Source organism: Silene latifolia, chromosome 10 (genome assembly GCF_048544455.1).
Source record: "Silene latifolia isolate original U9 population chromosome 10, ASM4854445v1, whole genome shotgun sequence".
NCBI lineage: Eukaryota > Viridiplantae > Streptophyta > Magnoliopsida > Caryophyllales > Caryophyllaceae > Silene > Silene latifolia.
The window spans coordinates 113,923,667-113,989,672 of record NC_133535.1 but is presented as its reverse complement, the minus strand read 5'-3'; the positions used below and the strand labels follow the sequence as shown (position 1 = coordinate 113,989,672).

General features: G+C 39.7%; 1 protein-coding gene and 1 long non-coding RNA gene across 3 annotated transcripts; both read right to left on the bottom strand.

The window, feature by feature from the left end:
- Nucleotides 1-6,036: 6,036 nt before the first annotated feature.
- LOC141605822 (uncharacterized) lies at nucleotides 6,037-14,558 on the bottom strand. 2 transcript variants are annotated; one of them, XR_012526498.1, is made up of 11 exons: nucleotides 14,246-14,558; nucleotides 14,007-14,066; nucleotides 12,143-13,415; nucleotides 11,889-12,023; nucleotides 11,619-11,689; nucleotides 11,387-11,529; nucleotides 9,708-9,812; nucleotides 9,545-9,605; nucleotides 8,132-8,249; nucleotides 7,342-7,440; nucleotides 6,037-6,493 (listed from the first exon to the last, which is right to left on the bottom strand). It is a non-coding gene; the product is annotated as an uncharacterized LOC141605822 (long non-coding RNA). The 2 variants fall into 2 exon arrangements; XR_012526499.1 differs by lacking the exon at nucleotides 8,132-8,249 and having other exon boundaries at nucleotides 11,387-11,525.
- A 1,961-nt stretch (nucleotides 14,559-16,519) lies between these two features.
- LOC141608086 (uncharacterized) lies at nucleotides 16,520-21,575 on the bottom strand. Its single transcript, XM_074427437.1, has 5 exons — nucleotides 21,295-21,575; nucleotides 20,797-21,250; nucleotides 19,865-20,155; nucleotides 18,215-19,783; nucleotides 16,520-17,749 (listed from the first exon to the last, which is right to left on the bottom strand). The coding sequence occupies exons 1-5, from the start codon at nucleotides 21,573-21,575 to the stop codon at nucleotides 16,520-16,522; spliced, it is 3,825 nt and encodes a 1,274-aa protein (XP_074283538.1).
- Between the last annotated feature and the right edge of the window lie 44,431 nt (nucleotides 21,576-66,006).

The following is a 66,006-nucleotide window of genomic DNA, read 5'->3' as shown; positions in this document are numbered from 1 at the left end:
TTTATCAATTATTCCCCTATTATCTTTTCCTTAAATCTTAAGATATGATAAGATTTTTCCATAACAAAAATATCTTATCATATATAACCATATCATGCTAAATATAAAAGATATGTTAAGATAATTCTAGAGAATAAAATCTTAACAATACTTAACTTATATTATTAAGTCTGACACGAAGGTCCACACGGCTCATAGGCCTCGTTTTTCGTGAAAACCCTAGCTTGTCATTAGGTTAGATTTAGGGTTTAAGAGTGTGTAGTATTAGAAACCCTAATTAGTAATATGACTCAACTCATAAGTTGATTCAACATAATTACTAATTATAAGCTTAAAATAAAACCACACTTAATATGAATATAAGCTTCCTTGTAAAATAAATACTTCTACTAAAAACATTTAAAAGAATAAAACAGTTTTCTAAAAACAATTTAAAAACCATTTTTGTCGTGTCTTATATAAACTTCACATCTTAATGTTTTAGTAGAAGAGCTATAACATCGAGCTCTTTTATAAGTAATGTTATACCTGTGAAGCTATAACTTTACCAATCTAAGAAGTGCATTCTTACGTTACCATTACGAGATAACCACCTACACTATTCTAATCTTCTTAGGAGATCTTCGAATGTAGGCTTCTTCATTATTCAAGCTTGTTAATCTTTAAATGAGGTTCATCTTCTCATGAATGCTTGAATAATACTTTAATAGCTTGGAATGCTTGAATAATACTTTAATAGCTTGTAATATCTTGATCCTTGATTGAGGGCTTGATCACATGATATGTTCTTGTATACTTCCATCATAGTTCTTTAAAGCTTGCGATTAGTAAGTCTAATCTAAAAGGACTAAACAAACAATTACGCGCAACGAGTATATAGAAGATAAAGCACTCTTGACATCGTCAAAACATAAACATATATTTATATGGTCCAACAAATTCTCCATTTTTGATGATGGCAAGTCTCCTAAAATTGTGACTAAGTATATAGTTCCCCCTCAATATAATACCGTCATCTTTATAGATGAAGATTAACGCAAGATCAAACAATTACATACAAGACCAAAACTTTAAGGACCCTAAGAGACAATTGGTTCTGACAAGGAGCAAGCTTAGGCAAATGCTTACCATGGTCATTTCTTCCCCCTCTTGACATCGTCGAAAAGACGAGAACAGACATAAAACGACTAGAATTATATCAATCGAGGCAATAAATATATATTAATCAAAGCATATATTATAGCATAAGAACGACTTCAACATAAGCAAGCCCTACATATAAAGTGTGTAATACAAACCAAGGTGAGTGCAGATTTTGTAGGAAAGAAGGAAATTAGTCACTCACCTAACTGCGACCTACAGAAGCATGCATGCAATCTAACATGATAGATATATCTAGCTACCGTACATATACACTCCAACCAAGCGAAGTCCAAAACACGTGCCAAGGACTTACATATGAATGTGAGAAGAGGTAATTGGGTAAGAAGGGGCAAAATAATTTGGATATGTGGAGGTAAAAGTCAAACTAGCACTGATCACAACCAAAGATAACCATATTCCACTTTCCAACCCAACATTAAAGATGATGCACCATGCCAAGTACGGCACACACTCACTCACATCAACAAGTACTTCTCCTTAAGTAATATGGAAATGAATAAGAATAGGAGTAATAAGAGATTTCTGTTTTTCCATATTTAATAATATCATTTTTCTCTTTTTTTTGTATTTTTTTCATTTTTTTTTTCAGTCCATCTTTTTCTTCCTGCCTTCCAATATGCATAACAACACCAACAAAATTGACCACAATAAGACTTTCAAATATACCAACAAGACTAGCTTGACAAGGGTAGGCCATATGGAATGTAGTTGAATAAATAGGTCAAAACAAGACAAATTTGGCTAATGTGAGGTTAATAGGTAAAACGTAAAGGAAGGGTCGCCTCTCCACATGTGTCACCACCACAAACCGAGTGTATACATGCAATAAGAGACAAATTTCACGCTTATACAATTTGATGTTACATGCCATATAAGGAGTACTACTCACATCCTAAATGAAACCAATCATGAATGTCATTGGTTTATGAAGCTCTAAACCTTAGAATGTATAAGTAATGAAAGATATTGTCTGTATACAACACAAAATATAACAGGCTAGCAAACGGAATATTCTCATAAAATAATAAAACACTATATAAGAATGTACTTGCAGCGAAAAATACGGACACAGACATACAATCTCGTCTTAACTAGTCAGTCATACGGTTAGGAAATAATTATGATAGTTTAGGTGCCACTGATTAAACCAATTTCCAACCGTAAAGTCTCAAAACGCCCTCTAGCTAACGGCTTTGTCAAAATGCCTGCCCATTGTTTTTCAGTACTACAAAATTCGAGTTTTATATTCCCCTTTTCAACCTGGTCACGTATAAAATGGTGTCTAATTTCAATGTGCTTAGTACGCGAGTGCTGCGCGGGATTTTTGGAAATTATAATAACACTCGTATTATCGCATAAAATAGGAATACAACCTACGTTAACACCATAATCACATAACTGTTGCTTAAGCCATAATAATTGAGTACATACCAGTCCTGCTGAAATATATTCGGCTTCTGTTGTTGAAAGGGCAACTGAATTCTGCTTCTTTGAACCCCAAGTAATAATGCAAGTTCCAACAAATGTTGCAATACCTGACGTACTTTTCCTGTCTAAGGAGCATCCTGCGTAATCGGCATCTGAATATCCGACAAGATCGAAATGGCATTCCATAGGATACCATAGATATAGTTTGAACGTCCCAATAAGATATCGTAAGATTTTTTTTACGGCCGTCATATGCGATTCTTTGGGAGATGATTGATATCTCGCACAGACGCATACACTAAACGTGATATCCGGTCTACTTGCAGTTAAATCTATCAATGACCCAATAATTCCTCGGTAAGTTGTTTCATCAACAGACTTACCGTCTTCATCTAAAGTCAATTTCTTGTCTGCGACCATTGGAGTAGACATAGCATGGGAATTTTTCATTCCGAACTTTCTAATTAACTCCTTAATATATTTCTGTTGATGAATCTTGATGCCTTCCTCAGTTTGTTGAATTTTTAGACCTAGGAAGAATTTTAATTCACCCATCATACTCATCTCAAATTCGGAAGTCATCAACTCCGAAAAATACTTGCATAGATTACGGTTAGTTGACCCAAAAATAATATCGTCAACGTAGACTTGAACAACCAAAAGATCAGATTCCTCGGTTTTTAGGAATAATGTCTTATCTCCAGATCCCCTCTTAAATCCACTGTCAAGTAGAAATTTTGATAATTTGTCATACCAGGCCCTTGGTGCTTGCTTCAATCCATACAAGGCCTTGTCTAATTTAAAGACATGATCTTGAAATTTGTTATCCATAAATCCAGGAGGTTGTTCTACGAAGACTTCTTCTTGTAAGTACCCATTTAGGAACGCTGTCTTGACATCCATTTGGAAGAGCTTCATTCCTTTATGAGCTGCGAATGCTATCAGAAGTCTAATAGCTTCAAGACGAGCCACATGAGCAAAGGTCTCGTCATAATCTATTCCTTCTTGCTGGTTATAACCTTGTATCACCAATCTTGCCTTATTTCGAACTATGACCCCGGCATCATCTAGTTTATTTCTAAACACCCATCTGGTTCTGATTATAGATCGATCCTTGGCTCTAGGAACTAAGTGCCAAACTTTGTTCCATTCAAATTGTTGAAGCTCTTCTTGTATAGCTATAATCCAATCTGATTCTGCGAGAGTTTCCTTGATATTCGTTGGTTCGATTGTTGATAGAAACGAATAGAAGGAGTAGAAATTGTTCAGGGATTGTCGCGTTTGAACACCCTTCTTAATATTGTCAAGTATGCTTTCCATAGGGTGTGAACTCTTATATTTCCATTTTGTTGAAGTATTTGGTTCTTCAGCATTTGAACTTGATCCAACTTCATTTGGCTCAGAGTTTAAGGACGTTCCCCTGAATCCAATCCTGGTGTTGTAGTTGAGTCAGGTATGACTTCAGACTCATTACCTTGATTTGGATCCAATGTTATAGTAGCATCAGCTATAACATTGGGTTGAGACCCCTTATCTTGAGACAAAATTGTAGTATCATCAACTATAACTTTAGTTTTCTTCTCTTTGTCATTTGAAGAATGATCAAGCTCATCATTTGTTCCTTCAATCTCATTATCCTCAGTTTCCAATTCTGGAGGATCATTTCTGGAAAGGCGAAAGTCAGGTTCATTCATGTCTTCTTCCTCATCCTGTAAGGGCTTATCGAACACATTATCTTCATCAAAAATAACATGAATACTTTCTTCAATACAGAGTGTTCTTTTATTGAATACCTTATAAGCCTTGCTATGATCTGAATAACCTATAAAAAAATAGCCTCATAACTTCTACGGTCAAACTTACTTAACCTATTTTTGCCATTGTTATGAACAAAACACTTACTCCCAAAACAACGAAGATGAGAGATATTAGGTTTACGGCCTCTTAGAAGTTCATAAGGGGTTTTCTTTAGGATAGGTCTTATGATAGCACGATTATGAATATAACATGAAGTACTAATGGCTTCAGCCCAAAAATTGCGAGGTAGACCACTGCAAAAAAGCATTGTACGAGCCATATCTTCTAGTGTTCTATTCATACGTTCAACAACACCGTTTTGTTGAGGAGTTCGTGGTGTATAAAAGTTATGTCCTACACCATTAACTCTATAAATTTCTATAAAGGCTTGATTATGAAATTCGGTGCCATGATCTGCACGAATAGAGACAAGGTTAGTCTTATATATATTTTGAACAAGTTTCATAAGACAAATAAACTCATCAAAACTCTCATATTTTAAATGAAGAAAGATAGGCCATACATACCTTGAGTAGTCATCTACGAGGACAAAGACGTACCTGGATCCTCCTCTACTCCTTACCTTCATGGGACCACATAAGTCCATGTGTATCAATTCCAAGGCTTGATTCGTGCTTACCACTCTTTTAGGTTTGAATGATGACCTTACATGCTTGCAACGGGCACAAGTGTCACACGTCTTCTCTTGATCGAACCTAATTTTAGGTAGTCCTTCAACCAAGTCCCATCTCTTTAGTTTATTCAAAATAGGTGAGCTAATGTGACCAAAAAATTTGTGCCACAAACAAGGATCATCAAGTGTAACTTTCATGCACGAAAAGGAGTTAGTAGGCACAGCATTTAAATCTACCATATACACATTTCTTTTTACTAGTTGGTTGCACCGCGCGCGAAAGCGCGCGGTCTCCCAAGATATTTTAATTATTTACGTTTTATGTGTGTGCTAGCGTAGTTTATTTTGATCTGCTTGTGCATACATGTGGAGTGTTGGTCATAATGAAACTATTGTTGTATTATTTTTGATGGTCGAATCGATTGCAAACAAAATTACTAACATTCGTAAATTATTAGTATTTTTAGCTTTGTTGAGTACGTGAATATTAAAATTTATCTACCTCTTTTGCTTGGGTGGTTAATTGTTGTAAAATACAACTACATGGAATACATAAAACTTTAGGAGTATGTCGCTAGCTTGCGAATTAACGAAAACACATACCAGACTTGATCCAATTATACACAACTCTTATAGTAAGTTCTAAACATTTAACTCAAAATGTAAGTTTATAAACACACAGTGCCCAAATTAACCTATTTAGATAAACCATAAAACATTAGCATTGTGTGTTAACTCAGGAAGCACCATAAACATGAATCTTCTACAGACATAGCGGCTATCATGAATGTGGCCAGAGACGTTGATATAGCCATATAGGCATATGGTTTGATGACTCTTAACGACATCTTGATAATTCTGTTTTTGCTTTCCTTATTGTTAGTTTTGAGTTAAATCATACACCAAGTAGCCATAGTTGATATAGCAATAACATGCGTTAATAATACTTCTTGTTTTGACACATTATTTAGTATGGCTGAGCATTCGTACATTTTAAACATAAGAAATGAGAGTTCAGACATTCAAGGGTAATTATTATGGCTGTTATCAACCGCAACATGACGTATTGTCACATAATAGAGGTTACATATTCAAGTGCTCACACTGTTTTGGGTTTTCGTACTCCGACGAAAGACGGTGGATATACATGCTAAGAAGCAACCATGTCTGGAGAGAGCCGCAGTAGCCTGAAAAATGTTTGCCTAAGTTATTTTATAGGGATTGGCGCCTTTGCCAAAATCCTCATAGGCCACTGCATGAATTATCAAGAGCGATTTTCTAATCTTCAATTGATTTAGAGAATACCTCGAGTTCAACAACTTTTGCCTCATCACTTATTAACTAAAGCTTCCCTATACAACTTTAAATGTAGTAAATTCAGATGTGAGAGGAGCATCGACACCAGGTTCGTCATCATCACTTGGAAGAGTTTTCGGACGTTTCGCAAGTATTAGCTTCATCCGTATTGTCCTGTACTTCAAATCATAAACCAAATATACGTATCAAAAACTAACTACCACCCATTACCCTACAATTTGCTTATCCACCAAATAATAAATGAAATATCGGAAGGTATATGGAGAAAATTCAAACACTGTGATGCATGGCTAACACCCTGCGCATTATTTAGAATCCCCTCCATCTCGCTATCCTGACTCTATTAATTGAGTTTTCGTCATCATTGACAAGTTAATAAGGAAACCGTCTAATTGTGTCGCCATTATTTTCATTGCCCCCTCCCCCCCACCCCCCCAAAAAAAAATTGTTTAGGAGCTAACATATCCCCCTATTGATAACTACTCGTACTACGGAAACAATAGTGTTTTAAAACGGTTTTAGGACTGGCCAACACAATTATCATCTGAAACGCTCCACCCAAAAAAGAAAAAACGAAGCAACCAGTTGTCCCCACGGTACATCTTTGAGGAGTTCATGTGGACGTCTTTCATTTCACTGATTCACATCAAACAATCACCCAAAACTAATACGCAACGGTATCACATATAAGAACCAACTTAGTACCCATACAATCAAATGAGAAACACAGAACTATTTGGTTTTTTCAAATCAAGTTCAATAAGATAAAATGATTTAAGAGGTAAGGCATTCGCACTGATTTATTTTGGGAGGAAGATGCTAAACTGTTGAGATAAACCAATACGAGGCGCTACTAAAAAGCAATGTTGGTTATAAAATAAGAGATTGTTATGGTAAAACAAATCTTTGTTTTAGCCCGCCATTTAGCCACAATTTGTTATATTTGAAAATAGATCTTTGCACCTTCTGTAGTAAAGCAATTTTCAAATTTTTCTACTAACCTGGAATAGAGCCCTTATTTCGGAGTTTCTAGCCATTTGAATAAGGCTGAACATAGAATGACAGTTAACAGCAACTGTAGGAGTTGCTTGCCACAGCCCCTGAAAAGTTTATCCACGGGTTTAGAACATTCGGTTCAATTAGCTGTCACTTAGAGTTGCAGAAAAACAAGCCTATAAACACCACCACTGAACGTGTTACATTAAGTGAGCTTGATAACATATTCTGCACCATAGCCCCACATGCGTTCCAAAATAATGGCAACATCAAGAGAACTTGCAATCATCAAAGAAATCATAATGAATAGGGCAACATAGTATCCACCTTACATTTACATTAGGTACCTTCTAACATTTATTAAACCTAACATCTAGTGTAAAACTCATTTCTCCTACCTCTCATCCTCCTTCCACTTCCCCTTCTACTAAAATATTTTCCAACAGTAAACATCATCATCCATATTGTGACCACACCGTCATCCAGTCCTCCGCCCCTTCTAGTATCAACTTAAATACATCCATCTCTATCCCACTCCGCTACCTAAGCTACCACCTCGCCATCACCCCACCACCGGTCCAGTGCCCCTCTAACCACACCATACTAACCACCCCTTTAAAACATGTCTATACTCTCCCCACTTCTTTTTTCGACACCTTATGTCACCCCTTTTGCCCCCTCTTTTTCGCCCACCCCTTGGACCTGCAACGAGAACGCCAAGGACCTCCAACCCAAATAAGGAGTATATAGCTTGAACGGAGAAACAAAACTATTTAGTGATGCCCAAGTGCTCACCTAACATTTCTGTACTACAATCCTTGTGCATCAATTGTAGGAGAGCATGAAGAATAAGCATGCTCTACGCTGACCTATCTGAGAAATCTATTCGATTCTTTAACTATATTGCTTCTATCTGCATTAAACCAACCAAATAATGCAAATCAACTTAACAAACAAGTCATTATCAGTGACTGGCACAAATGTTGTAACGCAAGCCTTCTAAGGGCAGAATCATTTATGAGGTAGTTCCCTAAAATTCAAATAATACAATGGAAAACAGGCAAGCAATGTGCCATAAAGAAGTAAACGAAATGTGGCCAACAAACTATTTGCTAATAATTGTTGTCCTCCCTACAGTCATATATACCATCGTATATGTTGTTATAAGAGCTAAAATACGTCAACCAAATTTAATGGAGGCGATTCTGTCAACCAATAGATAGAACTATTTAATAAAGTCTTACCAGATTCCATGGATTATCTTAAGCATGAACCGATTATCACAAACTACGAACATAAAGTAAGCAAGTAGGCTCAAATGATTTAACCAGGATTTAATATCATGCAGAGTGTTCAGAGTTTGCTATATTACCTCATCAAGTCATCATCTCGCATCCCTCTTACTTCTTTCAGCTATCACACTACCCTATATATTTTGCTCAATGCAAGGCAATAACCACGTTTTGTGAATGGTCGTCAATTTCACTCTCTTACCCTTTCTCCCTACGCCTCTGCCTCTCCTTTTGCTTTTAGTATGTTTACGCAAAACCTCCATGGTTACATAAGAGGCAATAAACTAAAGGGAATATAGTAGATTTTGTAAGCATTAAAATGATTAGTCCACATATCTATACCTTCCCTCTCTATATCTTCCTTTTCCTATTTTTCCCTTCCCTTCTCTCTGCCTCTCCCTCTCATCTCCCCTTCTCTCTTCCAGTCGTCTTCAAACATTCATCCATTTCGTCTCTCTCGCTCTCTTGTTCACTTTTGTTCACATATTCAACCCCCCCTCTCTCTCTCTCTCTACACACTCTCTCTCTCTCTCTCTCTCTCTCTCTCTCTCTATCTACACACACTCTCTCTCTCTCTCTCTCTCTACACTCCTTTTACTCTTCCACCCTATCTCTCTCCCTCTCTCTTTCTCTCTCTACTTCCCGTGTGCTCTGTAGCTTTGCAGAGTTAAAAGTAAAAGCTAATAATGCAAGATATCTTAGGTATGAATTTCAATAGAATAACAATAGCTAACTTATAAAGAAAATTAACTCAACTACCATAACAAGCCTTTTTACAGTCCTGATTATCCGTTATATGTAATCAATTTATATAACAAACTACTCCCTATCATTAAACAATGTGAAGGTCATCACCATCACTTGTATCTCACATATTATCCATGTTTATAGTAAATATAAAGGTTCAAACACTTGCCTCTTACGGAAGCTTGGTCAGTAGTTAGGACGAGTAATACCTATCTGCCTACTTCATACGCCTAAAATAGTGAGTGAAATAGAAAATGTATTAAAATCAAATGGAATTATACGAAATGGAATATGTACACAATTCAATGGATTGAACAGGGCAAAATAATTACCTCCATAGATATTTCTTGTGTTGGCAGCAACTTTTAATTACCTCCATGTCAGATCTTTATCAGGCTCCAAGCCACGTTGTGAAATTTCTAATCCATACTTTTTCACTAATTTAAAATACTATAACATTGTCAGTGGTAACTCAATTGAAATAACTCACTCAAATAGTACTTTCCTAGACAAATATGGAATTCAAAAAGCTCACTCATGTGCATTGAAATATTCAACCCCAAGGCCTCCATCCTATATAAATATGTAATCATAAACAGCCACAGTACCAGTAGTTATTTGATTCAACAGCTTAGTAAATGGTCATTTAGAAATCAGCACGATTATAAAAGCCAAAAAAAAGATAATGTTGATACGATGTCTTTTGAGTATATTTAAGCAACTGAAATACCGAATGACTCAGTTATCTAAGCAGGTATTTGGTATATGTTATTGAGCATGGGTCAGGTTCAAGAGGCCAAGCAACATGGTTATTGAGCGTTGGTCAAGTTCAAGAGGCCAAATAACATGGCTATTGAGCGTAAGCGGAGATAGAAATTAAATCTCAAAAAAAATTAGGAGGATCAACAATCAAATTTAAGAATCTTTTACAAACTTTCAATTGAGCATTTCACAAACCACAATACTACTTTCTAGAAGATGTTGAGATGTCATGACACATATGGTCATCATTACAATGCACCATCAGAGAGTTTATGCAAAGAAAGTACCCGATGCTTACAAGCGACGCCAAATGACAAAATGATATGCCCATATAAACCACATTAAAGCTATTTTTGGCTTGTATGATGAGCTAAATCAGCTTCATCCAGCAGTAATTATAATGTGTAATGCACAGAGAGTCTAAAAAGGTTAGCCATATGATGATTTTAGAGTAGTAAGAATCAAAAGATTATGACAAAATTTTCTTGAGCACACTAATTGTCGAAGAAAAGGGCCCACCATAAACTATCAAAAGATTTGTCACACTTCTCCCTCCGTCCTAATCATTAGCTTACCTTTTATTAAAAATACTCCCTACAAAGAATTAGAAAGGTAAACAAATGATTAAGAGACGGATCACCAAAAATATTTCTCAAACACTCTCGATACCCAATCGCCACACAAGTCCCTCTGATTTTGTTTCAGGGCAATGAGGAAGGTGTACAAGAACAATTTCATGGTATTGTACTCACCAAACAATTCAAAATAATTACAACCATACGCTGCAAAAAATAAACCATGTTTCATCTCTGGTATTGTACTCGTATAGTCTTACCATATAGTTTCATCTCTTCCACATTCTACACAGCCTTTTAGTAGATTATTAGCAAGGAGGAAAGAAACCTCTCAAGTTCCTTGGTCAAACTGTCGCCAATGAGATTAACACTATCTATCTGATATCGTAGGACGTCACCGAAACCAAAGTTTTTAATAAGCCTATGTAGTCTCAAAACATAGGAACTTAGATAATGACAAGGTAAGGAGGTTTGGATACATACGGGGAAATTGATTCCGGATGACCCATAACTAAAATTTAAAAATGTATCGCAGACTCGCATATTGCATTAACGGATTCGTACTCCACAGTACCAGAAGTGCACAAAATTTAGCAGGCCATTTGCTTTACTTCATCATTTTTAAAACCAAAAAGAGCATTATTTGAATGATTAGAAAAAAAGTTGAACAATACCTTTGTACGGGGAATTTGTTTGGGGAAAGACAACCCTTTAGAGATAGCATACAGTTGTGCTTTGGTTGTCTGAAGCGAGTTCCTTCAACAAAAAGAGCCAGCCATAATGGAAAAGGAAAATCCTTCAAGTTCTTAAAACCTGACTATGTATAAGATATACCCATTTAAAATTATTATACATATTGATATAGGTACAAGAATCCAACATAAATGTGTGCATATAGGTAAGTACCTATATACTGTGTTAAACTTTGGTCCGTCTTCTTTTGACAAAGCTATATTCAGAAAACCACATCGACCAACCTATAGAATGCAGAATTCCACTTAGTGAATCATCAACAGGTAAAAGCTACAGCAAGAAAATCATGGTTATTCTTGTGGGATTCATTTTTCTTTTGTTATGTCTCATGATTAATCTATTATCGACATTTTCCAAATCAATATATTGCCCTTAACTTCCATGGTCAGTCAATAATACAGTCAGAGAGAATGAAGAAAATACCTTGACCCTAATGTACTTCAAGGGTTCTATCCCCATTGCAGGTCCAATCGTGCTCGTTATTCCTGCACTCCAATAATTCCACCATGGAGAACCTACCTTACCCCCTCTCGACCGAAGATTGGCCACTACAGGTATCTGACAAAACCAAGTAACATTAAACCCATGCCAACTGACTCCACTTGACTCCTTTGTTAGAGATAAAAGAATAAAACAAAAGCTTACTAATTAGGGATCAGATCACACGTACAAATTACCTTTTTTGCCAAATTTAGCAATGGTAAATGCTCAATTTCTTCCCGTTAGGTTTGAATCTCTTCGTCAACCTGCCCACATTATACATTTACACAACATAAACTCCACAATAACACAACTTGATCGTAATCTGCAGTGAGTACTATGCGAGTGTGACCATTTATTAAGCTGTAGAAATTACTTACCAACATAGGAAACTTGAGTCAGGAAACGAAGTACCCGACTTGGCTTGAACTTAATTTGCCGTACAAGCCATGATTCGATCATATTGAAAACTGGCATTGCATATATCTACACAATACACAAAAACAGAAAAAGGTTCTTTCTTGTTTCAAGCCCTTGCTAACTGTATTATTTTTTAAAACTTTGGGGTGTCCTGTGATCTCCTACTTACGTACGTCCGCAACTGGGTAACGCGTCACAAATGAGAATTTGAGAAGAGGAGCGTGCATTTAAAATTGGGTCTAAGATAGTTTGAAGACGCGACGTATACTGGAATTAGCTCACATGCAGCATAATATGTTTAATAGTCACTATTCTTTAATGCAAATGTTCAATTATACTTGATTTGAGTAGGCAACTCAATTTCTAGTTTGACCTTGGACGACGTAAGGGATTAAAAGGTATGACCGGCCAAAGTTGCATATTTGTGACATACAACATTGAAAGAATGCAATCAAAATGTAATCAAACTTGTACATGTAGTTGAGTCATTGTCGCCCACAACATATGACCACTACTCCAGTAGGCCACTTCCTACAGGTCCATATTCAGAAGCTAAGATTCCTGATTATTCGTTCCTTATTACTTGATTTCGGATGCTAATACATGGGTTTACAAGAGTTTAATACAATAGCTAACAAAAGCGCCAAATCAGATGATAACCATGATATGCAGAGAAACACGAGTAGCTCGATTTACGACAGACAGACATATCTAAGACAAACAGACAGACGGACATGTTCAACACCACACAGTCAGTATTGACTTGGGGCATTCTGAAATTTGAAATGAACAGAAATTCAATAAATGGTAACAATGTATCGCACTTAAATATGGGTTACATGGTCAGTGATTCCACAAAGGAAGCAAATCCTCTTCTACAACAGACAAAAACAACTACAAAGCCTTGATCGCAAAATGAAACTAAACTCACTTTTTTTTAGTATATTGAAGTCCTTTGCACCTTAATTAATGTGTTGTCACACTCTTTGCCAAATTCCGTGGCTGGACAACATTGAAGCCTCTCAATACTGTTAGGTGATAAGCTAACAACTGCACCCAATTAAGTAATTTGTCAGAACACGAAAATGCATTATTGACAGTGATATTGGAAACCAAAGATAAAAAAGGGCGAAATTGAAATTAAAATTAAAATAGATACTTTAAGATTGTATAAGATTTCTTGTAAGGGGCTCCATACTTGTATAAAATTGGCAAGGCAGGTGGGTCTAAGTCGCTCATAGATAGACACGAAGAGAACAGACGAATTATGATTAAAGATTAATGCATCAATTAACCCAAGCTGAAAACTAAGAATCAAAGAAAGACGATGAAAATGAGGTTACAAGTACTCTCTAGGACGAAGACCATTGGCGTCAGTATAAATCATATCTTTCGACGTCACAGATTGTGAGATCAACGATTAGAACACAAAAGGACGATTGATAAAAGCCGAAACTTTCTAAGATTAATCTCGCGATAATTAATCGGTTTCACCAGCTGAAATGAAAACCCACCCTTAAATGATATACTGCTCAACAATTTTCATCAATTAATTACTAATGGCGATAATCTAATAGGAAATGCAATTGAATAATACCTAAAATAAATGAAATTTCCAATTAGTTCAAGAATGAATCTCACCTGGGGAATTTGAGCAACGTATTGTCGCGGATTGCTTTGCTTCACCGATAGCTGACAGTCCTAAACATTAACACCAAAGAAAAAAGCATAAAAAAAAAACATTTTGAATTAAGTTATAATTGGATAAGTATGATAGATAAGGGGAATTAAATGACAAATGAAGTTGAGATGGAAACCCTAATTTTCCAGAAAGGGTAGAAAGAGAAGAAGAAATGAAGACCAGAAATGTAGATACTAACCAAATAGAAACCCTGATCTAGAAATGGGGAGTGATTTGCAGAATTGAAGTGAACCAAACAGCCAACAAAATAAGGAACGAGGTACAACAATCAAATACCCAATGGTAGTATGTGGGTGAAGACTGAAGACGATGAGGGTTTGAGAGTAGAATGAACGAAAGGGGATTGGAATAAATGAGAGCATAGGAAATAAGGTTTGAGAGTCGTGGGATGAACGGAGAGCAGAGATCAAAGGTAGTGATCAAGGGTTGGGAGGTAATGGAAGGACAAGCAAGCAAGCAACTGTTCATTTGGGAAAACACTATTCATTAGTGAACAGTACAAGGGCTCTCCTACATTTAAGAAGGGGTAAGATATGGCCTTCAAGAATAATACTACTTGTACCTTCAATTATAATGCGACAAACATCTACATGAAATACAACCTTGTCACCTTTGTCGCATAGTTGAGATATGCTAAGTAGATTATGCTTGAGACCATCCACTAGATAAACATCATTGATTGCGTGTGATTTAGAAATTCCAATTTGGCCCACACCAATCACTTTGCCCTTCTTGTCATCCCCAAATGTTACCTTTCCTGCATTGAAAGGTTTGAGTGAAAGAAACAAATTCTCATCTCCACTCATGTGTCTTAAGCATCCACAGTCAAGATACCATTGGTTGTTTTCTTTCACCATTACCTGCAAAAGGATTAGATACAATTTTTAGGTACCCAAGCTAAGTTGAGTCCTTTATGGTTAGTTACTATATATACCATATCCTTACGTACCCAAACTTGTCTAATACTCGTATTTCTAAACCTTGGGTAGTTTCATTTAGGAGGATTTCTAGGTTTAGGGGACTCCCTGGGTCTCACATATCTAGTCTCCTTGTGTTTAGGTTGACAAGGAGTTTGTGAGGTACTAGGTCTTTTAGTGTAGTCAAAGGCCATGTCGTAGAACCAGTGAAAGTTGTTATTTCTTTCTTCGTTAGGTTCATCTATAGAGGATTCACCATCCTCAACTAATGCGTCAACCATTTTAACAAATTCAGTATTCTTTCGTATATCTTGTACACGTTTGACACAATTGTCTTGGATGTGACCCGTATGACCACAATAATTGCAAATCATGTACTCAAGAAGATCAACATATTTTCTTTTTCTGAAATCATAATCAGAAGGTGTTGATTTGCATTTAGAATGATCTCTACGGCTGTAGCACTCATGTCCTAAACCCATCTTCATATTATTGTCATATTGTTCGGTTAGGAAGTTTAGGACTTTGGTGCTACCTTCCCATTTGTCATGGACTTTCCTTGCGTGGAGGAGTAAGTCCTTTAGGGTTTTAATTTCCTCAAGACATTTCGTGTAGTCTACATCATTATCCTTTTTGTAATTGTCACGAAAGTCTTGGAACCTTTTGCTAAGAATAAATACAACAACCGAATGTTGTTTCTTAACATTGATCATGTTAGTTTTAGATTCCTTCAACTGCTTTGTGAGAACATCTATTTCTTTATTTTGATCTAAAATCAATGCTTCATTAGATGTGGATTTAGACTCTAAAAGTTCTTTGGCTTTTCTAAGTTCTAAAGTTATAGCTTCATTAGCTATAACTTTAGCTTGAAGGTGCTTAATATTAAGCTTTAGGTCTGAGGTTATAGCTTCATTAGCTATAACTTTAGACTCTAGTTCCTTCTTTTCAGCATTAGCAGTATCTAATGTTGTAGCTTTATCAACAGTAACTTTAGATTTCAACTTCTTAGCTTTTGCCTTTAGAATATGATTCTCCTCATCAATATCAAGAATATGTTCTTTTAGATCCTTTAGTTCCATATCATGTTCATGACATTTATCGAGGGATTACTCAAAGAATTCGATTAGGGCATTCCTAGATAGTTTCTTAACGTGCTTTTTGAGTTCAAGATAACTAACCCCATCATCGTCATCTTCATCTGATTCTCCTAGAAAGCAATAATTTGAGTGAGAATCCGTGCTATCATCGTCGCTGTCAGAAATTAGGTCAAGACTAACGCTGCTGAGACAAAGATTTGCTACTTTGTCATCTTCAGATCCTTCATCATCTTCTGAGTCAAGATCTCCTCAACACGAAGCCATCATTACTTGCTTGAACTCCTTCTTTGTCTTCTCACGTTTTGTCTTGTCTTTAATTTTCTCCCATGTGGGACAATCCTTGATCATATGATCAGATTCTCCAAACTTGAAGCAACCTCTGTTGGCAAATGACGATTTAGACCCTTTTTTTTTTTTTGTCAGCTGTAAAAGAAGGTTTTACAGTTTCATGGCTTGCTTAGCAAGGCTATGCGCAAGGCCATTCAGCTGCCTCGGAATAAAATTAAAGCATAAACAATGAAAGAAACTAAAAGAACCCCGAAGGTCCTCTAACAGCCCCGCAATCTTGTGGTTATCTTTGTCCACTCCCGCTATTTGGCTGATAAGTTGCAAGCAATCCGATGAGATATCTAGGTGTAAAATCCGCTCTTCACGTGCCCATTCCACGATATCACGAACCCCCAGGGCTTCAGCTTGCAGCGGCGATTCAGCTCTGGTACGTACATGTCTACGACCTAATTCCTGTCCCGTGTCGTCATAAGCAATCCACCCGAAAGCCGCCTCAAAGGTCTGGTTCCAGCTAGCGTCCACGTTTACACGTACTACCGTACAACCGGTCGGCTTACCTATAACACACACAGGATGACCATTGCGAATATCTATCGCTTCCCTTTGGGATGATCCCTCTTCCTCACTTCGCAAATCACTCCGAGTTTGCCTCAAGTCTAGGGATTTACACAAGATGTGCACTTTCTCCCCGATGACATTATAGACCATATTCGTGATCACATGCGAGTTGACCGCTTGGTCCTGGAATTTAATTTTGTTTCTCATTGTCCATAAGCCCCACAATGTGGCCACAAAATGGATCACCTGGTACACCCCCTCTTCTTTTTTGTGCAAATAGTGGATCCAGTCGCAAATCCAATTTGAAATAGGAATGACTCCTGCACCCTCGACCCGAATGCCTAGGACCGATCCAGCCCAGATCCTCCCTGAGAGACCACAATCCCTAAAGAGGTGTTCAGGGGTTTCCATAATACGCTGGTCTCCTCTGCACATACCACAGAAAGGATCCGCATCAATCTTCCGCTTAGTAAACTCATTCCCGGTCGGTAGCACATTTGTAGTAATCTTCCAAAGGAGGAGTTTCCACATCTGTGGGACAGACAACTTCCATAGCACTTTCCGACAGAAAAGTCGTCCTCGATCACTGAGTCTACAGTTGTCCTTTTCCGTCCCTACTTTGTCCATGTAATCTGTAAAGATTAAGCCATATCCACTCTTTATCGTATAGATGCATGTTGTTGTGAGTGGCAAAAAAACCTTATCGTCCCTTCTCACTTCACATCGCGGTATAGCAAGGATCCGTGTAGCCCACTCCTCCGTGAACAAGCCTTCGATGAAGACCTTATTCCACTTACCATCAGATTGGAAAAGATTCCGTACCTGCAGGTTAGCTAGGTGTCCATTACTTAGGTTTAGCCAGTCAGTTTTGGGCTCCGGTCTCTCTCCCCCCACCCATCTTGCTGTCCAGATATTAATCTTCGAGTCAAAACCAGTCTTCTACCCCATATTCTCCATAATTACAGTTAGCACATATAGGATGCTACGTGTACCCCATGAACACCCGGTGCCCCTAATAGGAGCCATACCTTGCTGGATCACCTGAGTGCCAAAAAGTTTTTGTCTGAAAATCCTGCAGAAAAGATATGAGTCTCCAGAAACGATTCTCCACCCATGCTTAGCCAATAATGCTTGATTAAGACATTTCACATTTCGTATGCCCAAGCCACCTGCACTCTTCGGTAGACTCAGAAAATTTTTGCTACACCAGTGGATATTATGCCCCATCCTACATCCCGTCCACCAAAATTGTGCCAAAATAGAGTTGATCTTTTTTGCCACACTTACCGGAACTTTGAAGACCGATAGAAAATAATTTGATAGATTTGATAGAACCGATGAGATTAGAGTAAGTCGCCCTGCTGGTGATAGAAAAATCCCATTCCACGAAGAAATGCGTCTGGTGACATGTTCAATAAGTGCGTTAAAAATGCCTTGCTTTGAATCTTTAAATTCAGCAGGGATACCCAGATACTTCCCAATACCATTGTTCTTCTTGATATCAAAAGCCTTCATAATCCTCTGTGCTTTGGCCAAAGTAGTATTCGGACTAAAAAGTATCCCTGACTTATCGACATTCAACCTTTGACCCGAGGCGTCACAGTACTCCTTGATGATTTGCACCAAATGGGTTACCGTATTCCCCTTATCTTTGAAAAAGAAGATCGAATCATCTGCGAAGAAAAGGTGTGTAATAGGGAGAACTTCCTTAACCAATTGAACACCATGTAACAACCGAAGCTCATGTGCGTGATTTACATTTCGGGATAGTACTTCCATACACAGAATGAAAAGATATGGGGATAGAGGATTACCTTGCCTTAATCCACACCTAGGCTTGAATTGTGGTAAAGGGACACCATTTACCAGAATTTCATAACTCACCGTCGTGACACAACTCATCATAAGCGAAATCAAATGCGGAGGGAAGCCGTATTTTATCAACACCGCTTCCAAAAAGACCCATCTGACTCTGTCATACGCCTTACTCATATCCTCCTTGAAGGCACCTAATGCTTGTCTCCCCTTTCCATGGCTCGATATTTTATTGATGGCCTCATGAGCCACCAGAATATTGTCGCTAATGTTCCTCCCGGGGAGAAAAGCATTTTGTGTTTCACTTACGAGCGCACTCATCACCTTTGCCAAACGGTTTGCTATGCACTTTGTCACAATTCTCATCATCACATTACAAAGGCTAATAGGGCGGTAGTCCGTGACCCCCTCCGGATTATCTTTCTTTGGGATAAGCGTGATAAAAGTTCTATTGAGCTCCCGTAACACCCTCCCAGAATTAAGAATCGAGAGAATAGCCTTTGTAAACTTACCTTTGAGCATGGACCAGCACCTTTGATAAAAGACTGCAGGGATACCATCAGGACCCGGAGCTTTGAGAGCTCCCATTTGAAAGACCGCCGTGCAAACCTCCTTAGCGGAGAAAGGTCTACCTAAGCGGTCTAATTCATCCCGAGAAAAGGAGTGCTCAAGATGCTTGAGGATTAGTTCAAACCCGGACTTGTCTCGCCACTCCACGCTGTCATTCGAGGATAAATAAAGATCCATAAAAGTTTGTTGGAATTCATTTCGGATTAGGCCCTCTTCATAATGCCAAATTCCATCCAAATCTTTAATCCCATGTATATGGTTTCTCCCCGCCCGGCCCTTTACCCAATTAAAGAAGTATTTTGTGCAAGTATCCCCATCAACCATCCATTTGATCTTTGCTTGTTGTCTCCAAAAGGCCGCCGCCGCTCTTGCAAACTCCGTCACTTCCTCATTTACTCTTGTGTATTCCTCATCTCCATTCCCCGTGATGGCCAAAGTCATGCCATGTTCCAGTCTTTGATCAAAATCATCCTATTTCATTCTCCATTCGGCGCATTTATCAAGCGTCCAACGCTTAACACTCGTCCGGATTCTTGATAGTTTCCTAGTTACTTGATACGCCGGCGAACCCCTGTCACTTCTTTTCCAGTCAACTCGGATTTTTTCCATACATTCTTCATGGTCTAGAACCCACGCATCAATCTTGTACGGTCGATTTCCAGACATGGCTACAAGATTCAAATCAATTTCAATAGGCGCGTGGTCCGATATTTGGATAGGGTAATGTTTGATTCCAGTATGTGGGAAGATCGTAAACCAATCCTTCGATCCAAAGGCTTTATCAATTCGTTCATAAACCCGCTTCTCCCCCTTGCGATTATTACACCACGTAAAACATGGTCCCTTAAAAGGTATGTCCAATAGTTCATTGCGAATTTTCCATAAGCAAAAATCATCCACTCCCTCGATAGGCCTTTGACTCAAACTTAATTTATCACATCGATACTCAACTTGATTAAAATCCCCCACCATAAGAAAGGGAGCATTACAAGTTCCAATCCATTCCTCCACCTCTTGAAGCACGGAAGCTTACACTCGGTGCGCCATAGAAAAGCACAAGATACCATTCTAATCCATTATATTTTTTGACCAAAAGGATGATGAAGTGATTACATGCCTTAACCAAAGTCATACGAGACTCCTTCCGCCATCCTACCCAAAGTCCACCCGATGCCCCCACGACATCCACCCCAAAACACTTGTCAAAACCTAGCGTTCTAAACATAGGGAAAATTCTACTAGCATTACATTTAGTTTCAATTAAAAAAAAGAAAGTCATAAATCTTACTACCTACCAACGCTCTTATTTTAGGAATTGTAGGGGCGAGCGTGTTATTGAGACCCCTACAATTCCAAACTAGCCCCCTCATGGTGACGGAGGAGGTTGTGAAGGCCCAACCTCCGCAAAGCCATCGAAGTCAACATCAACACCCCCCCCCCCCCTTAACAGAGGGTAAAGACGAGTCACTTGACTCAATCATCACCACATCCTCCACATGAACCCTAAAACCCCAAGTGGGTTGCTGCTGATCCTGTTTGTGTTGTTCATGCTCTGGACTCCAGCATCTCCTTTTCGCCATTTTGCGTAAGTACTCCTTAGCTTCCTCCATTGACCTTTTAGCAGACTCTGGGATAATATACTCCCCAGCATCAGAGCAGCATCTACGTTTCCTTGCCCCTCTGATCTCCTCTCTGTAATCATCCTTCAACTCAGAAACATGGTACACGTCTATCAACCCCATACAACCATCAGAAGAATTGCCAACATGCAAAGCAGCAAACAGTTTGGACTTGGCCCCCACCTTAGGTACATCAAACAACTTCACCCCAGCATCTCTGATTGGTGCCTTTCCCTTACCCCTGTTACCAGTCTTATTAGTCTCAGCCTCAACCAATTTCTCCCAAGGGATCAGGTTAGAAGAACCTTCATCCAACTCCCTGCCTTTACTGATAATGGCAGTGGAAAAGAATGGGGTTGATACCTGTTGGTTCTGATCTTCATGTCATTTCCAGTTGCCTCATAAGAAGTGGTGATAAGAGGCCCCATCTCAGAAACCCCACCCACAGCCAACGGCAGCTCTGTATTAACCTCAGTATTGTCATCAGACGATTTAGACTCTGTTGCTTTCTTATTGAAATACTTGTTGTTATTAGCAGTAGACTTTGTTTGGTTGTTTTGAAAGATTCTATTTTTAAAACGACGAGCAAACAATACGGTCTCACCTTCTATGTCGGAGCTGACATCCTCGCTTTTCAAGGCCATGTTTTTCCCTCTACTCGGTTGTGCTTCATCACCATTTAGAGTGAGTTCATGGGCCATGAGGGCACCAATGAGTTTTTGATAGGATAGGCTCGCAAGTTCTCTCGATTCCTCCGTTGCAATGACCTTGGCGCGCCACTTCTTAGTTAGGCTCCTAAGGACCTTTCTTGCAATATCCTCGGTATCGAATTTTCTTCCTAGGTTTTTTTAATTCGTTTATGATGCTTGAAAAACGTGCGGACATACTATCCAAGGACTCATTTGGCTCCATACTGAATATCTCATATTTCTATATTAACAGATCTATGCGGTGCTTCCTAACAATTGAAGTACCTTCATAAGCTAGTTCAAGGCCATCCCATATTTCCTTGGCCGTTGAACAAGAAGAGAAGCGATCGAATTCTGCAGTAGTCATGCCATTCTGCAATAGGCTTATTGCTTTAGAATTCTTTTCGGCCTTCTTGTAGTCAGCCTCGACATAATCCTCTTCCTTTTTATCGTAGGTAGTGCCTTCAGTGGATGCAACCAAAATTTTGTGTGGTCCGTTTTGGATAATCCTCCAGCACTCCCAATCATGACCTTTCACATAGTGAGTCATCATGTTCTTCCATAAACCATAATTCTTCCCATCAAAGACGGGACACTTGAGGTATTTGGAATCCATTTATCACGTGATAGGTAGCGGAATATAAAACAATAAGATAAATAAAGATAGACAGATCAGCCTCTTTGCGGTTAGACAATCAAGAGGATGAGGCTCTGATACCAATTGAAGAGTCTATCGATCTGAAATACTCAAGAGGGAGGGTGAATTGAGGATTAAAAACATAGCCCACTTTTTCGATGTAAGTATATAATTAATTTTTAAAGTTTATTGATTAAACTTTAACTAATCAACTAATTAACGAATTAAAACAAAGCGTAAATAAAACGAAACAAACGAAAGAGAAGGGAGAGACACACACGATTTTTGAAGTGGTTCAGTTTCACAAATCGAAACCTACGTCCATTATTCTCGATTAATAAATTTAGTACCTTTCTACGGATTACAAATTTACTAAGCTAACTCGTACAACTAACCCTAGTTGTAACTCAAGTGAGTACCGTTAAATACTCGAGTGACTAACTTACGCTAATAAGAAAGCACTAATAATTCTATTGAAAGTTCACGTTAATGAACGAGTAAGAAATTAATTAAGCACTATTATCTTATAACGATAACAATAAGAATGAATGCACAAGTTAATAAAATACACGACCTTTTTCGAAAAATAACAAAACAGTTTTCTTGCTTTTAAAACACGGTTTTTGCTTTTTGAAAATAAATCAAAGTTATGCTCACAGGTCTTACTTTCAAATGTAACAAAGAGTAAAGTATTTATAGTAAAAGAGGAGCAAGGGTGAGAGGATTTTTGGTCTCCTTGAAACCCTAATATGGCCAAAATAATGAGATATGTAAACAAATCATATCTTATTATTTCTATCCTTAAAATCTTAGGAAATGATAGAGAATAACTAAAAGACAATTTTATCAATTATTCTCCTATTATCTTTTCCTTAAATCTTAAGATATGATAAGATTTTTCCATAACAAAAATATCTTATCATATATAACCATATCATGCTAAATATAAAAGATATGTTAAGATAATTCTAGAGAATAAAATCTTACCAATATTTAACTTATATTATTAAGTTTGACACGAAGGTCCACACGGCTCATAGGCCTCATTTTTCGTGAAAACCCTAGCTTGTAATTAGGTTAGATTTAGGGTTTAAGAGTGTGTAGTATTAGAAACCCTAATTAGTAATATGACTCAACTCATAAGTTGATTCAACATAATTACTAATTATAAACTTAAAATAAAACCACACTTAATATGAATATAAGCTTCCTTGTAAAATAAATACTTCTACTAAAAATATTTAAAAGAATAAAACAGTTTTCTAAAAACAATTTAAAAACCATTTTTGTCGTGTCTTATATAAACTTTACATCTCAATGTTATAGTAGAAGAGCTATAACATTGAGCTCTTATATAAGTAACGTTATAGCTGTGAAGCTATAACTTTACCAATCTAAGAAGCGCATTCTTACGTTACCATTACGAGATAACCACCTACACTATTCTAATCTTCTTAGGAGATCTTCGAATGTAGGCTTCTTCATTATTCAAGCTTGATTAATCTTTAAATAAGCTTCATCTTCTCATGAATGCTTGAATAATACTTTAATAGCTTGGAATGCTTGAATAATACTTTAATAGCCTGTAATATCTTGATCCTTAATTGCGGGCTTGATTACATGATATGTTCTTGTATACTTCCATCACAGTTCTTTAAATCTTGCGATTAGTAAGTTTAATCTAAAAGGACTAAACAAGCAATTACGCGCAACGAGTATATAGAAGATAAAGCACTCTTGACATCATCAAAACATAAACATATATTTATATGGTCCAACAAAACCCCGTTGCCACGACATGGGTGACTCTCGCTTATGTCAAGTGGTCAAGAGCTCAAACCTTGGAAGAAAGGTCAAAGTTCCGTAAGGACGAGGTTGTCGACTTGAAGTATAGGGAAGTTGGAAAGGCCAACCGTGCCTTCTTTGACGATTTTGCCGATGATGTTAGCCCGGATATAGTGAGGCCACCGAAGAGGAGGAGCTCGGGTCCCAAAGAGGTGGTGGGCCGTGTATGGGCTCGACTAAGACCGAGTATAGGGTCATGCAAGAGACCGGAGGCCGTTACCATTGTAGATCCATTGAGGATCCGTTCCGAAGGGAAAGTCCATGCTAGGTGGGCAAACTAGAAGAGCAAGGGGAAGATGTACCCCGAGGGAAAAGGCAAGGGTAGAATGGAAGAATGAAGACCTCCATTACCCACTTTACTATTATGTTGTAATAGTGTTTGTGTGTTTTTATTATGTTGTACTAGCTATGTATTGTTTATTTTGTGCTAGTTTTACTATTTGAGATGTCTTAGTCGACACTCTAGCTTTGACAAGCTGCAGACTTGCTTAGCTTTATTTGTTGTCAAGTTTGTAATCCTTCTCATTATTAATTAAATAAGAGGATTGCTTGTGTTAAAAAACATTGTGAACACTTGTTTCTTCCATCCATCTTGTAAAGGCAATTCGGTTTGAATTATCCTAAATATTGCACCTGTGAAAGGGGATTTTTGTGGGAAAGGAGAAAGGCTTCTTTTTTTATTTTTGTGGAAAAGGGAATGTTTTCCCCTTCTCTTTTGTTTTGAAGTTGGTATGGGTGATTGGTTTTTTTTTTTTGTATGGGGATGGTTGTATCCTTCTTGTGTAAGAAAAGATTCCCTACGTATCCACCTGAAGAGGTAAAATCAAACCATGATCATAGTTTAAATGTTTTTTTATTTTGTTTGGGTGTTGTGGTTATATCCTTGTTGTGTAAGAAAGGACTGCCTACGTATCCGCCTAAAGAAGCGAAATCAAACCATACTCGTAGTTCAAATGTTTTGTTTATTTTGTTTTTAGTGCAAATGGATGTTGCCTTTGACAGATCAAAGGTTGTTTGAAACATGGCAAGGTGCCATAACTCAGACTCGATAAAATATGCAATTTCAAATCAGAACACTTTGAGGAATTGACTTGAAAGGGAGATTGTGGTCACTAGTTGTGAAACTAGGGTAAGGTCTGTGGTTACCAGGGTTCAAGGGTAGTATTTCTTGAGTTAGTCTAGGTTGGTCGGGTTTGTGAAATCCTCCCCGTCTTGGTCACTCAGTCTCACTGCGCCCCCCGAAAGTATTTTCTTGACCAGGTATGGAACGCCCAATTGGGTTTAAATTTCCCCCTCGGATCAACGGGTAACGGTGCTCGAACCGACTTGAGGACCAAGTCGCCTTCTTTGATGTTTCTGGGTTTGAATTTTTTTGTTGAATGCCCATTGTATACGTTGTTGCTATAGATGGACGTTGTGCAAGGCGTTGAGTCGCTGCTCGTCAAGGAGTGTGAGTTGTTTGAACCTTCGACGGGTCCATTCAGCCTCAGGAACTTGGCTTTTTAGTAGGATGCGCAGACATGGAACCTCCAACTCTACTGGTTGTACTGCCTCCATACCGTATACTAGGTAGAAGGGTGTTGCTTCTGTTGGTGTTCGAATGGAGATTCGATATCCCCAAAGTGTGAATGGGAGTTTGCTCGGCCAATCGCGGTAATTGTCTTGCATCTTTTTGATGATGGTGACAAGAGTTTTGTTTTCTGCCTCTACTGCTCCGTTGGTTTGGGGACCATAGAGGAATGATCGATGTCGTTTGATTTTGTACTTATCCAGCAAGGCTTATGTTTCCATCCGGAAGTAGGAGCCTTGGTTGCTGATGATTTCATGGGGTACCCCGTATCTGCAGATGATGTTGTCTTGGATGAACTTGGCCACTTGTTTGGCGGTCAAGACTTCATAGGACTGGGCTTCTACCCATTTGGTGAAGTAGTCGATTGCGACGAGGACAAAGCAATGCCCTTTGGTGCCTATCGGGTTGACTTTTTCGATGATATCGATGCCCCGAGTCGAGAAAGGCCAGGGTGATGTCATGGTGTATAAAAGAGATGGTGGTATATGTTGTATGTTGGCGAAGATTTGGCAATTGTGGCAATGTTTGACGTAGTTTCTGCAATCGGCTTCCATGGTGCTCCAATCGTAGCCTAACCGCATGATTTTTCGGGTTAGCATCATTGTGCTTATGCGAGGGCCGCATTCTCCGTCGTGGACCTCTGCCATGACTTTTTTGGCTTTGTGGTGATCAATGCAAAGGAGAAGGATCACCTGGGGTGTTCTTTTGTATAATTGTTCTTGGTTTATCACGAATTGTGATGGAAGTAAACGGATGACTCTTTGTCCTCTTGTATCAGAGTTAGGAGGGAATTCGTTTTTGGTTTTGTAGTTGAGGATGGCTTGGTACCAAGGTTCGACATGGCTTTCCTCGTCGTTGTTGATGGCGCAGATGTGAGCTGGCTCGCTCTTTCTCTCGACACATAAGGGCATCGATGTCATGTCGTCAGGTATGTTGACGAGCGCAACAAGTTTTATTAAGGCATCAGAAAACGTATTTTCCTCTCGCATCAAGTGGAAGTAGTCGACCCGGTCCAAGAATTCGGCCTCTTGATTGATTTTTGCTCGGTAGGGTGCTAAGCTGTCGCTTCGGATTTTCCATGATTCGGACACCTGATTGATGATGAGTGAGGAATCGCCGTGGACCCTCAACTTCTTGATGCCAAGTGTTATTGCTGCTTGTAGGCCGATGAGGCATGCTTCATATTCGGCGGCATTGTTGGTGACGGCAAAGTCTAGCTTGACTGAGATCGGAACATGTTCCCCTTTTGGCGATATTAGAAGGATTCCTACCCCGAAGCGTCTTAGGTTTGATGCACCATCGAAGTATAGGTCCCATGCGTCAGTATCGGCACAAATGATGTCTTCGTCAGGAATTGACCATGTGTCGGTCGTCGGATCCTCGTTGAAGGGAGTTTCTGCTAGGAAATCGGCGACTGTCCTTCCCTTGAAAACTTTGAGGGGTACGAATTTGAGGTCGAATTCGGATAGCATGAGTGTCCACCTAGACAGCCTCCCGTTTAGTACGGGTTTTTCGAAGATATATTTGATCGGGTCCATCTTGGAGTAGATGTGAACCGTGTAGCTGAGCATGTAATGTCGTAGCTTCTTTGTTGACCAAACCAGGGCAAGGCATGTCTTTTCCAGTTGGGTGTATCTCGTTTCGTATTCGATGAACTTTTTGGTTATGTAGTAGATGGCTCATTCTTCGTCGTCGACTGTTTGTGCTAGCATTGCTCCCATTGCTGTGTCGGTGACAGTCAGGTATAGGGATAAGGGAATTCCTTGTTGAGGTGGCATGAGGACAGGAGGTTTGGATAGTATTTCCTTTATTCTGTCGAAGGCTTTTTGACAATCGTCGTCCCAATCGGTGTGATAGGAGGCGCGAAGCTTCTTGAAGATTGGTTCACAAATCATAGTGAGCTTGGCTATGAAGCGGCTGATGTATTGGACTTGACCGAGAAATACCCGAATCTCCTTCTCGTTCTTAGGCCGAGGCATTTGTTGAAGAGCTTTGATTTTGGTAGGATCAATTTCGATGCCCCTTTTGTTGACGACGTGTCCCAGGAGTTTTTCGGAGGTGACCCCGAATGCACACTTCTGAGGACTTAGGCTCATGTTGTATTTTCGAAGGCGAGCGAAGAATTTCCAAAGGGCGCTGATGTGGTTGTCCCGCTCTTTTGATTTGACGATCATGTCGTCGACATATACCTCCACTTCCTTGTACATCATGTCATGTAGGAGAGTGGTGGCGGTTCTTTGGTAGGTTGCTCTGGCGTTGATTAGAACGAAGGGCATGACAGTGTAGCAATACTTACCCCACTTTGTAGTGAATGTAGTCTTGTGCATGTCTTCCTCAGCCATTTTGATCTAGTTGTACCCAGCATACCCGTCCATGAATGATAAAAGGGCGTGCTCGGCGGTGTTGTCCACCAGGATGTCAATATGTGGCAGAGGGAAGTTGTCTTTTGGACTTGCTTTCTTCAGGTTCTTGAAGTCGACGCAAACCCGAATTCTCCCGTCTTTCTTGGGTACGGGGACTATGTTGGCCACCCAGTCAGAGTAATCTGAAACTTTGATGAATCCGGCTTTGAACTGTTTGTCTACCTCTCCCTTGATTTTCAGGGCGCATACGGCGCAACTTTTGCTTCACGGGCTTAGCTCCGGGTTTAATGGGTATCCTGTGCTCTGCAATCTCTCTGTCAATCCCATTCATGTCTTTGTAGGACCATGCAAATATGTCCTTGTATTCGTGTAAGAGGTCGATGAACTGCTGTCTTTCTGAGGGGTCAAGGGTGGTTCATATCCTAAGTTCTTGAGGCGTGTTGTCGGTCCCTACGTTGATGGGTTCGGTCTCCTCAATGATGGGTGTCATATCCTCTTGTTTATCAAGTTCTTTGGCTAGGTGAGGTTGGTAGTCATCACTTAAGTCAAATTCCTCATATTCGTTCAGAATGGCATTGCAGTTAAATTGAGACGGGCCATAAGCAAACATAGCGTTCATTAAGTCGACTTGAGGGAAAAACTCGGATATGACAGACATCTCATGGGCAATCAGAGGTGACGCAGTAGAGGAGGTGGCCCCTGGAATAGGCTCTTGGTTCCTACCTTCCGCGGGAGTGAGGATGACCCTAGTTAACTCGGCCTTTGAGGCAGCCACGAGTTTGTGATATAACAGTGGAAAGGGGACTTTGACCGGGGCATCAGGAGCGCTAGGAGCTAAGACAGACTCAGACTCGGACTCCTTTTCATCTTCACTTTCCTCTTTGAAAATGGGGCCTTCTCTAGTTGTGATCTTGAGAATGCGGTCTTGCCGATCGGTCCACTTGACAGTTTTCCTCCACCCTTGTGTAGCTTTCTCTGGGTCAGCATCAGAGATTAAGGCAGTGGGATCGAACTAGTTATCCTTTAGAGCGATGTTGATGATGTCCTCATAGCCGAGGTGCTTGATGTTGTCTTCTCTGAAGAGGAGACTCACGGCTTGCCCGTCCAGGCACGGGGTCGATTCAGATTTGGTTGACGCAGCTTTGGTGTTATCGGGGATGAAGTAGCAGTCTTGAAAGACCTCTACACCCGGGTGTTTGACCTTAGCTACGGGGTCGTAGATTGGCTCAGGAAAGCCGTTGTAGAGCTCGGACTCTCTCGGGGACGAAGTATCCATTGAGAGTCAAATGGTAGGGACGGAGGTGAAAGGATTCCAAACCCTCTAATTAAACTCTTTTAATTATTGATCTAAATTACTCATTAATATAGATGATGATCTAGTGCATGCAAAACATAATATAAAAGAAAGTAAGAAAAAATTTCCTTATATTTGTAGAAATCGGTTTTTAGGGCACAAGTGAGGACTCCTTCCCACACTTGTTCTTGAGCTACAAATTTATAGATGATCCTCCAAAATCCCAATAGTAGAGATTCTCCTCTTGATGGCACCAAGACTACCCCTTAATTCTAATAATATATTAACTAGATATATTTATTAGAAACCTTAAAATTTAAACTAATATTATTTCATATTACTACTTTAGTAATCTAAATGAATATAAGATTTTTGAACAATGTATATTCTAAAACTTATTTTAGAGAGAATGTGAGAGAAGTGAGTATTGAATAATGTAAGAATGAATTATCTAAGAATAAGAACAATTTTTATTCTTATTGTGGGGGGTGGAAAAACCGGTGGAGGGGAGTGGCTAAGGGAGCCAATGCATGCCCTTCAACTTTTTAGAATTGTTCTTATGAAAAGAACTAGAGTGTAGTCTAGGTTTATATGTTAATCATTGTGTTTTCCACAATTAAAAACAATTTAACCATTTCACCCTAATACCCTCTAAAAAACCGGTGCCCCTTAGGTAATATGGTGTCCATTTTATTTTATTTTTGTCAATTGTCATTTTGTCATATAATGTGTGACATGTAACATGTTATTAATAATATTAATGCATATTTAACAATTAAATATCATTACATATATTAATTCAATTATATATAACAATTGACTAGTAATTCATAATCACAAGTGTATAAAATGGGTCATGTTAATATAATCTAGAACACATTGTAATTATAATTAACCGATTATTCTTAATTTAATTTAATCGGAAATTTCCCATGGTACCCTCGAACTTTGGCAGATTTCACATGGTACCCCTCCTTTTAACTTTCTTTATATGGTACCCCTGTGTTTACGTTTTTCTTTCCCAGAATACCCTTAACAAACTTTTTGTTATAAGACCGTTAGTTTACAAACACTTTACCATCCTTAATCTTCATCTTCTTGTTTTACCATCTTCAAGAAATCAAGCCTAATCTAACCCATCCCCTTTGCCACCACCACCACCACGTGCGACCCCCACAATCACCACAGCCAACGACACAATCCAATCCCACCACCACCACTGATGACGCCACTATGCTGCCCTCTCACTGGCGATGTGTCTCTCTCTCTCTTCTTCCTCTTACCTCTTACCTTTCTCACTTCAATATTAGTAGCCTCAATTCTAATTCGGTAAACAAACAAGTAATAGCTAAGCTTTCCCATTGAAGTACAACTATGGTGAACATTCTAAAATGAAATCAGGCATAATCAAGTAAGAACAAAATCTAGTGCAGACAATAAACAAGTAAGGGCACAAGAAAAATTGACAAGGAATGGCAAGAAAAGAACACCATATTCCTGAGAATACAACCCGAGTTGGGGGCCGTTAAAACTCACACTTTTAACCACCTTCTTCTAAATTCAAGATCAACCCAGATGAGTAAACACTAATCTGTTCAAAACCCGAATTCCAAAATCACAAATTCAGGTCTTTATTGATCTCTTTCTCCTACATCGATCATGATCAAGGTGTTCTTGAATTTGAGTAGAGATTAGAATCAGATTAAAATAAATAGCAGCTTTACGACGATGGATAACACGGCGTTAAATGTATGGTACTCCGATTACTGAACCGTCGACATGGTAGACGACGTCTTTGACAAGAAGTCTAGGCATATGCATCGCCGTGGTACGGTGGTTTTTTTTGCTGGTTATTGCGGTGGTGGTGGATGAGAAAGAAGAAGTGGTTGTAGTTGAAGAAGATGATGACCAAGATGAAGGAGGACGGGATAAATTGGGGGAAATTAGGATTTTCATTGGAATCCCGCCCCAACCCCTAACCCAACCGTCTCGGATGGTGGCGTCATTAGTGGTGGTGGTGGGACTGGATGGTCCGTTGGCTGTGGGGGTCGTGCGTGGTGGTAGTGGTGGTGGTGGTGGTGGTGGTAGAGCACTACTATAAATCCAGGCAACTACAACGGCCCTTTAACAACGCTTATTCACGAAAATCACCATAAGACGTAGAATGGATGGCGCGAATTTTACCAAACTTAATTACAACGGTTCTGTGTTGTTAACCGTTGTTATTGGTTTTAACAACGGTTCATACTTTCAAAACCGTTGTTAATATAAAAACTAATAACAACAGTTTACCCTGTAATACATTTTAACCGTTGTTAATAATTTGGCGCAAAATTAGTGAAAAGTAATTACAACGGTTTTGTTAGAACCCGTTGTTATTAGGTTGTAACAACGGTTGTAGACTAAATAACCGTTGTTATTAATGTTATTAAAATCTTAAGAACAACAACAGATTGCTTTATTCTGCTATACGCTACAAAACACAAACGGTTGACTTTTATTGACCCGTTGTTATTAACATATCACAACGGTTTTATTTTAAGAACCCGTTGTCAATAGTTTGTCTTAATAAAAAACTAATTTACAAACACACACAGCATACCATCACAAACACACACAACATCAGTTCAACCGTTGGTATCCTGAGTTTATTATTCTCTCTCCCCCGCTTTCTACATTCTCGTTGCCGGCCGTTGCCCAGTTTCCGACGCCCATATTCCGTTGCCTTCCTTTATCATCCTGCTCGTTCTCTTTATCATCATCATCATCATCATCAGGTATGTTCACTTTTGTGTTTCGTCATTAGGGTTTTAAGACGATCATCTTTTTTGTTTTTTATTTGTTTGTTTTTCGTCTTCTTTGTTATCTTTATCATCTCGCGTCATCTACTTCATTCCTCTTATTAGGGTTTAGGATTTTAGAAGCTCAAACTGTTGTTTTAAATTTTCATTCCTCTTTAGGGTTTTAGATAATACTCTGCATGACGTTGTTAAGTTGTTCATTTACTATTTCATTCATATTTGGGTTTTAGGATTATCATGGGTGAAAAACGGAAAAGAAGTCAAAAGAATAATAAGCCTGGGGATAATAAGCCTGGTGAGAGGGGTGCTACGAAGTGCCCTTGACCCTTGACTATAGCCGCTAAAAGAGCCGCTTAAAATAAAATGGAACTCGAAGGGTTTCCCTACTGGTCCAAATGCGGGTTTTTTATCCACTTGGATTGGATGTTGCACAAGACAGTTTGTGCCTATCCATTTAGATGAAATTAGAAATTTGAATCCATAATTGGCGGAGTTATACTTGGCTCGTATAAAGGAAGCCTTTGATATTGCCGAATGCCATGATAAGTATTTAATGCAAAAGGCATGGATTGTCTTAAGGCAGTGGAAGTGTGACGTTGCTAGGGATTGGTTGTATGTGGACAAGGCAACGGGGGAGATGCGTAAGAGCCCACCGGAAAACAGGTGTCCCACCATCAGTCAGGAACAATGGGATCTTTTCAAAGCGATTCGAACTAGTGAGAAGTTTCAGGTTAAATATCCTCGCCTTTTAATGATTTACCTATCATTTTTTTTTAATTAATGAGTTCTTTATAATCTTTTTATTATCTCATCTACTTGCGCTTTTATATAATTTGAAGGCCGTTAGCAGAAGAAATCGTGCTAACATTTCATGCAAGAAGGGGAAATGGTATGGTTCTCGAGGCGGTTACAGATTGATAGAAGACAACCTCGTAAGTAGCATGCATTCCCCTGTTTATTTGATTTTTTTAATCACACTTGGACTCGATACACATTTACATGTATAACTGTTACCATGTTAATGTGTATGTGGCAAATGGAGTGACCGACTTGGATCGGCATCTAACTTATAAAGTAGGGCACACGCCTAAAGGATCCCGGTCGCGTGACAAATATGATCAGGAAGTGTTGGCCAACATAGTAAGCATTATTTTGTTAAGACGAGTTCATTACTAACTTTATTATTTTAATCACAAATATAATTTGAAGTTTATTTAATATATTATAGGACAAGGTATTGAAGGAGGTAGACGAAGGGAAATTCACTCCCAATGGTCGTGATGACGTTCTTGCTAGAGCGATCGGCCGACCCGAACATCCAGGTCGATTGAGGGGCGTCCCGTTACAGGTTGGAGCCACGAAATATTATGGGACAACTGCCCCGAAAAAGAAGAAAAGGAAGACTAAGGCTGAGAAGGCTGACATGGTACCATTTATTCTATTATTTTCATTTAAGTTCACATGTTATTGTTTTAAACAAATTGCTGAAACATTACATTCTTGGCACGCAGGTTCAGTTATTGGCATCCGTAATACTAAAGATGAATTCAGGAGGCAAGCCTTCCGGAGAAGAATTGAAGATAATGGAGGATGTCATTAAAGGGGGTAAGGTACAACAGATTGGTCAAGAGGCCGAGAACACTACTACCTTGGCAATACATGAGAAGGAAGTATCGGTCAACGAGATTCAGAAAGATCAGGTACCTAATGCTTCTGAAGTTGTAACAAGTAAAGCCGATAAGGTAAATATATGACTTCCTTATTTTTCTTTTCTTTTTTTTTGGGTAAGATCAGGGGGTGTGTTCCCTGCCAGCTCTAATGCTATAATTTCAGACACCGTGCCATTGGTTAATTTTATTAGGTAAATGAGTCTGAAAAGGAGATGCAACTTGAGTTATCCGCCACAACTGACAATAATCAGGGGATGCAACTTGAGAAGACGGCTGATGGAAAACAGCAGCATACATCCCCTTCAAGTCAGTTCACAGTTTTCGGCAAGGTATGCATGAAGTCTTTAATTAGTTAAATTTATATGAATTCTGATACGTGCATTTTGTATAGTCTTTTTAGCCTATTTCAGCACGTATTTCCATGCATTTTTATACTGTTTATATAGTATTTTGCCCCGAATTGGCTACTTTGGTTCGTTTTGTCCATTTTGTAGAAATGAACGCGAAAGTAGTGGAATCGTACCCTTTTTCGTCCTTTTTGCATGCATTTAGAGGAGACGGGATTTTCCAGAGTGAGATACTGCATTGGGAAGCGTCATGGCAAGGTTTACGAGGCAGTCGGGCATGGACTTGAGCTGATTTGAAGACAAAGGACTCGATCGAGCAGTTTTACCACTCGATCGAGTGGTTTTCAGAGTCCCAGTTGGTCGATCGAGTAGTTTTCTACTCGATCCAGAAGTTGCTGAAAGAGAGGTTACTCGATCGAGTAACTATCTACTCGATCGAGTAGATTATGCTGAGGTTTTACTCGATCGAGTGGTTTTATTCCACTCGATCGAGTGGTTTTCGCTGTTATGGGCTTTAATTAGCCCGTGAGTTGTTTTATTTCGTAAAACTTATCTATTTTCCTATTTAAACCTACGTTAACTAGGTTATTAGGAGGGGATTATTATCTATCTTTATCTTAAGCAGTTTACACAGAGAACTTTTATTACGTTGCTTTTCCCTTTCAGTGTAACCTTGTTCTCGGATTTACTTTGCTCGGATTTTGTGTTCTTTACGCCGGATTCGCACGATTGTAATTCCTTTCTCTTCTCTTAATAATATCAATCATTTGTTTGCTTTAATTCCTTGTTTACTTCATTTATTTCCTTTGCCCTAATTTACTCTTTATGCAATTTAATTACAGTTTTAATATGTTGAATGCTGGTAATTTATCTGCTGTTAGTTTTGATAGTTTAATTAGCGATATGAGTAGCTAAACCTCTTGCATGTTGGGATTAGGGGATCTGCGGTAGGAATGTGACGATGTAGTAAATGAAATAGATGAATTAATTGTGAGATTCTGTCACCATAGCAATTTAATTGTATTTATCGACTTAGTTGAGTGCACGCTTCTGAGTCATCTCTTTAATCTGGCTAAAATTAATCCTAGATCGAAAGATTGGACTAAATAGGCCTGCTATGAACAGTAGACTACCCTGACGAGAATGAAAGTTAAGTTAGTGGTATTTTAGGATAGAAAGTGGACCGAAAGAACCTTTTCCATATTCGTCTTACATTAATTCGTCTGATTTGTTTACAGTTGAGTCACTGGACTACCGTAGTGAACCGAAATCTTGACATGTCCCTTCTCTATCTGATATTTTAATCCTATTTTCTTGCTTTTACTGCTCTTTTCTCTATTTCTCTTCCTTTAAACTTGGTAATTTAGAAAACAATTCAACAACCCCCCCCCCCCCCCCCCCCCCATTTGTGACCAAATAGACGGACTTCTACAGATATCTTGCCTCCCTGAGGAGATCGACCTGACTTCCCTAGCTATATAGTTAGTTTAGTTAGTTTATTTTTGACAGGTACACGACCGACGTGTCAAATTTTGGCGCCGTTGCCGGGGAGGCAATTGCCCTATCTGTTTTCGTTTCGTTTATTTTATCCGTCTCAGGGAATTTTTATTCCTTGAGGCAGTTCTTATTTATTTTCTTTCAGTGTTGTTTATGCTCAGGTCAGACAGGTTTGAGTTAGTTTCAGCTGATTCAGAACCAGAGAGATTGTTCAGGCATAGACTCCGTCTGCAGAGAAAATCACGAAAGGAAGAATTGAGTACTTTCGAGCCAGAGCTAGATCATTCTCTTTTCGCAGAAGACATTCTTATTTCTGCCGATCAACCAGTAAAGATGCCAAAGCTTTCTAGTCATTCGGTGCCTAAAGCAACCTCGATTCCAAAGGGTTTCAATCTCCAGACTGAGGATGGGAATACATTCGACATCCATCCTTCTTACATCAATCTGGTGGAGAGAAATCTTTATAGAGGTGTGGCAGGTGAAGACCCGAGGAAGCACATGGAGGTCTTTACAGATTATTGTTCTACTATCCCCGCCACTAAGAGGGTAACTCAAGACAAGATTAAGGAGGTTTTATTTCCTTTCTCTTTGACCGATTCAGCCAGGGAGTGGCTGACTGACTTGGACCGCACAGCTGCAGGGGTTACAGATTGGGAGTCTCTTGCTTTTGCCTTTTACAAGAGATATTTCCCTCCACAGCGCACCAATCTGCTGAGGGCCAAGATTACCAGTTTTAGGCACGATCCCGATGAGACTTTATATGAAGCGTGGTCACGATTCAAGAAGTTGGTGAGGTCTATTCCTCACCATGGTTTTGACCCATGGTTTATAGCTAATCAGTTATACAATAGGTTGTATGACGACCACAGAGCCATACTTGATGCAGCATCTAATGGGAGATTCCGGGAAAACACCGATGATGATAAGGGATGGGCCCTTATTGAAGAGATGGCGAATCACGGTGCTGAGTATGGAAACCCGAGGGATAGTATAAGAACGGTTCATGCAGTCGATAAGCAGGTTGTGGCTCAGCTGGAAGCCATGAATGCTAGGTTTGACAAGTTGGAGTTACAAGCTGCTGGGGAGCCTCAGACGGTCCATGTTCTTACTAGAGGAGAGACCGTCACATGTGAGAGATGTGGGAGTAATGATGGCCACACTGCTGTTGGCTGTCTTGTGGAGAAGGAACAAGTCCTTGCCTTTCAACAATATAGGCAAGGAGGGGGTTCCTATTACAACAACCAAGGGGCAGTCCATCCCAATTTGAGGTGGACTAGTCAAAATGTGCTCAATCCTACCCCTCCTCCGCACCAGCAGCAGCCGTATGTTCCTCCACATAAGAATCAACAAGGCTTCCAGAAGCCCCCTTCCTTTACTCCTCCTAATCACGGTGCATCATCTTCCGGTGGGGTGAGTGAAATTGGTGAGCTTAAGTCTATGTTGCAGTCCTTTACAAAGCAGTGGCAGCTGAGCGATCAACAGAAAGATGTGTCAATCAAGGCACTTGAAACTCAAGTTGCCCAATTAGCCACAAATCAATCCACAAGAAAGCAGGGTCAATTACCGACTCAAAATGAGAAGAATCCACATGAGATAGTAAATTTAATCAATCTGAGAAGCGGTCGTTCATATGAGGGACCGGAAGTGTTGAAATCAGACCCGAGGAAGGCTATAGCTGCTGATGAACAGTGTTCTGACGAAGGAAATGAGCTCACGGCTAAGAAAGTGCTCGATCGACTGGTTTCTGGAGGTCGATCGAGCAGAATTGGTGAAGAAAGTGGTCGATCGAGTGGATTTTCTACTCGATCGAGTGAACAGGAAAAGCAGACTGTTCGATCGAGTGAATTTTCCACTCGATCGAGTGACATTGATGAAGAAACTACTCGATCGAATGGCAATTTTGGTCGATCGAGTAGTTTAGATGACGGGAAGCTTGATCGAGAGCCTGCTAGTGCTCGATTAAGCGAGAAATCACCAGAAAGACCTCGTTCGAGAGGTAAGAAGCGTCCAAAGGATACGGAACTTGCTCCGGCTGATACATTGGAAAAGAGAAACAAGGGACTCGAGATACCCATCACGGTTCGCTTCCCGAGGCGTCTGCAGAATACTAAAGCTAATCAACAATTCGGCAAATTTGTCGAACTTCTGAGAAGCTTAGAGGTTACTGTGCCATTCACCGAGTTGCTGACAAAGGTACCCTCTTACCTTAAATTTATGAAAGAAATTTTATCGCGTAAGAGGAATATTAGTGATAATGAGACAGTAGCTTTGGTCGAGGTGGGGTCGACCCTATTTCAAAATAAGTTACCTCCCAAACAGTCAGATCCGGGTAGTTTTTCAATTCCGTGTCATATCGGTACCCATTTGATTGATAACGCGTTATGCGATCTAGGCGCTAGCGTGAGTGTCTTACCGTTGTCTCTGGCTAAGAGACTTGGTTTGACAAAGTGAGTTACACCAACATGGTATCCGGATGGCCGACCGTAGTATATCACGGCCACTAGGTATAATAGAAGACATACCTGTTCAGATCGGGAGGTTCTTTATTCCCGTTGATTTCGTTGTCGTAGACATCCCCGAAGATGCACACACCCCTATTATTTTAGGGAGACCATTTTTGTCTACTGCCCGTGCAGTTATAGACGTCGGGGGGAAGACTTTGACCTTTCAGGTAGGGGACGAGGAGCTGATTTTTCATCGGTCTAAGTTAGGAGGGCTCCCATGCAAGCTCAGCCTTGCAATGCCCTCTCTTCTATTGATCCTATTATTGACACTCCAGATGAAAATTTGGAGTATTGTGCTGCTATTGTTACCCCTCCGCCTCAGACTGAGAGCAAAAAGGAGGAAAGTTCGTCTATTTTCCTTGCCGCAGGTACAGATGAAAGCAATGAAGGAGCTGTCAAAGGACATTGTGCAATTGATGTCAATCAAATTGGAAGTGAGGATGCTAAAGACGGTGATAAAGGAGCAAGGATGAGGAAAGTTCGAGCATATGTGGATGTGAACTATTCCCCTCCTAGAGAATTAAATGATTCAAATTCAAGCTCATGGAAGTTGAGGAGGACAATCAATGTTGCTGAGATGACGTCCTCCAGTAAGGAGCCCTCCAAGGGGCTACTGAATTGCATTGGGAAGTGAGCGGGGAAATGCCCCGTATAACACCTTGTAAAAACAATTTTTAAAATTTCCGTTGAATTTCTTTTATTGCTTTTAATTAGGACAAATAGCTTTTAGACAATTTTTAGCGTAGATTTAAGACTATAGACTGTTCCTATGCGTATTTGGTATTTTGGGATATTTTTGCACGTGTTTTTATGTAGGTTTGGGCAATTTTTACGCAATCCAAAGGAAGAAATGACGAATTAAAGAGCTTACGCGAGAAAAGAGCTCGATCGAGTACTTTTTGTACTCGATCGAGTGAAAAATGGTCGATCGAGTGCTTCTTTTCAGTCGATCGAGTAAAGCATATAAGGGGAGTTCTCGACCGAGTAGAATTCTACTCGATCGAGTAGATGGAGCATAAAAGTCCTCGATCGAGTAGTTTAAAACCACTCGATCGAGTAAATGGGAAAGGACGCATGAAGTTTCTTCCTTGAACTCTTTTCTTTTGATTTCTATTTCATTTCCCCCAATTTTTCGTCTAACTCCTCCTTATTGCGATCCAAAACTCCCCCAAATCCCCATTTTTCTTGCTCTAATACCAAATCCGCCACCTACAATTTGTTGCTTGCCAATTAATCTTTCAAAGCCCCTTGTTTTCCCCCTTACTTGTGCTAGTTTACACGGTTTTAAAGCGGGTTTAGGGTTTGTGATTTTTCGAACAAAAATCGCCATCTTTGCTTGTTCATTGAAGATTAATTGCATATTGTAGGTTCATCCCCATCAAGTAAGTGATTCCTTCATCCTCTATGCATTTTAATTTCGATTATTTTGAATTTCTATGAGGAATTTTGGAATTAGGGTTCGAAATCCACAGTTGGTCGAATTTTTCGACTTCAATTGTCTTTGTTTGCCCTTACTTGTCTTACTTGATGATCAATCCCTATTCCTCGCTGCTGTTGCATGTTTAATTCAAATTTTACGCAAAATTTGCGATATGGGTTCAGGACAGTCGAAATTTTCGACTGTCATCTTGGTTCTTGATGCTGTAATTTGCCCAGTTAACTTCATTATTGCTTAATTGCTGCTGTTGTTGACTGCCATCACACCCCTATCACCGTTTGCATGCTTTAATTCGAATTTTTCGAGGAATGTTGGGAATTTTGGGGCTGAAGTCGATTTTTTCGACTGTTTGGGGACTGTAATGCTGTCACATGCTGGTTTCTTGCTGTTTAGCCACTGTTAGCCGCTGTTTTCTGATCATATCCCCTGCCCTATGTTTACAGGATGAAGTCTAGCTCACTACCTTCTATCAGCTCGTCTTCTAGCCCATCCCTGTCTGAGGCGGTGACCCCTGCTGTTGCCACCGCCTCCGCTTTAGTTAGTACCGCAGCCCCTGTTTTCCTAGTTTCAGCTGCAAGTACGGTTTTTACCCCAGCTAGCTCTGCTGCTAGCTCAGTTTCGGTTGCCACTTCAGTTACGGCCACCACCACTGCTGGCACTGCTGCTAGTCTCTCTTCAGTGGTGGCCACAGCAGCCACTACTTCTACTCCAGCCGCCGTTTTCACACCTGTGGTGGACTCGCCTACAGCTGGAGCTGCCTTTAGAGCAGCCCTGGTTCCTCACATCGTCACTGCACGGGCTTTTACTTTGGGTTCCAGAGGCCGGGGCCGAGGTCGTGGACGTTACCGTTCTACGTCAGCTCCTGCTACCTCTACCTCTGACGCTCCTTCTTCCTCAGCTGTTGCTCCTTCTACTTCTGGCACGGTCACAGTCCGAGGGGACACCTCCCTCGACTCTCACCCAGACTATCCGCAGGTAATTTTTGTTAACGCTTTACATCGTAAGAAGTTTTATCACCTACTAGGCTGCGAGATTGTACCATCCCGATTTTTAGAGAAACCGGCACTTGTGAGACTCGGCATCTACGAGTCGGTTTGTGATTTACTACGCGGCACGGGGATGGCCGGACTCACCACTATGAGCGGTTGTACCTTTCCGGAACTGAGCCTTGAGTTTCTCAGCTCCTTCACCTTCTCCTCAGGGGCACACGATGCTGACCCCACTAGTTCTTCAGTGTCTTTCCGGTTGTTTAACCGGACTTTTCAGATGACTTTAGAGGAGTTTGGTCGGAGACTTGGTCTCTCCTCTACGGGTGAGACTACAGCCCCTAGGAGGGTCTTTCGTCAGCTTTGGCGGACCCTGGCCCAGACCACTTTTAGGGAGCGAAAGCTCCAACAGGTCCACCTTCCCCCTGTCCGTTGTTTTCTTAGATTGATGGGGAGCACTATTTTCGGCCGAAAGGAGCCGAACAACATCAGAAACACCGAGCTCTCCATCCTGGGCGGTTACCTGAACATTGACTGTGAGGGTCCTTTTACTCTCAACATAGCTTACTTGACCGCCCAGTACTTTCAGAGCCAGGGGCTGAAGGAAACGAGAACTATTGCTTGCGGTGGCATAGCCACCATTCTTGCCCGTTCCTTCTTCCCCGTTTGGCCTCGTGACTTGCAGTACCTCAAGGGAGAGAGGTTAGTGAGTCTGGATGCCATGCTTTCCCAGCATTGGCTGACCCCAGACTACCAGACATGGAAGATAGACGGCTTCCTGTCTATAGACTTACCCTGTGACACTCTCCCCCGTCTAGCCCCTCTGCCTACTGTTGCTAGGGGCGCCCGACTTCCACCACTGCCTGACCTTCACCTTCCACTCCGACCACCTCCCACTGTACCCGCCGCCAAGAAGCGGCGTAGAGTTGAGACTGGAGAGGGGTCCACACCTTCAGGGAGTACCCAGCCTTCCACGGCTACTCCCATCCCGACCCCTACTCCCACTACTACTACCACTCCTACTCCCGCTCCTACTGACCAGACACAGGCTCAGCCGGTCCTACCGGCTACTTTTGTACCACCTCCACCCTTTGTGGCGTCCGCGGTCATGGACCAAGGGCGCCGTGACGGTTTGTTGCTTGAGATTGCAGAGCGTCAGGCTCGTATGGAGAGGGACATCGCCCTGGCCTTGCACCCTCTGTACGAGTACCACTTGAGGCGACACCGTCCGATCCCAGAGGGTTGGCCACACCCTTCCTTCTACCGGTACCCAGCTGATGGGTACCCGGAGTCTGCTGAGGAGGAGGACGAGGACGAGGACCCAGAGGTGGCAGTGGAGAGAGCTCGCGCTGAGGAGCGGAGGAGGAGAGAGGAGGAGAGAGATCCTGAGTTCAGGGTGGAGGACGTCCGCGACAGCGACGACGACGCTGATGAGTAGCTACTGGTCTACTCACTTCCCCAGTTTTCTGGCTGGTTTGGGGAAGTTCGCATTTTGTATGTATTTCTTACTCCTTTATTTTGGCTCCTTTTTATTTATTTATTGGTTGTATATCCCCGTTCCCCTGTATATATCTGCTGGTGTATGCTGGAGGACAACGAGGGCGTTGTCCATTTTGGTTTGGGGAGGGTATTGCATCCTTTTGAGTCTGCATCTGCATTTGTTTTGCATTCACGTTTATTTTTCAGCTTGCATTGTTTGTTTATTTCATTAAAAATTCAAAAATCACAAAAAAAATTAGAAAATTTCAAAAAATTTAAAAATATCACGTTTATTTTTGCATATAGGTCGAGTCGGAACGGTAGATTTCCGTGATGATAATGCACTATAACTTGTCATTTTACTTGAGCCTTGCACTTCTTTTGATAGTTATTAGCTTTGTCATACGCATAGTCTACGAGTTTCTGTTTAAATATAGCTGACTGTTTAGACTTGACCTATAAATTCGCAAACTACTTGATAAATTCTGAGTTTTAGAGCCATAACTGGTGACATTCATGACCAGTTCATTAGGAATTGAGAGTAGTACTCCTTGCATAGAATGTTCATCATTTTTGCACTTTTATGACATTCAATTTCTTGTCAAATGCACATATTCGGGTTTGTGGTTGGTGTCACATGCAGGGAGGTGCTTGCAAATTTTCCCTTTTCTTTATATTTTTCACCCATTTAGCTCCACATAAGCCAAAACTTGCCTTTTTGACCCATTAGCTACATCCAAAATTAAGCCTGCCTAGTCAAGCTAGTTTAGTATGTCTTTTGTGGTATGATTTTCCGGCTGCAGTTTGGCCCGTATTCTTTGTATGGAGTTGGTGTAAATAGAGGAAGGAGGAAAAAGAAAAAAAAGAATTGAAAAAAAAAAGGAAAACGTGAAAGAGAAAGAAGAAGAAATAAAAAATTGAAAAAAAATGAAAAAAAGAAGAAGCTAAAACGTGAGGAAAAAGAAAGAAAAAAAGAAGTTCAAAAAAAAAGAGGTTTGACTTGTTTGATTCGGTTCATTCAGACGGTGTTTAAAAAAGGAAAGTTTGTGACCGTCTGACTCCTCTATTCTTATTCTATATTTTTGAGGAGATTGTGTTTGAGTTTAGTGAGCTTTGTGCCAAATGAAGGGCACTTGTACTTAGTTTTTCAGTCAGTTGAGATTCGGATGGTTTATTATGGTCCTGTTAGGAACTAGCTTGACGCTTTTAACTCCATATTTCCATAACTTGTTTTGCCTTTTCTCACCTGAACCTCACTATTCCCATATTATTTGTAAGCCCTCGGCTGTGACGGACATTATTGGTTGGAGTATGTGCATTAGTACTTGAATTGTCTTTCATTTTTGTTGCATGCATGCTATGTAGGTCACAGTTAGGTGAGTGACTGTCTTTTCTTCTCTCTTTTACATATAACATTCACCCTTTGCTTCATGAGAGAAGAGTGACCATGAGAGAGTCCGATTTTGTTGGTCTTGCAAGGTCGATAGGTTGGCTATATTTCTAAACAGCTTATAACTCGTTTGCGTATTGACTGCTTAGCTATAACTGTTAGTTTTTGTTGCATTAAATTGGTTCAAGTAGACAAGTTAAGCTAGCTCTGAGTTATCATTTCCGTTCCATTAGTTGTGTTTTGAGTTTACTCGAGGGTGAGTAAAGGTTCGGTTTGGGGAGATTTGATACGTGCATTTTGTATAGTCTTTTTAGCCTATTTCAGCACGTATTTCCAGGCATTTTACTGTTTATATAGTATTTTGCCCCGAATTGGCTACTTTGGTTCGTTTTGTCCATTTTTTAGAAATGAACGCAAAAGTAGTGGAATCGTACCCTTTTTCGTCCTTTTTGCATGCATTTAGAGGAGACGGGATTTTCCAGAGTGAGATACTGCATTGGGAAGCGTCATGGCACGGTTTACGAGGCAGTCGGGCATGGACTTTGTAGATACCCGTATCCGTCGATATTGGAATTTATAGAGAACCCGACAAACACCCGATGATGATAGGACACATGTATTCTTTAGTTGTCATTGTCATTATTTGGGTTCGTTTTACGATGTAGAATGAGCGTTGTCGACGGAGTATTTTATTAATTTAAATGATATTTAAATTAATGTTTTTTTAAGTAAATTCATTTTATTGTTTTATTTTGAATTTATTTTCTCAAGTTTATTTTATTGAAAATAAAATAAATATTTGATTTGAAAAATCATTTTATGAGTATATTTGATTTGAAAAATCATTTATTTTAATGTGTTCATCGATTTGAAAAATCGATTTAAAAATCGAAAAGAACTCGTTTTTAACCACGCGTTTTGGAGCTCGATTATAGCTCGGTTTTTGAGCCCGTTTTCTTTACGAGTTGGCACGAATCTCGAGTATACTAACCAACCTAAGCCTCTACCCATCCAACCCCAGTTCGAACCCCATAACCACGGCCCAAATCCCGTCCCAAATCACCCCCAAACAGCCTGCATACGCAAAGCAGCCCCCTCTGTTTTGCAGCTCAAATCCCGAGCCCAAAACCCGCTCCAAATACCACCAAAACCCGTACCCATTAACCCTAACCCATACCCTAGTATCTTACCCATATTACCTTAGCTTAGCCACCAAGAAAACCCCTCTCAAACCCTCACAAAAGCTGCTGGACAGCAGCTATGCGTGAATGAGCCCGTCTGCCTCTCCCCCCTTTTACCCTACTTTAACTCCTTATAAATACCACCCCTTCACCATACATTCATTCCTCTAAGTTCTCCATACATACAACCGTCACTTACAAGCTTTAAACTCCAGAAATAAACCCTAATTGCCTCTCAAAAACCCTCCACAAAACCGACTTGCAAACTGGAACAGTTTGTGTGTCCTCTTCGAAATACCCTTCGTTCTCCCTTCAAACATCCATTAAAATTCGAGTTTCTTGTTCCTAATTAACCATACAACATCCATCTACACATTAGACAAATATTTACGAGCCAAATTGCCCTTGAGAGTACACGAATTCCCTCGAAAAACAGAGTGTTATACACTCTGTTTTCGCGGCTTTTTCCTGTCTGTCCAGTTCTGTTTGTGCTCGTGTTTCGTGCCCTATAACTCAAAATGAGCAGGGATTGCTTTAAGATCTCTGTTCTCCTCTCTTTCTAGTTTTCAAAACATCTTTTAAATCGAATTTTCACCGTGAAACGAGAGAGAAATCGCTGTTTGAAAGTTGCTGTCCAGATTTGCCAAAAACGTGTTGTTTGCTTTGTTTCTTCGTCGACGACGGCCTCTCGAGATAAAATCTACCATCGATTACGATCCAAGACGGTGTCAACGATACATGTAGGTTGAGGGTGCATCAAATCCTCCTCTTTCTCCCTTTTATTTCGTTTTTTTATGATTGTTTTTTTTTATTGTTTCGTTTTATTTCGTTTATCGTTTTTATTTATCGTTTAAATTAACTATGAAACTAGTTTAGTCCGAGTATGAGTTAAAGTACCACCATGAACACCCGCATTGACTTGAGATGGGAAAGAAACCGCTACATCAGTCGGTCGTACACCCCCGTCTCATTTACATATCCTCGTGTTCAAGGTAGGGCATTAATAAAACGAATTCTGACTTCGCTCTTCGCTTTTGACCCCTCTTTTGTTTCGTGTAATTCGACCCACCTTAGGACCCGTCACATGTTAGTATGACCTCTGATTGTTAACATATAACTCATTTAGATGACATTAGATCAATTTGATAACCTAATTAGACACATTAGGGTACATCGACATAGCTTTAAAAACCGATTAACAATTCTGTAACTTAATTGAATGCATCTCTCTCTTTCACCTAATTTCTCATTAGTATAAGAGTGCGTGATTAGCACCTTCTTATTAACACTCGATGAGTTAAATTAATTAGCAAGATTGACCTAATTGGACCCCTTTAGGCCGTGTAGAATGCGCGTTTGCAAGGTATCTTTTCAAATCGATCAACGTCGTTTCTAACTTGTTTTCTAGCCCGCTTTCGAACTTGTTTCGCAATCAATCGATCTAACTAATGAACCTGACCTAGGACCTAGGGTTGGACGTGGCTTTAGGCCGTGAGGCTTGGCCGTGTCCTTTGGTTTTTCTTGTTTCGTTTGTTTTACAACGTTCGTTCTTTATTTGTTTTGTCGCTTGTAATTTATCGTTTGTTATCGAGTTGTAATTTTCAAGTTAGCTTTCTTTTATCGAGTCAAAACTTCTTCCAAAAACCTTAGTCTTGTTTGGTTAGATGGTTGTGCCCCAATGAATGTAGGAGCGTAGTAAATCGCATGTTGTTTAAAGCAACATGGCCCGATTTATGCTAATGCATGCTTTGGTGCGTAACCCAATGTCTAATTCGATAAGATTAAGTGAAAGCACACATCACGAGGAGTGACCCAAGGCCGTGAGTCATGTAAGCCGTGGGCCACCCCTTTGTGCACGTTTCCCTAGGCCGAATTGGCCGTATAATGCGTCTTGTACGGTTTTGTGTATAGCGTTGTATTTTAGATCGAGTTGTATCTTTAATTTATCGTTGTGTCGGCATGAAATGCCTGGGTTGTAATAGGGTAGATCCCAACGGCTCCCCCACTCCCATCAAGCCTTGTTTGTTTCGTTTATATGTTGTTAGATCAATCAACCCACATGCTAAATTACAACTTTGACAAAGTTAGTTTAGTTGCATCTAAAACGACATAGAAATTGTTGTCACATGTTAGGGTTTTAAAACGATGTTTGCATATCATATATCGTAGTAGCTATGACCTTGATTGAAATCCGATACTTGACTTAGTAGAGGCCGTTATTGACGGGCGGGGTTAGGTGTCCTTATGGGCTTCCTAACACGTACCCTCACCCCTTACTCAAGATCTATGGTTTGTGGATCCGTTTAAATACCATTGGATTACGAGAGTCATTCAAATCGAGTGATATAGGGTACAAGTCTTTATCTTTAATCACTCGTAGTCGATTGGCTTTATGCTTTTCGATGAAAGGTGTAAAGTTGACTTGAACGGTTCCAAGTTCCCAAAAAACTTGGTGGCGACTCTAATTTGTCTTAATTCGATTCGAAAGAACCTCGAGTCGATTATGCCTAGTGTGGATCCCGCGGACGCAGTTCCCGAGGGCCTTGTCCACTGATTTGGCGACTACTGGGGAAAAGAGGACTAGTTACACTTTGTTTCTAGGGTCTTTTCGTCCGAGGTGAAACTTGAAAATAAAGTATTGGAAAGTAAAACATTACTCATAGTGCTACGATTCATGCATAAACCCTTAAGGACTTTCCCGGGCCGTCCCAGCGTTTTTTTGTGATGCGTGGGGGGCGACGTTCCACTATGCCAGGAACTCGCACATTGCTTGCTTCCGCTCCGCCTCGTGTGGTTCTTGATGGTGGGGATGCTCTTCTAGGTACTCTACCTAAAGGCCCTTGCTCTATAAGACCGCAAAAGGATGGAGGGCATAGACCTTCTTGTAGAAGACTTGCCGAGACTTAGAGATGTTTAGGAGCATACATCCTTATAAACATGAGAATGACAATGTGCAAGGTGTTTTCCCGAGTCTTTTCAAAATTTTCCATGTCAATTTCAAAACCGAACTTTTGAACAACTTACTTTCAAATAGCGTGATTTTCAAAACGCGGAATGCTTCCCAAATAGGACTAGAATTTTCGGCCAAAATGAGCTTTTATAGCCGGCATGCTGCCCATTTCAAATCTCATTTTCAAATCAATTATTCGTTTTTTTCAAATTCAACCCAAAATGTTTCTCGAACCTCAACCAAGCATGAAATGCGTCGAGTCGTGTCCGGGTCCTGGCCGTGTTAGGCTAGACGTTTTTATTCGTTCCAAGAGTCTAGAACACGACCTTGTTGGGTCACCCAAGCTCACCCCTTGGGCTTTGAGTCATGTTGGTCGACCAATTGGTCTAGGATAGTCCACAGAAACGCCCAAGCTAGGCCATGTAGGGCGTTTCACTCGAACCTATGGGCTATGTTAGTCCAATCACGGGTTTAGTCACACCGAGTCCAGTTTAGAATCGAGCTATGACAACTTGAGCCATGTCGTCTTGTCGAGTCTAAAATAAATCGAGGTCTAAATCCAACCGTGAGTTGAACTTTTGGTTAGTCAGTCTCAAGTCGAGTCTTTGCTTGAGTCAAGTTGGTGTCGTGTCCTTAAGTGTGCAGGGGATCTTACATTTGAATATTGACTCAGTTCGGGGTTTTCTTGTAGAAAGGCCGCCAAAAACCCGACTTCAAGCAATGGAAGATTCTGTTAACAAACTCACTGAGGTCGTGAACCTCATGATGACCAGAATGGATGCAATCGAATCCAAGCTGGGTGAAGATTCCTCTTCGTCTACCCCACCTCTGACTGATCTGGAGAAACGGTTCAAGTTCATTGAGGACCGTCTGAAACTCTCCCAGGGGAAGAACATCCATTACGAAAATGCTAGGGCCTATGCCCCAATTCAGGATAAGTTACCCACGAACATGGTACTCACTGATATCCCAAAGTTTAAGGGCACAGAAGATCCAGTCCACCATGTTAAGGCCTATAAGGGGTACTTAGCACTGAAGGGAGTGCCTATTTGACATGCTCTCTAAAATTTTCGCTCAATCTCCGGATGAACACCGAAGGCGTGGTTCTACAACTGGACCTTTAGAACTTCCCCACTTTCGAAGATATTACGGTGGAGTTCTCAAGCACTATCCGACAATGTCGAGATCCAAACCAACATAAGAACATTGGAGGTGATGACACAGAAAGAAAAAGAAGGCTTTACTTAATTCCTTGCAAGATAGCTTGAAAGCGTGAAATTAGCCAAGAAGCCTGACGAAGTTGAAATGGTAGATAAGTTCGTAAAGAATCTACGACCTATTTACCGCAATGCTCTGAAATACCAGAATTTTGGCTCTTTCAAAGAATTGATAAGAATCGGGATAAAGGTAGAAGATGATGTCATAAGGGCAGAGGCTGAAAAGCCGAAAGGGTACCAAGGGGCCTCATCTTCTAAGGCCAAGGCCCCAGCAACGACCCATATTGATGAAGCCATCAATCTCTTAGAAGGGCAATCGAAGAAGTCGCAGCGCCAAACACCTAGGGCATTTACCATATCGGATGCACTTATACATACGCTCTCCAAAGGCTCATAGCCCAAGGAAAGCTGAAGCCTATTGGTCCAACTCCGGACCCTCCCACTGAACAACAAGGTAAATGGTATAAACCAAATGCCTATTGTGCCTTTCATCAAGGGAAAGGCCATGATACTGAAAGGTGCTATCGACTGAAGCACGAAATCCAAGACATGATTGAGAATGGAACACTCCCGATCCCAACTGTTAAACCCAATAACATCACCAATCCATTTGGCGATCACGCCAACTTTGTTTCTGTCGAAGACAATGTCGATTATTCCCATCTTATCCGCCCATGTCACTTGAAAGGGGTGTTTATCGGGAAAGTATTTGTGGATTACTTTGAATTCTTGCCAAACCCGAAGAATGAAATTCAAGTCGGGAGTCTTGCTCTAGAATGTACTCCTCTCGTTAACGAAGTTAATAAAAGACAATTCGGTTCACCAACCTTTATCACTGGCGTAGATCCTCAGAGGACTACCTCGGGATGGAGGCAGACCATCAAAGGGATCAAGGACCAGAGCCGGGCATCTAAGCTGACAGCTGAATAAGAGAATGGTCAAGACCAGATTTGAACATTATGAGTCGGGATCTGTTTGCTTATCTTAGTCGAGTCGAGTCTAGGACTTTCTTTTCTTGAATTTGAGTCGTTTGTTCCGCGATGACCTAGGATGTGTCCTAGGAATCGTTTCTTCGAGTCTGTTAAGCATTTCTCATTCCAATAAAAAAGTTGCAGTTTCGTTTCCAAATATGTCTTGTTTCCAATCCTCAATCATTCTGAAACATGATCAAATGCACAACACACTCAAAGGCATCCATGAGGTAGAAATATGTCCCGTTTCAAAACGTAAGGTACAATAAGATTCCGTGTTTGATTCCTTTACCTATTCCATGTCTGGAGGTAGAAAACCTCCATCAGAACCAGTGTTTGTGACAAGCTTTTAGATGATTCTATGACAAACCCGGACTATCTCCTTGTTTCCCCTATCGATGATGGAAGGCAAGCCTTTTCCCCAACAAAATCATCCCATCTCGAAGAGAGAAGATATCAACCCGTTCTAACAAGGAATTGTTAGTTCCTACCCAAATTAGTTGGCGAAGCCCAGTTTTCAAGGTGTATCCATTTATGACTAAGAGAATGAATAGAAGATCATTTTCAAAGAGAGAAAAAAGATGAAAAAGAATGAAAAGATGAAAACATGAAAAAAAAAAGGATGAAAGAAAAGAAAAATGAAAAAAGAAAAGTGATGAAAGAAAAAGAAAAAAAAAGAAAAAAAGAAAAAAAGAAAAAAAAGATGTTGAAGTTATTGCAGAATGCTTTTGGTTGAATGTCGAAGTTACGGAAGCCAGAAGTCAAGTCAAGTACCCATAGTTGAAGTTCAATGGGCGATGCCCAAAAGCTTTAGTAGTAACCTCTTTACCCCTAAGTCCTTCCTGAGACAGTTACAAAGGGATAGTCGGGAATTCTGAGAATCAGTCATCTTGTGTTAGTACATCCAAGCCTTTAGGGTCCAGACATGGAAATTTGAACCCACATCATTTTTCAACCCATTTGCACTCGTGGTTCAACAAACCCAAGACACCCATTCCAACCACATCAGCAGCCATAGCCCTTGGCCTTAGCACCAAAAAACAAACCTTCAGAATGATGGTTAACCATTCCAACTTGTTATTACCAAGCTCCACATCTCAAAAGATCCAAGCCTTTTACACCTAACCCCAAACACGGGATTTAACGGTACTTTACAGGCTAGAATGGAATATGACGTGATACCTTAGGTGAAACCTTCGAGTGTGTACACACAATCAAAATGCCATGTTTATGCACCTTGATCGAACTACGTCGGATTTGATTTCGCTCCACGCGAATATGTAGGCAGTCCTTCAGAATAAGGGATTCAATCCACTCATCAACCAAGTTGTCATCTTGTCGGTTTCTTACGGGTCTTAACCAAGTCCAAATGAAGCCACCTTTGTTTGAGTCGGTCTTAGCACTCGATGTAGGCTAGGATAAGGATATAGGTTCGGATGAATAGTATCAAGTCTCAGAATGAGCTTTATCTAACGGTTTAGGCAAAGATGCTGAGTCACATAGATGTGGGTTTGTGTTGGGAACAGAAAATATGAAAAACCCGCTGAAAAGAAAGAAGGCGTGGAAGAAAAATAGTAAAAGCCCGCTGAAAAGAAAGAAGGCGGTGGCAAGAAATGATGAATACTCGCTGAAAAGAAAGGAGGCGAGGAGAAGAGTGGCATAATGTTCCCAACAAGAGTGATGTGTGATGTCCAACTGTTCTCATAAAATCAGTCTGTATTTAGTGTCTGGGCGAAGCCAACATTGTTGCTCTGTGAGTTTAATCCTCCTTGTCAAGGCCAAGTGATCTTGATTCCCATGTGCCCTCGGGAGCACGCCCATGACATACGATATCTACATCCCAAGTCGACGACCTTGTGATTCCCATTTGCCATTTTGGTGCGCCGGATTGGCCAATTTACATTTTCTACCCCCAAAGAAGTCCATATTTGAATTAAAGCCCGTGCACACTTAGGGTTTTATTTTCCTTTTTGTTTTACGGTAGCGGGCTACGCCCACGTTGTTTACGAGTCATACAGAGTGTCTGTGTCGTATTTCATGCTCACCCATCAAGGTTTGATTTCAAAAATTTCAAAATGCCGAAAATTTCAAAATTTCAAAATTTCAAAAACTTTTTGCGAATCGTGGATAGATGATCCAAGTAGTAGAATATTTGCGGGTCGATGGCCCAATCATTCAAAATTTTCAAAATTCAATTTTCGGGTCGATGGCCCAATCATTCAAAATTTTCAAAATTCAACTTTCGGGTCGATGGCCCAATCATTCAAAATTTTCCAATTCAATTTTTGAAGGGTCGATGGCCCAACATACCAAGTGATGTCAAATTTAAACTTCGGGTCGATGGCCCAATTATTCAAAATTTTCAAATTCAATTTTCGGGTCGATGACCCAGTATTTCAAATGATCCAATTTTAAGATCGATGATCCAAATGTGCTTATGTGATGATTATTGCTAGTACATTTCCTATGTTTCAAATATAGCAAGATATGCTTCAACTGGGGGCTCTAAAGTCTTCGACTTTAGAGCCATTGCAAACTGGGGGCTCTGAAGCCGTTGGCTTCAGAGACCATTATCAAGATGTAAAGGATGACATCCACCAAGAATTCAATTCAATACAAGAGTATGAAATGGAAGAATTCCGTAGCTGAAAACAAATGATGAAAGCGACGGCAACCTCCTCGGAAAATCCCGTCCCATTTGGACACCTGCCAGCAGATGATAAATTTTGGGCAAATGTCAACAGATGATGAATTTTGGACAAATGCCAGCAGATGATAAACTTTAGGCATGTGTCAGCAGTTGCCGAACTACGACGCGGGTTTGATTCCGTCAGAAACGGATACGTAGGCGCCTAAGGATAAGGCTCAATCCACCATATATGCAATTTTATGGGTCGATGACCAACGATGATAATTTGACACAACAGAAGCAAGAGTCAATCCCCAGCGAAGTTTCAGGTATGATCTCTTCTTATGGCTGGCGAGCTTATATACGCAAGTCTAATGGACTATAAACGACCCGAAGAATCCTCAGGTCGAGAGGGACCTGAGGTATACTTTGACTTTCGCCTTGTCCAAGCCTCAGTCAAAGTGGGGGCTCTGTAGATACCCGTATCCGTCGATATTGGAATTTATAGAGAACCCGACAAACACCCGATGATGATAGGACACATGTATTCTTTAGTTGTCATTGTCATTATTTGGGTTCGTTTTACGATGTAGAATGAGCGTTGTCGACGGAGTATTTTATTAATTTAAATGATATTTAAATTAATGTTTTTTTAAGTAAATTCATTTTATTGTTTTATTTTGAATTTATTTTCTCAAGTTTATTTTATTGAAAATAAAATAAATATTTGATTTGAAAAATCATTTTATGAGTATATTTGATTTGAAAAATCATTTATTTTAATGTGTTAATCGATTTGAAAAATCGATTTAAAAATCGAAAAGAACTCGTTTTTAACCACGCGTTTTGGAGCTCGATTATAGCTCGGTTTTTTAGCCCGTTTTCTTTACGAGTTGGCACGAATCTCGAGTACACTAACCAACCTAAGCCTCTACCCATCCAAACCCAGTTCGAACCCCATAACCACGGCCCGAATCCCGTCCCAAATCACCCCCAAACAGCCCGCATACGCAAAGCAGCCCCCTCTGTTTTGCAGCTCAAATCCCGAGCCCAAAACCCGCTCCAAATATCACCAAAACCCGTACCCATTAACCCTAACCCATACCCTAGTATCCTACCCATATTACCTTAGCTTAGCCACCAAGAAAACCCCTCTCAAACCCTCACAAAAGCTGCTGGACAGCAGCTATGCGTGAATGAGCCTGTCTGCCTCTCCCCCCTTTTACCCTACTTTAACTCCTTATAAATACCACCCCTTCACCATACATTCATTCCTCTAAGTTCTCCATACATACAACCGTCACTTACAAGCTTTAAACTCCAGAAACAAACCCTAATTGCCTCTCAAAAACCCTCCACAAAACCGACTTGCAAACTGGAACAGTTTGTGTGTCCTCTTCGAAATACCCTTCGTTCTCCCTTCAAACATCCCTTAAAATTCGAGTTTCTTGTTCCTAATTAACCATAAAACATCCATCTACACATTAGACAAATATTTACGAGCCAAATTGCCCTTGAGAGTACACGAATTCCCTCGAAAAACAGAGTGTTATACACTCTTTTTTCGCGGCTTTTTCCTGTCTGTCCAGTTCTGTTTGTGCTCGTTTTTCGTGCCCTATAACTCAAAACGAGCAGGGATTGCTTTAAGATCTCTGTTCTCCTCTCTTTCTAGTTTTCAAAACATCTTTTAAATTGAATTTTTACCATGAAACGAGAGAGAAATCGCTGTTTGAAAGTTGCTGTCCAGATTTGCCAAAAACGTGTTGTTTGCTTTGTTTCTTCGTCGACGACGGCCTCTCGAGATAAAATCTACCATCGATTACGACCCAAGACGGTGTCAACGATACATGTAGGTTGAGGGTACATCAAATCCTCCTCTTTCTCCCTTTTATATCGTTTTTTTATGTTTGTTTTTTTTTATTGTTTCGTTTTATTTCGTTTATCGTTTTTATTTATCGTTTAAATTAACTATGAAACTAGTTTAGTCCGAGTATGAGTTAAAGTGCCACCATGAACACCCGCGTTGACTTGAGATGGGAAAGAAACCGCTACATCAGTCGGTCGTACACCCCCGTCTCATTTACATATCCTCGTGTTCAAGGTAGGGCATTAATAAAACGAATTCTGACTTCGCTCTTCGCTTTTGACCCCTCTTTTGTTTCGTGTAATTCGACCCACCTTAGGACCCGTCACATGTTAGTATGACCTGTGATTGTTAATATATAACTCATTTAGATGACATTAAATCAATTTGATAACCTAATTAGACACATTAGGGTACATCGACATAGCTTTAAAAACCGATTAACAATTCTGTAACTTAATTGAATGCATCTCTCTCTTTCACCTAATTTCTCGTTAGTATAAGAGTGCGTGATTAGCACCTTCTTATTAACACTCGATGAGTTAAATTAATTAGCAAGCTTGACCTAATTGGACCCCTTTAGGCCGTGTAGAATGCGCGTTTGCAAGGTATCTTTTCAAATCGATCAACGTCGTTTCTAACTTGTTTTCTAGCCCGCTTTCGAACTTGTTTCGCAATCAATCGATTAACTAATGAACCTGACCTAGGACCTAGGGTTGGACGTGGCTTTAGGCCGTGAGGCTTGGCCGTGTCCTTTGGTTTTTCTTGTTTCGTTTGTTTTACAACGTTCGTTCTTTATTTGTTTTGTTGCTTGTAATTTATCGTTTGTTATCGAGTTGTAATTTTCAAGTTAGCTTTCTTTTATCGAGTCAAAACTTCTTCCAAAAACCTTAGTCTTGTTTGGTTAGATGGTTGTGCCCCAATGCATGTAGGAGCGTAGTAAATCGCATGTTGTTTAAAGCAATATGGCCCGATTTATGCTAATGCATGCTTTGGTGCGTAACCCAATGTCTAATTCGATAAGATTAAGTGAAAGCACGCATCACGAGGAGTGACCCAAGGCCGTGAGTCATGTAAGCCGTGGGCCACCCCTTTGTGCACGTTTCCCTAGGCCGAATTGGCCGTATAATGCGTCTTGTACGGTTTTGTGTATAGCGTTGTATTTTAGATCGAGTTGTATCTTTAATTTATCGTTGTGTCGGCATGAAATACCTGGGTTGTAATAGGGTAGATCCCAACGGCTCCCCCACTCCCATCAAGCCTTGTTTGTTTCGTTTATATGTTGTTAGATCAATCAACCCACATGCTAAATTACAACTTTGACAAAGTTAGTTTAGTTGCATCTAAAACGACATAGAAATTGTTGTCACATGTTAGGGTTTTAAAACGATGTTTGCATATCATATATCGTAGTAGCTATGACCTTGTTTGAAATCCGATACTTGACTTAGTAGAGGCCGTTATTGACGGGCGGGGTTAGGTGTCCTTATGGGTTTCCTAAAACGTACCCTCACCCCTTACTCAAGATCTATGGTTTGTGGATCCGTCTAAATACCATTGGATTACGAGAGTCATTCAAATCGAGTGATATAGGGTACAAGTCTTTATCTTTAATCACTCGTAGTCGATTGGCTTTATGCTTTTCGATGAAAGGTGTAAAGTTGACTTGAACGGTTCCAAGTTCCCAAAAAACTTGGTGGCGACTCTAATTTGTCTTAATTCGATTCGAAAGAACCTCGAGTCGATTATGCCTAGTGTGGATCCCGCGGACGCAGTTCCCGAGGGCCTTGTCCACAGACTTGAGCTGATTTGAAGACAAAGGACTCGATCGAGCAGGTTTACCACTCGATCGAGTGGTTTTCAGAGTCCCAGTTGGTCGATCGAGTAGTTTTCTACTCGATCCAGAAGTTGTTGAAAGAGAGGTTACTCGATCGAGTAACTATCTACTCGATCGAGTAGATTATGCTGAGGTTTTGCTCGATCGAGTGGTTTTATTCCACTCGATCGAGTGGTTTTCGCTGTTATGGGCTTTAATTAGCCCGTGAGTTGTTTTATTTCGTAAAACTTATCTATTTTCCTATTTAAACCTACGTTAACTAGGTTATTAGGAGGGGATTATTATCTATCTTTATCTTAAGCAGTTTACACAGAGAACTTTTACTACGTTGCTTTACCCTTTCACTGTAACCTTGTTCTCGGATTTACTTTGCTCGGATTTTGTGTTCTTTACGCCGGATTCACACGATTGTAATTCCTTTCTCTTCTCTTAATAATATCAATCGTTTGTTTGCTTTAATTCCTTGTTTATTTCATTTATTTCCTTTGCCCTAATTTACTCTTTATGCAATTTAATTACAGTTTTAATATGTTGAATGCTGGTAATTTATCTGCTGTTAGTTTTGATAGTTTAATTAGCGATATGAGTAGCTAAACCTCTTGCATGTTGGGATTAGGGGATCTGCGGTAGGAATGTGACGATGTAGTAAATGAAATAGATGAATTAATTGTGAGATTCTCTCACCATAGCAATTTAATTGTATTTATCGACTTAGTTGAGTGCACGCTTCTGAGTCATCTCTTTAATCTGGCTAAAATTAATCCTAGATCGAAAGATTGGACTAAATAGGCCTGCTATGAACAGTAGACTACCCTGACGAGAATGAAAGTTAAGTTAGTGGTATTTTAGGATAGAAAGTGGACCGAAAGGACCTTTTCCATATTCGTCTTGCATTAATTCGTCTGATTTGTTTACAGTTGAGTCACTGGACTACCGTAGTGAACCGAAATTCTGACATGACCCTTCTCTATCTGATAGTTTAACCCTATTTTCTTGCTTTTACTGCTCTTTTCTCTATTTCTCTTCCTTTAAACTTGGTAGTTTAGAAAAAATTCAACCCCCCCCCCCCCCTCATTTGTGACCAAATAGACGGACTTCTACAGATATCTTGCCTCCCTGAGGAGATCGACCTGACTTCCCTAGCTATATAGTTAGTTTAGTTAGTTTATTTTTGACGGGTACACGACAGACGTGTCAAATTCTATTAAATTTTGGGATATAATATATAATGTATGTGTATTCTTCAGGCCGTAAACAGGAGGGTAGGTATTCTTGCTGACCCTAAATCCGAGAAACCAATTGTGCGTGTTGGCCGGGCTCTCGTAGAAGTGCCCACCAAATTAGCGGAAACTTTATTGGTTCATGGCGGAAACCTTTTGCCGAATCATAGAAAAGTGGAGATAACTGAAGTTTTTGAAGGCCATGAAAAGTTCCAACTGCCCGTCCCAGTTCGTGACGACATTACCATTCTAGCAGATGCGGTTAGAAGTTTCATCCAATGGCCTGAATCTCACATCTTTCTGGCTCGTTCGTCTCTGCCTCAACCGAAAGCAGTTGGGGTTAGAAAAAATACTTTTATATGTTAAAGTTTTATATGTTAAATTTATATGTTATTTTTTTTTTCTAAGGAACAAAAAAGCCGGCTAAGGCGGATAAGCCTAAGTCCCCAGACATGCCAACTACCTCGTCGAGACAACAACTTGATGATGTATTTAATTAACTTCTCCATTTTTTTTAAAAACCTCCCTTTATTTATATTTTTTCTGTATTTCTAAAAAGCATGGAAATTTTTTGAAGGGAACAAAAAAGTCGGCTAAGGCGGATAAGCCTAAGTCCCCAGACATGCCAACTACCTCGTTGAAACAACAACTTGATGAGTATTTAATTAACTTCTCCATTTTTTTAAAAACCTCCCTTTATTTATATTTTTTCTGTATTTCTAAAAAGCATGGAAATTTTGTGTAGGGGACAAAAAGGACGGATAAGCCTAAGTCCCCAATCATACCTGCTACTACTGCCTCATCATTGAAAGAGTAGGTTGATGAGGTATTTAGTTAAGTACTCTTTTATTTTTATTACTCCAACTAGCTAGCTAGCTAGGATATGTTACATTTGGATTTTTTATTATTTTAATTATCTACATGTATAGGCTGGTAGTACTAGCACAAAATCAGAGAAGCATTATTTCCCCGCACTGAAAGATGTTAGGAGTATAAACTCCACACAATATTTTGGGAAGGATTTCATGCTAAAAGTAAGAACAGTGACGATGAGGAAACTGTATTCGGAGGCTAGCAATCGCATAGCAAACGAGCAATTGATAATTATTCCGCTCGAGGAGCATATTTTAGGGGTTGAGCGCGAAGCAATTCTGTCATCGGAGATGCTAGCCATTTGGGCTAGCCTAGACGAGATTGATGTCTAACACCTATTTGTTTGGATGAAATAAGTTTCTTAATAAATCATTTCATATTCTAATATTCTGACTAATATTCTGACTACTAGATAGTGTTTTAAATACCGGAATAAATCATTCCATGTGATCAATACGGATTCCTGTGCCCCTATGTTTTATCTATGCATATCACGATTTTTTCGTTCGAAGATCGGGTAGATTATATTGCTCAGCAATTGGCGACAACCAAGAAGCTGGTTTTTGCCCCTTATAATGAAATCGGGTAATAAACAAATTAATATTACGTTTCCCCCTACAATTGCATTTTCATAACTAATATATGTACTTGTTAATAATGATGATGTCTCTTGATGTAGGAGTCATTGGGTGCTAGAAGCCATCATGCCGACGAAGAAGAAAGTTTTTTGGTTAGACTCTTTGCATAGACAACCAAGCGAAACTTTTAAGGGCTTGATTATTAAGTAAGTTTATAATACTGATTTATTTATAATAATATTAAGTTTTAATTTTTATTTATAGCAAAAAGCTCATTTTTGCCCCAAAAATATGAGTTTCTGCCTCCTTTTTTTTAAAAAAAAAAGGGCCTTTGAGAAGAAAAGAGCTAACGAGGATCAACCCACGAAAGATTCTGATGATGGCCCTACTTTTATTACGATAACAGGGGTACGTGCTCAAATACAATACCTTAAGTGCAAAAATCTGTCTTTAATAATAATACAATACCTAAAGTGCAAGATTCTGATGTGGGCCTTCTCTCGTCTCTTCGTTTTTTATGTAATAATAGGTCCCTCTCCAGCCGGATAGCATACAATGTGGATACTACGTTTGTCGGTTCATGTTGGAGATTATTATGCGAAGATATATCCTTATTCCAGAAAAGGTTAGTAATTTAATAATGTGTTTATTACTTTTTTTAAATTAGAGCTGATGTTGTCTTGCTTGCTGCTATACTAGGACATGATGTTGCTATGCTGAATGATGTATTTTGTTACAATAATGTCTTGTCTTTATTTTTTCCGCAGTATGTAATCAGCGCGCCACAAGAACTTCAGCAGTACAAATGGCACCAAATAGACGAGGTAAGGGACATGTTGGGCAAATACGTCTTAGAACATAGCAATGAATGATAAATGCATGATACTCATAGCTTAGATCAGCTTAGTAAATTTTTTGTTGAAGTTAGGGAATGATCTTAGTTCATGTAAAGTGATCAAATTGTAAGTATATATGATGCTGCTGTTGACGTGGGTGATGTCGTCGGGTCACCCAATCAAACAAATTTATAATTCTCAACAAACAACTAGTTAGCGGTAAGTCGAGGTCGATCCATGGGACGGTGTGCTTTGGGTTCTAAGTCTATCTATCTCAATTTATGCTAGTGTCACAATTGATTTGGGTTTGTAGATGTGTTCTAGACTAATGAAAGCGACAAAGTAAATAAAGATGTAAACAAGTAATAAAAGCACTAGGATATCATGGGATCATAGGGGATTCATGGTGTTGATCATACAAACATGTTTACAAAGTTGCAAACAATTAATGTTGTAGAGGAACCGAGTTGGTTTATGTCTTACGGTTCATAGGAAGAGTTGGGTCCCGGAGCCGAATCGATTAGATTGTACAACACCTACAAGTCGACTTACTTTTCTCCTATTCAACTTCTATGCATGGTCTAACAAGACTCGAGTTGGTTTATATCTTACAAGTCTTGTTGAGTAGATAAGAGATGAGTAAAAATGCAAGGATTCATAGGCTTAGAATTTCATCAAACATAACATGTGCATAGGTTGACATCACAACAAGCAAGCAAATTAACTATGAAAACATATTAGATTAAGCATGAATCATTCCCCATGTTTGTTTCCCCTAATTACCCATTAATCCTAGCTAAGAAAACTACTCACTTATTATCATGGTAAACATGTCATTAATGGTGGCAATCATCACAACAAGTGTAAACATGATAAGAGAATGAGGAAATAAACAATAAAGAGTAAAGGGTAAAAGAATTATACCAACTTAAGATGATCCAAATAATAAAGCAAAGAATAATAGAAGAAACTTGATTGATTGATGAAGAGTTGTCAATTCTCCAATAATAACCCTATAATCTTCAATTACCTAATAATAAACTTGAATAATAAACTTGAACAATAATTAAGGAAAGATTAATGTGTAACTTGTGGAAAGATTAAAGAGTAATCTATTCTAATCTACTCCTAATCTAATCTAAGAGGAATTTCTAATGTGGAGGCTTTACCTAATGAAAACTTGATGGTATGGTTATTACAAATGGGGTATATATAATAGAGCATCATTAGGTTAAGCAAGGGTAAAATAGTAAATAACAATGCTAAATGTTGGGTAGGGAATCGCTCCTCTCAAAGGAGATGCCGGTCTCCTTTTTGCCGGTCTTTCATAAATATGCGCATCTTTCATGGAGGGAAGAAAACGTAAGTGGCTGTAACACAATCCGAGCGTCCAAGGTATTGGGACGCTCGTCCAGTAGCAGGGGAAGACGAGCGGATTTGGAGTAAGACGCTCAGATTTTAAGGAGGGAAGACGAGCGTCTTTGAAGGGGGGACGAGCGGATTGTCTCAGGGGACGAGCGGATTGGCGGACAGCTTCTTTGTTTGAGCTCGGATTGTAAAACGGACGTCATTTTCTCATTCGGACACCTATTGGAGTGTTTCAAAAGCCTAGATCACTTGATTTTTCAATGCAAGAAGCCTAGATCACTTGATTTTTCGATGCCGTTCCATCTAGCATACTTTCAGAGCCAAAGGAGCAACCCTTGGTTTGGTTCCGAGCAATTTCTTCTTGCATTGACTTCCTTCTCGTCATCCTTGCTTTTTAACCCTATGATCCTTCTATATACTCTTTATTCCTACATACTTGGCCATCATTCTTGCCTCCTCTTCATACTAGTCCATCCAATATCATCAAAAAGCTTCTAAATATGCACGGTAGACGGGAATTTCCGCCTAATTATCTTCCTTCCTACAAAACATACGAAATGCACTAGGAAAGCAAAATAGAAAGCATTTGACAGATAAAGTGGCTTTGGAATGTTATAATAGTATGTAAAATAGGCTCAATTAGGGGACTAAATGTGCACAAATAATGTTCACATAAAATATCCCCAACCCGAACCTTTACTCGTCCCGAGTAAAGAGGTGACAAAAACTAGACCTTTATTTAAACTATCCTAATAATATAACCGATATGAGACAATTTGTGGGTCTCACTCCGCCCCTTCAACTCACAACAAGACAACCATGAGGTAGGATGCCTTCTTGCAAGGCAAGGTGGGCCTTGCCAAAATGGCGACACATCCAATCATTAAAGCACACAAAATCAAGTAATGGATGCATCTACAAAAGAATAGCCACTTTCCTCATCTAAGTGGCGGAAATTATCTAAAGGGGAAGCAATCTAAGGGTACACACTCCATCATAGATACGGTTTCTTCAAACTACTAAGCCTAGAAGGATACCAATAAATCACCTCCAAGTTGTGTCAAGCTAGGGTACCTTTGTCCTCAATCGTTAAATGCTTTTGTCAAGAATAGACTCCCTATGGTGTTAGAAACACTGGAGGATCGCGGAATTCCCCCTCTTACCTAGACAAGAAGAAAGGTCGTCCCCTCTCTACCATGCACAAAAATGGATACGATGGATAAAGGGATCAATAGATATTTGAGTTTCATTTGGGAGTTTGCTTTGTTGTTGTTTTTCCCCCCAATTTCTTGTGGCAATTGATATTTGAGAACACTTTCTTTTGCCATTTCTTTTGATTTTTGGCATTTCAACACTTGACAACTTTTCAACTTTTTGCATTTTTCTTTTGAACATTTTCAAAGTCAACCCATATGTAGGGAGGGTGCCTTATATTTGAAGCATAGGAGTTCTATTTTGCTCCTTTATCTTTTGATGCATTTTACAAACTTTTTCTTTTATTTTCATTCTCATTTCTTGAACTCAAATTTGAACAATTTCTTTTTGTGCCCATTCCCTTTGATGACAAAATATATAGTAGAACATGGATGAATGATGGTTGCATGGTTTCAAGGGTCACCTTGGAATAAATGGTAGCCAAGGAGTTATCACACCACAAGGTACTCTTGACTAGGCCTTAATCCATGGGTCAAAGGATACTAGCATGACACATCCTAGGGTGTTTTACAAGCATTCTAACAAGCAAAGTATTAAGAAGAAAAAGCATCTACTAGGGCCTATATACACTTGTCAAGCTTCCCAAGTAGACGGTTTCACAAAATTTTTCTAACCATGCAAACTACATGCCATGATGCAACTAACATATATACAACCTAATGCATATGATTCTATCAACTAGTATGCCAAATAACCTAAATGCAATCCTAAATTCACATTGTTTATACCGCATAAATCAAAATAAAGCCACATAGTCATTAACATAAGGAGAAAAAAGGAGATTGGAAAGATCATACCATGCGGTCTTCAATATCCTCATGTCTCGGATGTGGCGTAGTCAATCAATGCGAACAAGGATGAACAAACACAATATATACAAGACTATACTATAAAGGAAATGAACATGTTTTTGGGCTTTTAAATTTTTCAAATTTTTATGGTTTTTGTTTTAATGAAATTAAAGACATGTTTTTGTGTTTTTCAAAAATTTTCAATTGTTATATATTTTTGGAATATAAATTCCCATCCCCCACTTTATTTTGGACATTGTCCTCAATGTACATGTAGGAGTAGGAATGAAAAAGAAATACATGTTTTTGGATTTTTGATTTTTTGAAATAAAGTACAAATGCAATGATATGATATGAATGAATGCATGCTCTAACTAAATGCAATTCTATATGGAATATATAACAAATGAATGCAAACTAAACTATACTATATGATTCATGTTGTCTATGTAAATGTTTAGGTCACCTATGATCAAACCTCCCCAAACCGATTTAAGCACTATTTCTAGTGTAGAAAAGAATAGGATTGGTCATTAGTGACTATGCATGAATTCTAATCTATATGCAACTATTTACATGAATTATGTTAGATATATTACAATGCAAACTATACTATATGAACTAACTAATGCAAATGTAATATGAAATATAATACAAATGCAAGTGAAAGCTAAACTAAATGCAATGTATATACAAAACAGAGAGGGGGAGAAAAGTATCATACAAATGGAGGTGATGAGGTAGGCATCTTTCATTCGTCATCCTCATCTTGAGGATAGCCATACCGGTGAGAACTTCCTCCTTGGTCATACCCTCCTCCTTGACCAGAGTATCCTCCACCTTGGCCACCAAAATTCCCGGCTTGCTCCCCTTGATTAGGGAACAAAAGGTGTGGTTGGGCCCAAGAGGGCCGAGGGCCATTAGGGTCAATATACCCTTGTTGTGCCATTTGATAGTATTGGGGATAAAGGGCCAAGTAGTTGTCGACCCTCCCGTCATGCGCCCCGAGATCAACTATATTCATAAGGTTCATCAAGTCATGAATACCCGGGGTATCGGGGATTTGCGGTTTGAATTGCGTATAAGGGGTAGGGTATGGTGGGATGGGCACATAGGAAGGTGGGGGAATAGGCCTCGCCGGTATCCCACGAGGTATTTGCGGTTGGCGGGGTGCTTCATAGGAAGAAAACTACTCACTTATTATCATGGTAAACATGTCATTAATGGTGTCAATCATCACAACAAGTGTAAACATGATAAGAGAATGAGGAAATAAACAATAAAGAGTAAAGGGTAAAAGAATTATACCAACTTAAGATGATCGATCCAAATAATAAAGCAAAGAATAATAGAAGAAACTTGATTGATTGATGAAGAGTTGTCGATTCTCCAATAATAACCCCATAATCTTCAATTACCTAATAATAAACTTGAATAATAAACTTGAACAATAATTAAGGAAAGATTAATGTGTAATTTGTGGAAAGATTAAAGAGTAATCTATTCTAATCTACTCCTAATCTAATCTAAGAGGAATTTCTAATGTGGAGGCTTTACCTAATGAAAACTTGATGGTTTGGTTATTACAAATGGGGTATATATAATAGAGCATCATTAGGTTAAGCAAGGGTAAAATAGTAAATAACAATGCTAAATGTTGGGTAGGGAATCGCTCCTCTCAAAGGAGATGTCGGTATCCTTTTTGCCGGTCTTTCATAAATATGCGCATCTTTCATGGAGGGAAGAAAACGTAAGTGGCTGTAACACAATCCGAGCGTCCAAGGTATCGGGACGCTCGTCCAGTAGCAGGGGAAGACGAGCGGATTTGGAGCAAGACGCTCGGATTTTAAGGAGGGAAGACGAGCGTCTTTGAAGGGGGGACGAGTGGATTGTCTCAGGGGACGAGCGGATTGTCTCAGGGGACGAGCGTATTGGCGGACAGCTTCTTTGTTTGAGCTCGGATTGTAAAACGGACGTCATTTTCTCATCCGGACTCCTATTGGAGTGTTTCAAAAGCCTAGATCACTTGATTTTTCGATGCCGTTCCATCTAGCATACTTTCAGAGCCAAAGGAGCAACCCTTGGTTTGGTTCCGAGCAATTTCTTCTTGCATTGACTTCCTTCTCGTCATCCTTGCTTTTTAACCCTATGATCCTTCTATATACTCTTTATTCCTACATACTTGGCCATCATTCTTGCCTCCTCTTCATACTAGTCCATCCAATATCATCAAAAAGCTTCTAAATATGCACGGGAGACGGGAATTTCCGCCTAATTATCTTCCTTCTTACAAAACATACGAAATGCACTAGGAAAGCAAAATAGAAAGCATTTGACGGATAAAGTGGCTATGGAATGTTATAATAGTATGCAAAATAGGCTCAATTAGGGGACTAAATTGTTGGAATATGTGTCCTCCGACAATAATGCGATCACAACTGTTGATCGTAATGATCACATGTTTAAATCTCATTTTAAGAATACATGTGGGATGTAATATTTTGATCAATTTGGTCCACACATATCGGTAATGATTGGCTGACTAGAGTTTGACATTACTGTCGTGCGACGGTGGTGATCAGTTGATCCCCTTAGGTCATACCTATAGGGAAATACTCTTAATTGATTATTTAATTAATCGTATGCCGATACGAGTTAATTAAATTGTTTAAAATTGACGGATGATTTTGTGAGTAAAGTTAACGTGTCTTATTGTAATTCGATTAAATTAGATACGGTCTAAGTAATCGAATTGTTTTATTACTTGGATAAAATTATTGTTTACGAAACAATTGATATTGAATTGAGATTGAATGAATGATTTATTATAAATAGAAGATGTTGTGATTTATAATTGATAAATCATTTTGGTACAAGTAATTACGAATTACTAGTCGATTTTGTAAATGACATATTTTATGAGTATGTTGATTTTTAATATGTTAAAAATACATTACATTGTGACATGTCATGTAACATGTTACAGTGACAAAATTGACAAATGACAAAATAAAATGGACTACCCATTTTATTTT

What these genes read in the sequence shown, in the direction of transcription:
- LOC141608086 (XM_074427437.1), bottom strand. Translation starts at nt 21,575, where the DNA reads ATGGCCTTGAAAAGCGAGGATGTCAGCTCCGACATAGAAGGTGAGACC. An exon ending in GGGGTTCGCCGGCGTATCAA is followed by an intron (nt 19,784 to 19,864) that starts GTAACTAGGAAA and finishes AGAATGAAATAG; the next exon opens with GATGATTTTGATCAAAGACT. An exon ending in TATCGGTCTTCAAAGTTCCG is followed by an intron (nt 17,750 to 18,214) that starts GTAAGTGTGGCA and finishes GCTAACCTGCAG; the next exon opens with GTACGGAATCTTTTCCAATC.